The sequence below is a fragment of the Gossypium hirsutum genome, chromosome D03 (assembly GCF_007990345.1).
Source record: "Gossypium hirsutum isolate 1008001.06 chromosome D03, Gossypium_hirsutum_v2.1, whole genome shotgun sequence".
Lineage (NCBI taxonomy): Eukaryota > Viridiplantae > Streptophyta > Magnoliopsida > Malvales > Malvaceae > Gossypium > Gossypium hirsutum.
The window spans coordinates 9978647-10050735 of NC_053439.1; the positions used below are offsets into that span (position 1 = coordinate 9978647).

The following is a 72089-nucleotide window of genomic DNA, read 5'->3' on the forward strand; positions in this document are numbered from 1 at the left end:
CTCGAAGTCTTTCATATTTCTTACTTTCTTCTTCCATGAATTGAATGATGAATATGGTGTTGGATATTACTTTGGTTTTGACTTTTATAAGCCAACCCATTAGCTAAATCTCATAGGGTTGGGATTACATGAAACTTTTATTTTCTTTAACGGTTGAAGCATATATCTGAATTAATTTACTGTTTCATCCAATTTTTTTATTTCTAAATTGCATGTGTCCAATCCCTAGACATAAACGACTGTGCAGCATGCCCATAAACTAATTTAATTCTAAAAAGGTTGGATTAGTTAGATCAAAATTAAATGATATGAACAACTACTCAATCGATACTTACAGTAGAATTTAGACATAGAACAACGTTCATACAGAAGGAAAACAATGCAGGGTACCATATTAAGGCTTATAGACATAGGCAAGGTAACTTGAGGTTTTTGCTCTTGAAAGAAGTAGACCATTTTAGAACTCTTCTGAGCAGTAAATTGAGTATGATTTTGTCGAGGCATTATTGATAGTAAGGGTCGATTCTTAGTAATCCCGACCTTCCAAATCAACATCATATAACATTTATTCTTTTTCCTCGTTTCTTTACCATATCATTGTTAGTTATTTACTTGATCGATTACATAATATTCTCATAGCAAATCTCATAATTGAGATTACATTTCTACTCTCGTTTTGCCATAACATTTCCAAGTATTCATTAATTCCACACATTGCATACATCATTATTCCTTTTAATTGCCACTGCATACTTTTCATAGCTTTACCATAACATTAATCGCATTTTATTATAATAACTTGACCACTTTTGTGCCTCACTCCAATCCTCGTGGGAATGATACTCACTCATCACTTTATTACTTGATTAAACATGTATAATTGTACAATTCGCATATTATATTCACACGCGACACTTGACAATTGATATAACTAGTTTGATGAATGCCTAGCAAAAACTCGGTACTTCGATCAAAGACCATATGATCACTCTTATGAGTTACTTTGCCAAGGCTACAAATAATGTGGCCAATCTAGACCAGAACTCACAAATAGATGTAGTGTTTAAAAGTTTGTCCAAGGATTTTGCAGGCTTTAGGGTCGCATATAAACTTAGGAACAAGAATCTAACGCTTACATAACTCATGAATGAGTTAAAATCCTATGATTTGATGTTGAATGGTGATCAACTAGTCTAAAAAGAAAAAACAAACTCAGCTTCTTCCTCTAAAAGGAAGGGAAAGCATGCTAAGAGAAACAAGACTAAGTCTTCTGGGCCACCTAAAGTGGAAAGTAAGAAAACCAATAAGCCTAAAGACTTATTTAAGTCTAAATGTTTTTTCTCCAACAAGAAAGGGCACTTCAAGGCCAACTGTAAAGAGTGAAAGGATTACCTAGCCACTAAGGGCAAAGGTATGGAACTCTTTATGATATAAATTTGCTTAGTGGAAGATTCAATAAACCACTGAGTTGTTGATTCTACAGCCACTAACCATGTTTGTGTTTCTCTACAAGGGTTAAGGAAAATAAAAATTTTAGATAAAAGAGTTTATCGTTGAAGACTGAAAATAGGACAAGTGTGTAAACTAAAGCAGGGGAAATGTACAACTTTATTTTGATATTTTTATGAAGATTATTTCGAAAAATGTTTTCTATGTACCATGTTTAAAAAGAAACTTACTTTCTGTTGTATGTTTGTAATTGTATTTTTGCAAGTAAAGTGAAGTAATTTGTTTTGTATAATTGTATTTTTTGAACAAATTGGCTTAATAAAAATATACATAAATTACATTAATACCATTGTATATTATCCTCAATGACTTTTGCATTCAAAGCAAAATGAAAGCAAATACTGGTTTGCTAGTTACCTAATGTTTAACTAATATATTAAACAATATTACGTGGTCAAATCGTAATACAGACAGATAACTTAAATTAGTAGGTGAACCTAAACATGTCTTAGCCTAATAAAAAATAAGCAAACCAATTGAAAACTAATATGTCATCTATCAAGTCTAATTGGGGGGATGTTTTGCCTTGAGCATTAGAGCGAATGACTTCTAGAAGATAGAGACATAGATGAGACTAAATTGGCTGACAGTACATCGGACAGGACCCAAATAGAATAGATCATAAATCCATTTGTGGACCTATTCACTTATGACGTTCATAGTGTGGCATACCTTAATCCTAAGTGAATGATAGACTATATATGTGTGACTCATATACTTTGATTTAAGTAAAAGCCTAAGTTCAAATAGATAAGGAACTGAAAGTTGGTGCATTGGGTATATGAAATTTACAATATATAACAACATTCATTATAGTATAATTCATAGCCCAAGGTATAGGTAAATGGTATCCTCTCATTGGCATTGGCATTGGCATTACAAGAGAGGTGAAAAGCAAACATGGCTACGGGTCATTTGTCTTTGTGATAAATGAGTTAATTACTATTTGATAGTAATTTACTTTTCATGAATGAAAATGTAATAGATACCATGAAATAAAATATAATCATATTGGGAGAACAGACTTATCCCAAAGAGATTAAGGATATCCTATGAAGGTAACACACTTATGACAAGGTCACTGAATGAGCACTGATTGAGTAGCTTTCGTAATGGGATGTAATTAAGGAAAACTTGGTCATGATTCTGTAGTGGAATGTCTTCATGACTAAATGAGTTTATAGTTAATAGGCAAAAAAGTTTGAACTTAATTATAAATTATTTGAGCCCTAAATATGTATGTTCAATCGATCCCTCCGCAAGCTCGTTGAAACCATAAATGAATGGAAATGATAAAATTGGAGAAATGGGTCACTTTCAAAAATGAATGTGTTTTCTCACTAAGTCTAGAAATTACTTGAGAATTAATTTAAGTTTTTAGAATTTTTATTTAATTAAATATTGAAGTTTGAAAATGTAATTAAATTATTTAGTTATTGTGAATTCATTGAATATGGAAATTAAAATTATTTTCTCATAGATTCTCTTACAATAAAGCTGTCATGACTTTAACGGTATTAGAATTAGGTTGAAAAAATTATTTAATTGGAAAATTCATTTATGTGATTAAATTAATTTATAAATAGTATTCATTTTGGGAAATAGAAAAAACATGAATTAGGCTAGAGTAAATTAAATAGTGTTGGGTTAAAAGTCCAATAAGCACATATAATTGAACCCAATACTGAAACGGCCCAAACTATAACACCCCAAACCCAGCCTAAACGTTAAGGTCAGATTATGAAGGTTACAACGTTCATAAAAACATTGTCAATTAACTTACATGAAAACTTAGTTTTATTTTCAGTCTAATAAAAATATTTAATTTATCAAAAACACGATTATTCAAAAGATCGCGTGTGAACACTTTAACACAAACCTTGTTTTATTAATTTTATAAAAACAATCTCGAATTTTTAACTAATTGAGTTGTAAAATGTTATAATTCATTTCAAAACCTTGCAGCGGATAAATACTTTAAAAAATATTATCTTTTAAAATTTTAAGATTCCATCAGTTATGTCGTCTTAGGTGTGTTTACGAGTTATAAATAATAAGTCCGCGAAAACAAATACCAAAACCAAAATTTAACGTTCCAAAACAAATTAAAATCCAAAAGACCGTAAAGTTTGAAATAAAAATCCAAAATACACTTATACAAAATTGTGTGCACTGAGCTCCAGAATCACCGCCAAGTCCTAAGTCTAAAGGTCACCTAAAACGTAACAAACGGCTGAGCTAGAGGCCCAATGTGTGACTCGGCCCACAAAAAGTACATACTTATAACAAACACAAATGTAAATACCATTATAAAAATTTTACTTATAATGTACACATTACCAAAAACATGTCTAATCAGAATATCATATTTTCATAATCATATATCATAACAAAATTCATAATTTCAGAATAAAAATCTTACACATTTTTTTATATAGAATCAGGTTTATTTCATAATCAGATACAGATGCATATTCATATTCATATTCAAACACAATCAAATTCAGATACAAATGCAAACGCAAATTCTGATACAGATATCCTACCCCCATCAGCTACACACCAACTCTATCCAACCAATTACACCAAATAAGACTACAATATCCCATCCATCGAATCACACTAGGTCGTGGTGGTATGCCACTCATAGTAGTGCAACTGAGCTGCCAAAGAGATATTGCGATTTAACCACCAAAATTGCAGTATTACTGCCAAAAAACACTTCCTCCATCAAATCAGAATCCACCCCAATGCATATGCAAAATCACGTTAACATACATACATATCACATAGGGTATATGACATGCATACATACGCAGATATTATGAGTGTAACACAACACATAACTTATACATATTAGAGCATATCATATTGCTTATATTAACAATTATTTTTACATACAGGTGTCTGAATCTCTAATTTATATAGGTTTTTTTTAGTAGTTTATAACACCTTTTTACTTAAAAATAATATTAATCCCGAGTATTTGATCACTAATTGAGTGAATTTTATTTATATTTCAATAATAAACATTATTTAAAGAAGAATGTAATTTTATGTTCTTTAGTTTTAAATTTATCCATAATTTAATTGTTTTTATACATATTAATTTTGACTTTATCTAATGCAATTGGACCAAGGAAATTATTCATAATCTATTTATAAAATAAAGTTACATGGACATCCCCCCATTCACTCCTTTGCTTGACCAGCCATATTTTGTGGAAGGAATGGATGTTGGTTGCTTGATTCAAGCATGAAATCATGCTTGAATAAAGCCAGGTTGGACGGTTTCAAGGCCAAATCTTATGGGCTGATTTTTTATTCATTTGAAACTGTAAAGACCTCTAATAAATTTCCCGAAAACTAATTTATGGACTGCTCACAAGTGTCATACTGAATTGGGCTTGTTCTCCCTTGTTTGGATGATTTTGTGACCCAATTGTTTACCAGACTTGTCCATCAATTGATCCATTTTCAATTAGATAAAAAACAACCTCTTCATGACCCATTTGCATGTGTTTACCATCCATGTAGAGTGAATTTGGGCAACTCCATGTAACTTTATTTTATAAATAAACTATGCATAATTTCCTTGGTCCAACTACATTAAATAAAGTCAAAATTAATATGTAGCAAAAACAATTAAATTATGCATAAATTTAATACAAAATTACATCCTTAGATCATATCCATTATTGAAATATAAACAAAATTCACTCAATTAGTGACCAAATACTCGAGTTTTGATACCCCATACAAATATCGCACTTTGATTTCTACATACAACATTAAAACAGATCGATAAATGATCAACAAAACACTAAAATCTTGAACTTCATTGCTAACAACATTTAACACAACAACCCCAAAACTGATCTTCCATCCCCTTACCAAGAAATTAATAGCCCCAAAGCCGTTCTTAATTTTCCAGGAAAGCAAGGAGCGTCGAACGTGTATATCCTAATAGCACAAAATTAACAGAACAAACGTCAATCTCAAGAAATATTTAGCAAAAAAATTCCTAATTAACCCAACTTCAAATAATTCCCACAGTTACCAAATCTATCGCGAATCCACAATAGAGAACAAAGGAACACAAAATAAATGGGAGAATCGCAATAGGAGAAAACAAGAAAATAGAGCTCTAAGTGGAACAGGATAGGAATTGGGAAAATACATGCAAAAGAGGAGCAAAGAATTATCCAAAAGAAAATAAATCAAAACGTGGGAAGAAAAAAAAGAAAGTAAAGAGAAAGTGAACAAAAGTGGGGAGTGGAAGAAAGGAATGTGAGAGTAGGAAGTGAGAGAGAAATTTTTGGGATAATTTCAAAACTACCCACATCCCACTAAATCCCTCTACTAACCATATATCAGATTCCTCAGAGTTCAAAAATAATAATTTTCACCTTCTACACACAAGGACTCGAATACGAGACCAAAGGGTAAGCTGAAGCCTTGCCACTGAACTAGCAAGCTCATTCTCACCATTAGTTGAATGAAAATACTTTTTATGCTAAAAGCTTAAGGATAGTGTTAAGACAAAAATAGCAAAAATTAAAAGGAAAGATTCGAACCCAAAACCTCACTCCCACAAACACAACACCTTTCCACTAAACCAAATTAACTCACTTAACATAATTTCACAATCTTAACTCAAAAATCAAAATGTGACCCTTCTAAGTTTCACTAACTCAATTTATTCTAACCCAGTTTTCGGGATGTGACAACTCTCGCCTTCTTCAAATAATTTCATCCTTCAAATTCTCGCTGCCTTACCATTCACTTAATCACAAAACCTAAAATTTCACATTCTAAACTGATACAAAACCTAAAATTTCACATTCTAAACTGATCACCACACTATCACTGCACAACTCTAATTTCAATGCAATCCAAACAGCATTCCACTCCCTTTCCAGAAAATATTTCCAATGAACTTTTCTATTCACTAACTCGAATTATCTCAAGAAACTCTTTATAGAAAAGAATCACAAACTATTCCACCAACCCAAAAATCTTAGAAACTCCAATGTCAACCAAACACTTAGTCAATGTAGTGTACAATTGGCATAGATCACAAATGTACTTGTATTGCCGTCAGATGCATCTTGATTCTCTTGACGCCTAGTTGTACAAACCAGTATCTGATTCCCTCTCTAAGCCAAAGCTTGCATCCAACTAAGGGAATGTCGTGAATGGACCCTAGCACAATGCTCATCAGATCCACAGCTAAAACACACTCTTCCTCTAACACTCGCCCGAACAGTGCCTATCACAGAAGACACCAATAAAAACCTAACATAGCTCATGTCTATCTCAACCCGCTAAGGCCTAAGTATTCTAGCCCATTTCCTAGATCACAGATTCAAGTCAACATGACTAGAACTCCTCTTATTTCGTACTTATTCATTTCCTTTTCCTCGCATTCTAAACGATTAATCTCTTCTGCTAACTCGGTCTAATTCGATCGAAGTCAATCAGTCATAGACCCTCGACTCACCGATATAGATTAGGCCCCAACGACCCTTTGTAAATCTCTAAACATATTCAGAGACACAGCATCATCTCCAGCTTCTCGATTATTGCCCTAAAAATGGCATCTCCACACACTAGCTAATTTCCAAATTGAGCATACTGCCCCAAGAAAAGGACTTGGCGTGAGTCACTTGACAACGTCCACCACGTCCTCAAGCCCCGTGTCCACAGGTATCACGTAAACTCATTTTACATATCTTTAGTTCAGAAGTCTAAAGTTTAGCTTAGGTTATTAAAAATACTAAGTCTAAGGTTTAACAGAAGTGCGTAGTTATATTTAAGCAGATAATATCTTATTTGTTAATCTCTAAAGTCCATCAGACTAACTAAAATGCAAATAGCCAGAGTATAAGTAACTTACTTAGGTCGACGTTAGAGACTCGGATTCACATTTTTCAAAACTTTAGTAAATTTTTGTGCAAATTAACCCAAATTAGATTTCCAAAAATTTTCTTAAAAATAGAAAATTTCAAAACACATTATGCATAAAATTTTAATCCCAGAAATCATAGCTCGAGTTTTGCAACCTGGATCTAATACCACTAAATGTAACACCCCAAACCTGGCTTAGACATTAAGGTCGAATTATGAAGGTTACAACGTTCGTAAAAACATTGTCAATTAACTCACATGAAAACTTAGTTTCATTTTCAGAGTAATAAAATTGTTTAATTTATCAAAAACACGAGTATTCAGAAGACCGCGTGTGAACACTTTAACGCAAACCTTGTTTTATTAATTTTATAAAAATAATCCTGAATGTTTAACCAATTGAGTTGTAAAACGTCATAATTAATTTTAAAACCTTGTAGCGGAAAATTACTTTAAAAAAATCTTATCTCTTAAAATCTTAAGGATCCATCAGTTATGTCATCTTGGGTGTGTTTACGAGTTATAAATAATACGTCCACGAAAACAAATACCAAAACCAATATTTGACATTCCAAAAAAAATTAAAATTCGAAAGACCGTAAAGTTCGAAATCAAAATCCAAAACACACTTATACCAAATTGTGTGAATCGAGCTCCGGAATCGCCACCAAGTCCTAAGTTTGAAGTTCACCTAAAACATATTTAAAAAAACGAGTGAGCTAGAGGCCTAGTGTGTGACTCAGCCCACAAACAGTACATACTTGTACCAAACACAAATGTAAATACCATTAAAAAAATTTACTTATAATGTACACATTACCAGAAACATATGTCTGATCGAAATATCATATTTTCATAATCATATATCAAAACGGAATTCATAATTTTAGAATAAAAAATCTAAAACACATTCTCTTATACAAAATCGGGTGTATTTCATAATCGGATACAGATGCATATTCAGATTCAAACATATAATTAGATTTATATACAAATGCACACGCAAATTCTGATACAGATGCTGTCGAAACCATTTCTATTTTGGAAAAAAACAAAAATTAGTTGTCGACTTTAAAAAAAACAAAAATTGGGAGTCGCCACCAATATTTTATTGAGGTGTGATTGGATCACCTAAAAAATAGCTTTGGTCTACGAGTTTTAGAAAAATGGATCCAGGAGTCAGTTACGTACGAGGAAGGATTAGCACCCTCATAACGCCCAAAATTGGTACCTAGTTAATTAATTAGTGTCTTAATGTCGAAAATTTAAAAATATGATCCTTAAGAAAAACTTAAAAAAACGTTACTTACTAAGACTCTTATCATTTCGGAGAAAGAAAATGTCACACCCAATGCGTTAGGGCACGACATTCTAATTCCTCAAAAATGAATTAGTCCAAAATACTCGTGTAATAAAATTTAAAAGAATATTCATTTGTTCAAGATTTATAAAGAAATCGCGGCCCAATAGGTTAGGGCACAATTTCTCAAAATCCTAAACTTGCAATATTTCCTTTGTTATTTTTTTTAAATCTTTGTTTCGAGAAATCAATACATCACATCCAATACGTTAGGATACAACATATTAAATTCCTGACAACAAGCTTTTCATTTTATTTTTTGATTAATGAGCAATTCTCGATTGTTAGATTTAACGAGGAAAATTGGAACCAAATACGGTAGGGCTCAATTTCCTTGAAAATCCTAAATACGAGTATTATCTCAATTTTGAAAATTTTAAAATCGAGTAAAAAAATGATGTAATGCTACATTAAGTGTAAAAGACAATAATAAATACAACAATGGTATAGAAATAAACGAAATTAATGTACATAAAAAACAATGACATGTAAAGTATCAAATGAACAAAATATAAATGAAAACATAAATCAATAAGCAAATGAAGGAAATAAACAAAAAAAAATAAAGAGAAAAAAAGGTACAAAATATATACATGAAATTATAAAGAATAAAAGACATACACATGGGTTTACATATAAAATTTTGGACTATAGAATTTATAACAATATATATATAATGCATTTATGAAAATAAAGAAAAATATATAAATATACATATATATTATAACATATGTGTTGAAAATATAAGTTTGTATTTAAGCAAATAAAAAACATAGACATGTGCGTATATATATATAAAAATATTCATTAGAAAAATATATAAATACATATATGTACATATATACAAAAGTAAAAAAAAATTGAAACTAAATATAAAAGTATATATATGTATATAAAAGTTAGGAAGTAAAATAAAAACAAAAACATATGTATAAAATATATATAAGCATACGTATACTATATATAAAACAATATATATATTACATAAAAACGATGCATGCGCATGAATATAAAAATAATAATAATAAATAATAATAATAATGATACAAGATTAATGATGCCACATAATAGTATTAATAATATTAAAATAATTAATTTAATAATAAAAAACTAAAATAACAAATAGAGGATTAAATAGCATCAATAATCAAAGACCAATGAATTTAAAACAAAGAGTATAAAAAAAATATAAGGCCAAATAAAATGTAAAAAAATTTGAAAATAATGAATTTGAAAATGAATAATAAGGGAAAAAGAGATTTGAAATCAACAATATACAAATCAATAAATAAATTATACACAAATCAACAAAATAAGAACGCAAGAGAGAGAGAAATTTGAGTAAATACTCTTAAGAATTATTATTACTCCCCACTTCCCCCCTTTACAATGAAAGGAGAGGCATCTATTTATAGTTGAGCCTTCCCAAATCCAACGGTACAGATTAATTACATCAACGGTTAAGATTAAAAGGTTTCTACAAATTAAATCTCTAAGATTATAAAATCATATCTTCTAAGATTGCATATCATATCTAAGATTACATATCATATCTAAGATTGCATATCATATCTAAGATTGCATATCCTTGAAGATTATGTTTCCATATGCATCAAGCTTGTAAATAGACCTTCAACCTTTCCAAGTAATGGGCCATCCCGATCGGGCCAAATGATATAATTTTGGACTTTGTTTTATTATTTTGGGTTTGTTATTTTTTTATGAGCCCAGGCTAAATTAGCCTATTACAGATGCAATCACAAATCCTACCTCCATCTGCTACACACCAACTCCGTCCAGCCAATTACACCAAATAGGACTACAATAGCCCGTCCATCCAATCACACCGGGTCGTAGTGGTATGCCACTCATAGTAGTGCAACTGAGCTGCTAGACAGATATTGCGGTTTAACCGCAAAAATTGCAGTATTGCTGCCAAAAAACACTTACCCCATCAAATCAGAACCCACCCTAATGCATATGCAAAATCACGTTAACATACATACTTATCACATAGGTTGTATGGCATGCATACATAAATAGATATTATACGGAGTGTAACACAACACATAACTTATACAGATCATAGCATATCATATTGCTTATACTAATAGTTATTTTTACATACAGATGTCATACACGTAATTGTACTTTCAGAGTTAACAAAACACAGATCTTACATAAGTTTTTCACCTACCTTAACCATAACACATACTAACACATCTTGACAGATGACACATTTTGAGTCTTATTAAGCCAAATGGACCTCATAGAAGGTCAAATTACATATTTCTAGGTCAAATGGGCCTCAGTGGAAATTTTCCAAAAATGGGCCCACATGGCCCAACTGGCCAACCTGTGTGGCCCACACAACCTGAAACATGACCATGTGGCCCACACGGCCCAAATATCCCAAATCGTGTGGCCCACACATCCAGAATATCCCAGATCGTGTGGCCTACACAGCCCAAATAGCCCAGACCGTTTGGTCTACACGGTCTAGTACACGACCGTGTGACATAGAACAATTTCAAAAATAGTCTTTATTTTTGACGTTTTCGAAGTTTGAAATGTCATTTTGGGTTAGAATCACACACCTGATGACGATTCTAATACCCCACACTAATATCGCATTCCTAATCCTACATACAACATTAAAACGAATCAATAAATGATCCATAAAACACCGAAATCTTGAACTTCATTCTTAACAAAATTTAACACAACAACCCCAAAACTGATCTTCCTTCCCTTTACCACGAAATTAGCAGCCCCAAAGTTGTTCTTAATTTGCCAGGAAAAGGAGGAGCGCCAAACATTTATGTTGTAATAGCACAAAACTAACAAAACCAACATTAATCTCAAGAAATTTTTAGTAAAAACTATGCCTAATTAACCCAATTTCAAATAATTCCTACACTTACCGAATCCATCACGAATCCACAATAAAGAACAAAGGAACACATAATAAATGGTAGAATCGCAATGGGAGAAAATAAGAAAATAGAGCTTTAAGTGGAATAGGATAGGAATTGGGAAAATACATGCAAAAGAGGAGCTAAGAATTATCCAAAAGAAAAGAAAATCAAAACGTGGGAAGAAAAAAAAGAAAGTAAAGAGAAAGTGAACTAAAGTGGGGAGTGGAAGAGAGGAACATGAGAGTAGGAAGTGGGAGAGAAATTTTTGAGATAATTTCAAAACTACCCACATCCCACTACTAACCACCTATTAGATTCTCTCAATGTTCAAAACAAAAGTAATTTTCACCTTACACACACAAGGATTCAAACATAAGACCAAAGGGTAAGTTGAAGCCTTACCACTAAACCAGTAAGCTCATTCTTAATATTAGTTAAACGAAAATATTATTTATACTAGAAGCTTAAGGATAGGAGTTAAGACAAAAATAACAAAAATTCAAAGTAAAGATTAAGTCACTTAACATAATTTCACAATATTAACTCAAAAATCAAAATGTGACCCCTTTAGGTTTCACTAACCCAATTTCTTCTAACCTGGTCTTCGGGATGTGACACAAACTCCCCTCATATTACATATGAGGGTCCGCAACCCTAGTATATTTAACTAATGTGTGTCGCCTCCTTTTAGTTAAACTAAAAGACTAATTTCTCTACTATCTAAATATTATTTGTGTTCTACTAATTCAACCAAGATTCTCTCATCTCTCTCTATAAACAAATGGAACTAGTAGAGTTACTCACAATAATTCATATAAGTTTTCAGTATTTTTATTCTTCTAGAAAATAGTTAGAATTTATTTTCTAAGTATAAATTCTATTTTTTAGGAATAACGATTCTGTCGATTTCTATTGAGAGAGAATTATTTTCCTATTGAAAGAAATAAATCATTTCGAGTTATGTGTTTGGTTCATGATTGTTCGAGCCCACACTTGAAGCAATTCGTGGTACGAGAATAGAGGAGAAGATCATTCGGCTAAAAGGTAGGAACATTTAGGATCCATCTCGCACAATACACAGGTACTTTTTTGAGAAAATTTTATTGCTATAAATATCACAAACCGACTCAGTTTTTAATTTTTTATTTTTCTGCTGTGATAGTAAATCGTTTTTAAACCGAATTTTTCCAACATGTCAACCATTTGTGAATGGTCGCTAGAAGTGGGCATTGCAACATCCATTGAGAACTCCAAAAGGTCATCTTCTACCTGATTGCTTCCATAAGATCTTTCATCATCAATTAGCACATTTATGGACTTCATTACCTTTTGTGTTCTCTTATTGTAGACTTTATAAGTTCTATTGTTTATAGCATATGCTAGAATCATACCTTCATCAAAATTGGAGTCAAACTTTCCTTGCTGCTCTTGATCCTTCAAAATGAAGTAGGTACTACCAAAAACATGAAAGTATTTCACACTTGGTTTTCTGCATTTCCACAATTTATTAGGGTGAATTGAGTATTTGGCCTTAGGTGCACCATATTGATCATAAAAATAGTTGTGTTGACAACTTTAGCCCAAAACTTGTGAGTAGTACCCTTACCATTTAGCATCACTCTAGCCATCTCCTTCACTGATCTGTTCTTTCTTTCTACAATTTCATTCTAGTCTGGAGAATTTTCTAAGCTTCTTTAAGAACTATGCACTTGTAAATGCGCTTGAACTCTTGCATATTAATACCACAGAATATGACATACAGGGCCTTAGAGTTTGCATTTGCAACTCCCTCTTCTTCTATAGTCCATTCAGCCTCAGGCTTAGGAACCTTTCCAGCACCAGAATCAATAGTAGGAGCTTACCAGCCAGTGAGTACAGAATGTCAGTCTTTCTCATCAACATACTACCATTCTCAAGCATAAGGGGATGAGTAATAAAAAAACCTTTCATTGTTTTCAAACAACAATACCAGGATTCACCATTAAATATGTTAAGTGTCTGATTTGATACCAATTGTTGCAATATTAAGTTGCTTATTTGCTACAAATGAAAACTACAATGGAAGTTTTAAACTGCAATGGCCATTACAGCTTAACATTGCGACAATAGTGCAAACAAAATAACATTTAACGCCAAGGATTTGTTTATGTAGCTCGGTTTCTCTACGTCTACAAAGCCTAGCTTGGTGAGTAATTCTACTATCTTTGTTTTAAAACACAATAAGTGATTCGCACTCTATCATTCCTAAGTATAAATATCTCACCTTTGTAAGGTTTGATTTGAATCACTCGAATCCAATCCAATCTTCAAAAACTAAGTATTGGTTTCCATAAATGGACCAAAGTATCTTTAATAAAACAACACATGAACAAGTCTAAGGATTTTCTTCGTTAAATTGCCAAACCAAATAAGGCAAGTATCTAAAATACCTTAGTGGTAGTCTGTAGTTGGCAAGTATAAAAACAAGTTGATGGGATACGTCATATCATTATTTCAGACAAAAGGTTTAAGTCAAATTTCACATCTAGTCCTTATACTTTTTTTTCTTTTTGAACAATTTAATTCTTTTTCTTTTATTTTATTAACTTTCCTTTTTTATTATTTTTTATTTTCCTTCTCTTTTTATTCTCCCTTACATTTTCTCTCTTTTCTCTTTCATAATTCTAGCCATTACTTATATTAATGACATTTTCTTAGTAGTAACATTGACCTATTTTGTTTTTGTTAGTCATGCACATTATGGATGTGTTTGTAGGTACCTATTATAAGACTTTAACATGTATAATGTTAAAGTTTCAATCTCTGACTACCTTGTATATCCCTATTCGCTTCAGTCGTTGAAAAACATTTCGGAATCATATTTATGTATGAAGCTTGAGGTTGAAGTTATGATTTTGTTCTTTCAATATCAAAGAATTCAAATTTCCACAACATAATTAGCTTCACCTAAATCCTTCATTCTAAATTTTTGTGCCAACCACAATTTAACTAATGATAACATCCCTACACCATTCCCATGGAGTATAAAATCATCAACATATAGAACAAGGAAGACCACCTTTTTATTCCTAATGCATTTGTAAATACAAGGTTCATTAACGTTCTGATCAAATCCAAATATTTTGATTGCTTGATAAAAAATACAGATAGACTTAAGCATTGTTATAGGCAAGAAGGTTTCCTCATAATCAAATACCCTTTTTTGCGTGTACCCCCTTGCTACAATTTTAGTGTTATAGGTTTTAATATTTTCTTCCGCATTTCTTTTCCTCTTGTAGATCCACTTATGCCTTATGGGTTTTATCTTGTCCGATAAGTCTACAAGTTTTCAGATTGTATTGGATTTCATAGAATCCATTTCAACACCTATAGCCTTTCTCTAGAGCTTGAAATCAACATTCTGCCTAGCATCTTCATAATTGAGCGAATCATCTTCTTGCTCTATGGTTTCCATGTTATAAACATTGGCATTGTACATGAAGAAACTAGTCTCCTAGAGACTCTCCCACTACGTTGAGGTTTTATGTGTTGTTGATCATTTGAATAGAATTTAATATTAAAATTTGAGAGTTCCCTTTATTTCTTAAAAGTTCGTCGAGTAATAATCTAGTTTGAGTTTTAAAGTCATTCATGCAACTATCCTTAAGAAATGTTACATGTCTTGATATCTTGATAATTTGGTCCCTCAAGTTATAAAATAATCCACCATTTCTTCCTTTTAAATAACCTACAAACATGCACAATTTTGTTCGCTAATCCAACTTCTTAGTATCCTTATCCAATACATGCACCAAACATTCTCATATCCTAAAGTGATTTAGGTTGCACTTCCTACCATGCCATATTTCATACAGAATCTTAGATAATGACTTAGTTGGTACAAAAATCAGAATATAGCGAGTTGTTTGCAACGCATATCCCAAAAGGATGTTGGAAGTTACGAATAACTTAACATTGAACGAATCATGTCAAGTAATGTTTTGTTCTTTCTCTCAACTACACCATTTTATTGTGGAAATCTTGGTGCGATCAATTGAGAAAGAATCTTATTTTCAATGAAGTATACTACGAACTTGTTAAATAAAAAGTTTTCAACTTGATTAAATCGAAGTTTCTTAATGAATACATCTAATTACTTCTCCACTTCTAAAACAAAACTCTTGAAATTTTTGAAAAATTTTAGTATTACAATGCATTAAATAATTATATCCATATTTGAAATAATCATTTATGAAGACTATATAGTACTCATAACCTCTTCACTGGTGATGTTCATTGGACCAAAGTTGCCATAGAGGGATAAACTTAGTAAAAATGGAAAAAACCAAAAAAAAGAAAGATAAATATTTTTTTAACTTACTCCCATTGTAAAAGTATTCTTTAAATTGTTATTGAAATTGAGAGAAGAGAACTCCGAAAAGATGAATATTCCAATATGAAGTCAAAGTGGGAGCTGAGTGAAATCAAGGGTTTTAAAATAATAATAATAATAATAATAATAATAATAATAAAAGCTATTTATGTTGAGATTGTCTTCCTATTGAGGTATTTATCATTTTTTTTTATAATTTTTGATGCACTGTTAAGTAATCTAAAAGGATAAATACTTATGAATGGAAAGAGAAAAATTCTTGTTAACAAAGGATTGGAATGGGAATCAAGTTCGAAAAAGTTGGATTTTGGAGGGTTCAGCCATGGAAATAAAGGCAGGGTTGCGCCTGATGGAACGAGATGGGGTTAGGGTATGGAGGTGGGATTGTGACAGTAAATGAAGGGCTACAGATTTGACAGTACCCGTGTGGGCGAGGATGAGTTGGACGAAGATGAAACCTGAGTTTTAAAAGAAAGAAAAGAAATAGAAACACATAAATGAGGTGAAAATATTTAATTAGGTTGAAAATTTATCAGGTATTATGAAGTGTTGAATTTACTGTGTCTATTACAAAAGAAATTATTTAATCTTTATAAAGAAATTATTTTGGTCATTCATTTAATCTTTTATCTTTTTCAACCTAATATTTTAAATATTTTTAATAATTTTACATTTTTTTATAATTTTAAAAATATTTTTATAATTTTTTTGAAATTTTAAATTTTTAAAATTTTATTAATTATTGATATAACATTCACGTGGCAATCCATATATATACCACATCAGCAAAGTTAAAGTTTGTTAACTTTTCCATCCATTGTAAGTAATTTGACAAACAACGTAAGTTTAAAGTCTAAAAAAAACAAAAAAATTAAATGCACTAAAATAACTTCTTTTATAAAGTTAAAAGGCCAAATAAGTAATTACACCTAATTATATCTTATATGAAAAGAAGTCATACTATATATTTTCTAATTTTTAATAATTTTATCTAATTTATTTTTCTATAATTTTTTAATTTTTTATTCATTTTTTATTTTTTTACTTTCTAAAATTGTTTCTAATTAGAATTGTTTTGAATTTTTTAAATCAATAATAAATTGTAAAATTGTAAAATCATAAGAGTTATCCCGCAAATTAACTAAAATTTGCACTTTATCTAATACCGATTACTAAATTAAGAACATTTTGCAGTTTATTAATATCAACAATAAGGCTAAAAGCTAAAAAATAAAGAAAGAAACCGTAAAAACCGGGCCTACCCAAAGTGATTAAATAATTTTTGAAATATATATTTAAGAAAAAAGCATGATTAAACTGAATTTTATTTTTTAGTTAATTTATAACTAATTTTAATTTTATGATGTAAAATAAATACTTTCGTTTAAAACAGTGAAAATAAGTCGGAACTTCCATATAGAAAATCATTTTTTCAAAAAAATACTAGAATAAAAAAATATTTATTATTTTATTTACTCGACAAATCATGTTTTTAACAATATTTATGAAAAAAACTTAACCAAATGGAAGTATCAGCAACCGTTCATAAAATAAAAAATTTCAACCGAATAAATCTAAAACCCACCTCTTATCATCAGCGACATCTAGTCGTTATTATCGGCATTTGATACCATTACATTAAATTGTAAAGGAGAGCTTGTATTGAAAACAATATAGCCGAGTTAAAGAATCGGGGTTTACATATGACTCGACAAATGAATTATCAACTGACATACACAAATAATCATCTCTCTTACATCATAAACAAAATTATAGCTTGAAGTTTCTTCATCTTGAATCCATTAATTGGTGATGTAGAAGACAAATCCAGTCTCAAGGGGTTTCCAAAGTATGTTTTACATACGTAATTTGCAACCTGCAAGTTAGTGGCAATGGTTTATCTTCCTGGAATGCAAGGGGTAAGAACAACAAATAGAAAAATGACAAGCAAGAATAATTTAAAATCATGCAATGGTTGCAACCTGCAAGTTAATGGCAACGGTTCATCTTCCTGGAATGCAAGGGGTAAGAACAACAAATAGAAAGACGACAAGCAAGAATCATATAAAATCATGCAATGGCAAATGTGATTAGTTAGTCTCATCCTGATTTCTTCATTGTTTAAACAGCAAACTAGCTAGAAGTATAAATTTACTTTGATTCAACTTTAGGTAAGTCTTTACACTATCTAAGAATTTTTTGTTGAACCTAATGAAAGTATCCAGGAAATAATTCCGACCTCGCTTGAGTAAGGCAGGGTGAACAAAAGGACAAAACCTGAGCTTTGATACTATGTTAAGCATCCAACTTAAAACTAATTGGAAGCCACAACTTTAATATGAAACCACGAAAACCTGATACTTAGCAGGTATAACACCACTTAACACTGAACAAAGTTGTAACTAATGTACTAGCCAAGCAAGCATTTCAATTTTCTTCAAAAAGTGGAAGGGCTGTTACAAGTGTATTTCAATGCATCATTTCAAATCAATGACCAAAAAGCGTATTAATTAACAGAATACGTGTTAAGTTTATATCTATGTAAGCTAAATTTTTTATCCATATCTAACATTTATGTACATATTTGGACATGAATATAAAGTATGATGCTCTAAATATATGAAAAACTCTGAACAAATTGCATTTAGAAACATGAATGGTGCAGATACACACTAGTACTGGAGCAAACCGTTTCTTTAAAGTAAATCTAACACTGACCAATACATATTGCTGCTACAGCTGCAGCTTCGATTTCACCCTAACTCCTTAGGAAATTTGTTGCTAGCAAAGACCTAAATAGTAACTTAAGGGTTGATCTCCTAAATAGGATTAGAAATTTGTGGTTTTTCAGGAACTTTTGGGGGAGAGTCATGTTGCTTATAGGAACCTGACTCTTCAACCTATATTGTATTCATTACATGAGTTCAAGTCCACAGCTTTGAGAGCTAAAACGAAACAATTCAATGGAATTTCTGAGCTAATCTTAATGATCACAGAACAATACTGCTTTGACAAATATGACTCATGATTGTCTTAGAGACAGCAACTCTTTAAGATAAACCACACGCAGTTATTTGTTAGATACCAGTTTAAGCATAAAACAGAAAGCTTTTTAATAATGAGAAACGACAGACTTGTTTCCACACATATTAATTCATTTTCTTTTTTAAATGAAAAACCGAAAATATGAATCACATATAAAAAAGACTGAATAGGCATAACATGGTTTAAATAATGTTGGATTAATCCAATTTGGTACCTGTTTTGGGGCTCAAAACTGAATTGAAATTTTACAATAATGCTTCCTCATGGCAAACCTAAACAAGGAAAACAGTCTGATATGATGCATTCAGTAAAAAACAAGTTGGCAAGAAGTACCCTTTTATCTTTTCCTCACATTGCTTTGGCACAAATGAAATTCTATATCGTTGCAGTCACTAGAAGGGATTAAATGTTACAATGACGTAATGAAGTGATCTGCTGATTGTTTACTTACATGAGAATACATCAATCAATAGGGTGTTTGTCAGCTTGACGAGACGTATAATGTGCAGAAAGCAAAATCAGAGAAAGGAAAGCACTCGCTACAAAAATTGCATCAAACCACCGGTGGTAAAAGTCAAACTGAATATCTCCACCCAAAACATCTGTTATAATCAACCTGCCAAGGGATACACAACTCATAAGCTACAGGTTTTAAACCGAAAAGAGATATTTAACATCCAGGAAATTATTACAAACTGAAGGGAATATTTTTCTTCCTTAATAAGAAACAGAATAGATACAAAGTCATCGATCAAGCCATACCTGTACTCAGTCCTCAAACTTTTTCTTATCAGAAGAATTGAAGAGAGGAAGTACATTCCCATAATTTCAGAAAGGAAAAGGACAACATTGCTTGAAGATCCACTACCAACTCTGGAAACTGCAAAGAAGAACTGCATGCAACAAAACATTGTAAGTAAAGCTGCAGAATACTAGATACTAGGAACCACAAACTTCTTCTAAAACAAATATGATTTCATTCAATAATGAAGATAGGGCACATAAGGTGGACATGATGCCTCAAGCTTGCTGCTCATGCATACAACAAAATGAATATATATAAAGAAAAAAGACAATATTCTCCATAAGAAGAGGTCAATTAATAGTAAGAACAACAATAGCAATAAGTCAATGATCAATGATGATGACAGTCATAAAAGCTGCCAAAGTAGCAACATAGAATCAATAAGATGACCTGAATATTTTAAAGGTTTTTACATTGTTAATGAAAATTCATTGATTCTGGATCGGCAAAACAGAGACTTTTGGATTTTCAATAAAATGTAGACATAGCATATGGTAACTAAAACTACTGAACCATATAAAAAACAGAACTACCATGACAGCCACCAAAAATGAACAAGATTACCTTCATTAGATTTGTTAAGAAACCCCGCACTGATATTGTGATCAAGATTCCAATAAACAGCAGGGAAATATACTGCAAATAACAAATATAAAAACAGTAAGATGCCAACTATTAACCCCAACCAAAAGACTGTATAGTTTAATACCTAAAGGCAACAAGATGGTTAACTTTTCCTAAATCACAAAATGCTAGAACCAGCACTCACTGTACAAATGAATAAAATACCTAAGCACAGATCATTTGAAACAAATTATACAAGTATAAAAAAAATTATACAAAGCAATACCAACTCAGGTTCTAAATTTATTGACCTTTGACTAAATGAAGTTCTAAATTTATTGACAAATGTACAAAAGTTCTAAATATATTGACCTTTTAGAACACCTAAATAGTAAGTTCTCAATTGTTTATACAAGTAGCAGGTTCTAAATTTTTTGACATTATAAAGTACCTAAAGCAATAAGTTGTATTCACAACTGACCTGTGATAACAATGCTGCATCTATTCCAATATCAAAGAACTGCAACAATATGGTAATTGACATTGTAACAGGGTCAACTGAACCAGCCTGCCAAAGAAACAGATTTTATGATACATTACAATGGTCTTAAAATAGGAGAAAAAGATAAAGATAGCAGAGATCATTCAGAGAGGCCACACCTCCTTGAAAACAACACTTTGTAATGACTGCACGGAGAAAAAAAAAAGATCAATCAGGCAACTTCTTCATGCATTAAATCTTAAATCGGAAGAAAAACAAAATCAAAAGGAAATTGATAAATAAGCAATTTCACAAACTCAGAATTAAATAGTAAACTTTTAAGGACCCAACCAGCCTCAGAAACCCTTAGCATAAACAACAAAAATTAAAAATTGAAGATGTAGGTCCAATACATTGTTAGAGAGTCGTTTCTGTTTCAGGAACACTACCATGTAGTAAGTTCACATTGTCCTTGTTTGGACACAATGAAATACACTGATTCATGCTCTTTCCCTATTCTCAAAGCAAGGGTTGCAAACATTTCAGAGGACTTCACCACTTCAGCCCAAATGTAGGCTACTCAAGTCAATGTGCAATAGAGCTTTTATAGGCGTAAAATGCCCCACCACATCTTGCAATTATCCATTTATATCACCATTTTAACGTGTCAATTTGTTAAAGCTGTGGTAACATAAGTTCTCTATCATTTTGATAGCATACTATAATCTTCATAGTGGGAATTAAGTTAAAATGATATAAATCTTATTAAGTTGATTAAGGGAAACTATAAGATGAGCAGACACTAGCTCATATTGGAGAAGTAAAGTTTCAGTAAAAAAATGAAAAATTAAAGATTCTTAAAGTAGCAAAAAAAGGAAATCCTACAGAAATAGGGCCCTAGCTCATATTGGAGGAGAGGTAAAGTTTCAGTAAAAAATGAAAAATTGAAGATTCTTAAAGTAGCAAAAAAAGGAAATCCTACAGAAATAGGGCCCCCTAAAAACATAAACACCAAAAACATGTGCATCTAGTTATCCATTAAATCAACGAGATTTTGAACTTTTAGCACATTACAAGAATTAGAGCTCATTTTCAGTAAATGTTTGTCAGACATGTCAATTTTTGCAATCTTAATGATTGTTATCTGCAACATATTTCTTTATAGAAGACATCTCATTTTTAGGCCACTAAATTTTACTCTTTACTCGAAATGAACGATGTAGTAAAGGGAAGTAAAATTCCTTAATGATATACCTTAATCATTTTGTACACACAATAAACTGAACCTGCATATCCAAGCAAATTCTGCATATGGCCCTTCCATGTTCGTGAATAAGCAGCAGCCTCCTGCAAAATATAAACAAGAAGACCAACGGTTGCTTTCACTGAAAGAAATCTAAATCAAAAAGGAAAAGGAAAGGAAAAAGTCTATCTTAAATAACTAGAACAATCTGGGACCAATATGTAGCATAATTGGGTACATCTTCTTGAGCAAAACATTACAGGGTAGCTAGGACGGTGACAATCATGTTTATCAAAATACTTAAACATGGACTAAATTTCAAACAAATAAGTACTGGTATTTTGGCCTTAAAAAAACTACAAGAAATAGCAAAACAGAAAGTCTTTTACATTCTGTTAATATCAATATCTTATTTGCTATTTCTCAGCATCTTTTTGCTTTAATCAATGCATGGTAAATCTTATACAAGAGAACAGTTCACTATATCAATTTTCAAGAAGATTAACAGATAATATGACAGCACAATATCTCATGTCAATTTGATTTCACTTCTGTTATCTCTAAGACATAATCCATCATCTAAATATCAGATTTTAAGGTGCCCACTGATCTGACTAGCTCTGAGCCTTGGTTTGTTTCCACTTTGAAAGATTAGAAGACCTTAAGAGACAGTACAAAAAAAAATCCTATCCAATATAGTTAGAAAACAAGTTTCCAGCTGAAGTTAGACTTTAGCTTGGCGAAGCTCATAGATTTCCAAGAATAGCTGCTTTGAAAGCTCTTCCAGAGCTTGAACCTCAGCATCCAAGATTTTAATGTCTGCAAAGAAAGATGATTAACCACTTCATAGATTAGAAAATATTGAATCATAATTATTATTTACCTTCCAAATGTAGAACCCAAATGCCAATGTAAAGAGAGTGAAATAAAACATCTTCCTTGGAATTCTAAAAGTACATAAACACAAAATAGGAAAGCCACTGAGACGCAAAAGCCAAGAAACAAGCATAGATGACTGTCAAGAAAAAAGAAATTCAAAACACTATGTGAAAACATAACATCAGTGCATCAAAAAGTTTAAATTGGCAATTCAGTCTGTCCATAAAAGTTTGAAACTTGAGTCAAAACTTTGATAACAATAAAGCCACTAGGCCCAATACCAATTTAGACCAAGAAAAATAGGCAGGACCTTTTGTCTCCCTGATGCTTACAGGCAGGAAATTGCATTCAATGAATGAACCACGTCTTTAAGCTTGGATAACAAAACAAGGTTAAATTCCACCAAAACTAAAAGGAAAACAATACTGCCATTTCTCCACTTTAGTTCATTCTTACAAAATCTACAATCTCACAGTAGAGGTGTAATAGCTATAAAGAAACCCATATAGAAGAAGAGCCATGACACATAAACATCACAAAAAATAATATGTCCAACTTTTAAAGAGAAAAACAGAAAGAAAGTAAAAATCAAATTGAAAAGGAAATGAGACATATGAAAGCATATCCTTCACTTATTTGATGATCAAAATGTCAACACATAAAACCATGCAACCATAATGAATAACATTTCCAAATTTGAGTCTATTAGATGATAGTTGAGGTTCATATAATAGTATGATTATCCAAGGAGAAATCCTATTGACTTTATTGAGGTGTCCTGGAAACATTAAAAGGAGAAACATCAAAATAAAAGCTTCGAAGTCGAAGATTTTATACAGAATATACCACATCACAAGTTCATCAGTATAGGGAATTTTACAGTATATTTTGAAGAGGGGGAAAGGAATGAAGACCTTGTTCCTTTTGATCATCTTGCACTGAACGTACAACCGTGCCTACAATCCTTTTGAAGAAGGATCTGCCCTTTAAGTTCTGAAACATAAATCTTTAATTAGCCAAAAGAAAATAGTAACTCTAATCACTGCCAATCACAGGACTTGAGAAGCACGTAGGTTTTATGGTCAAAATATAAATAAATTGTTTTTAAAAAATGGCAAGAAATAAACAAAAAAAAACTAGACAAGAACAAATCATATCAAATTCAAATTTGACAGAATTTAAAACCAATGAATAGTTAGCTTAAGCAGAATGCTATAAATGCTATTTATGTTTATCTCCATTTTCAGCCACAAACTATGCTTCATTCATAACCTTAAATATTTCTATTGGTGTCATTAAAGACCCCAACCAATAATTGCATCAATTTGAAAGTGACGAGACAAGGAGCAAGAGCAGTAAACCTCATCAGATCCTTGAATTCGTTCCATCTCCATTTGAGAAAGAATGATTTTCTTTTTCTTAGCCACACAAGTCTCAATTGATTGCATTAGTTGTCTCTCCAATGCCTTAATCTCTGATTCATCAATCTCTCTGCAAGAGTAACAAATCAAAATCATTTAGATACATAGAAACAACCATGATACAGGAAAACTAAATATGCCAACGTTTGATTTTACTCATGTGTTAGCCATCAACAGAGAAGAATTAAGGTTGCAACCAACAAGTTATGATCAAACAAAATACTAAGCAAGCAATGAAAAATAATTGAGGAAAATTATATTCTGCACATAACACAGGGGAAATGGTTCTTAAAATATGAAGCATGCAGGAAGTCAATCTGTTTAACTCTTCTGCATCCAAGAACCAAGAAATCAGATAACTAATACATGTCAATACCTGATGAAAAGTGACAAATAGCTGTATGGCAAATTTACAGCACCGAAACCGGATAGGACAGCCATAACAGTTACTCCAACAACACCAATTCGACTAACCAACTGAGGCATCGTGAAGAAACCTGAAAAACAAAAATCAAAAGGAGCTGAGAAGCTGGAAAGCAGGAGCTAATATTTCTGAAACAATTGCGCAAAAGATGTATGCATAACATTAAAATTAAACCATTATCCTTGGATCTAGGTTGCCAATAACGCCAGAAAGTCCAGATTTTTTGCCTGCAACTATTAACTAGGCAGAAGCATAATCTTTTAAAGAAATAAGAAATGTGAAAATGTAAAGGATGAGCTCACTGATCTCACTTGCCTTATCAACAACAGACTCTTATAGTATTTTTTTTTTTTTAATTATACCTCCAAACCAATCATAAATTTCTCTTTAGCCAAAACTGGAAAATAAGTTCCAACCTTGGCATCCAGCTAATATTCATGGAACGCTGCAGCCTATATTATTTTTCTAAAATCTTAAAAGCAGACACATTTGCTCCAGTGCAATCTAATTATAAGCATCCTCCAAAATTTCAGGTGTAGTCCTCATATCATTAAGATAGACTTTTGGAATCATTTCTGGAAACCAGTTTAATCATAAAGAAGAAAAATATGTATAAACATGGTGAGTTTGTGCCTGTGCATGTGAGCCACATTGAAACTATGAACTTAACTAAATGCAAACGAAAAGACCTTTGTCTGGAGAGGGCATGGGAAAGTGAACACCCATGCGCCAAAAAGCATAGAGAAATGCCAACAAAAATATTATAGCTCCAAGTCCAGCCCGCTCCTTCCTCACACCTGAGATGCACAAACAGAAGACATTAATAAGCCTAAACGATAATACTGAACCCAAGTAATCATGTTATTAGTTTTCACTTTCATGTGTAGCATGTTTGGTCTCAGAAACTTTCACTAACAGTATTGCCACATGCATAGGCATGAATTGACAATATTAGGAACACGGTAACTATTCTTGTAGATCCCTTTCAGCTCAGAACTCAACTGTGTGACAAAGATGTGTAAACGGATAGTATAAACATGGTATATTCACCATCTACAAGAGGTAACTCATTAAAAATGATGGTTATTCAATGATGTGGACGGTCATATCAAGGGGAAGGAGAAACAGCAAAGTCCCAGAAAGGTTAACATCTCAACACTAATCCTCACAAGAGAAACAAGTATATTATAACAGAAAGTAGGTGTTAAAACAATTCAATTAGCTTTAGAAAATAACAAACTTACCACTATTGCAAAGCATCAAGTAGCAATGGTAATATGGCAACATGAATACTAGTAGCAAAATCAAACAGAATAGATCCACCTTCCAGTTTATCAATCTTGCCCTGTCAACAAAAGGGGAAATGTGAGTTAAATGGGAATTATGACATTCAAATAATTAAATCAATGTTTACAACCACCCTAGAGAAAATTAATAAAATGCAGAACAAAAGCACAAACCAAATAAGCAACAAAAACTTAAAAAGCAGAAGTTTAATGCACTTCATTATCTTATGACTTAAGAGAAGGGGGACTTCTAATAAATTGTACCAACAGATTCACATTTCAAAAAGGATCAATTTACAGGATTAGCCTTTGGATAGAAGATTAAGCTCTAGAGAGAATTAATAAAATGTAGAACAACAAAAGTGCAAACCAAATAAACGAAAAAAACTTTATATTCAGAAGTTTAATGTACTTCATTATCTTATGACTTAAGAAAAAGGGGACTTCTAATAAATTGTACGTCCAGATTCACATTTCAAAAAGGATCAATTTACTTGAATTGCCCCTTGAATAGAAGATTAAGCTCCATAGTTGCATTAAAACTAATATACTCAAACCAAGTGTAAAAGTACACCTTTTTTCCTTACCATATTCTCTTCCAATAAAACTAAATAGCATGTATACATAGAAGTGACTTAGTTAAACATTCAGATATATAAAAGCCAATAGGTGTTCTAGCACAAAAATAAAATAAACCAGTCTTCTGAAAGCAAAAGAAAATTACATAAAGTAACAACTAAAAGGTAATAGAAAAAGAGAAGAAGCAAGCAATAATATGCAAATTACATTCACCAGCCTCCAAGTAGTCTCAGAAACCAGGAAAATTCTGAATCATCAGATTCCAATTCAACTTCTCTTCTTTTTTTTCTCATTCACAGACAACCAAAAAAGAAAACCAAAAGCCATACAACTATAATACTCAAAAGCCCTAAAACATAAATGGATAGTTAACTGCTAAAGCACGATTCACACAATCGGTCTCAATAGTTACATTGATCCAAAACTCAAATATCCAATTTCCTATAATCCTATCCATTCCCAATTTCTCAATAATAAATTCCCCAAAAGAAACTAGTATTCAACTTCATTTCCTCTATTCACAAAACCCACAAAAATAATTACACTGAAAAACCACTAAACATACATAGAAATTTAATTAACTCCTGAAAAAAAAAGAGAGCAAAATTAGACTAAACTAACAGAAACCCAATATCTAAAACAACAGAAAGAAAATCCAAAGAGAGAGGGAGAGAAAGGGCGACTCTTACTCTCTGGAAAGGACAGGGATGATCTCAAAAAGAACAAGCTGGAGAAGGTTACAAGAGAAAGCGAAAACAACACTGAAGATGATTTGAACCAAAGCTCTTTTTTCCTCGTACTCTTTGTAAAGCCTCCGGTTTAAGAACCAAAGACCTGCCCATCCTAGAAGAACTAGAGATCCAATTACAACCATTCCCTCGTAGATCCCCCATCCCCACGCCATCTTCTCTACAAATTTCCTCTCTCTTTTTTTCGAAATCTTTTGCTGTTTATTTTTTCTTTTCTGGATTTGCTCTCTGCTGTTATTTTTGGTGCTCCTCTGTTTAAGTAATTTCCGTACGACTGGGGAGGATGCTCATGCTGCTTTTGGCTTTAAATTTTAGATTTTTGGGTAAACTATCAATTGCAACTTAGAATTTAACAATCATTTGTACTACCACTTAAAAAGGCCGTAATTAGGGATTTGGACTACCACTTAAAAGGCCGTAATTAAGGAGGTAACGGACTACCACTTAAGAGCCGTGATTAGGGAGGTAACTGAGTTTAATGATTGATTGATCACTTCGTAACAAAATAATAACTAAGTGACTAAAATGTAACATTTCAAACATAAGTGACTAAAATATAATCTGAAGCAAATAAAAGTGACTATTTTTATACTTTACTCCTAGATTTTTGTGGAGACTTTTATATATATTTTTAGGGATAACTTAAATTTTGGCCCCTGAACTTGGCAAGTAGGTTCATATTGGCCTCTAAAATTTTTTTATCCACATTGACCTTTGAATTTGAAAATCGTTATTTATTTAAGTCCATTCTATTAATGACCGTGAAATAAAAGGGATAATGTGACTTTTAGCCCTTAAACTTGGCATGTAAGTTCTCATTGGCCCTTTAACTTGACAACTAGGTTCCCTTTAGTACTTGTAGTTTTTTTTGTCTATTTTGAACTTGAAAACTAGGTCCATTTTAATCCCTAAACTTGAAAATTCTAAATGTTTGATGAAGTGGCACTTCAAAAATAAATAATAAAAATTAGATGATGATGTGGTACAATCTCAAAGTATCCTATTCAGTATTTTAATAACCAAACCAATGGTTGAATAGGTTAGATCACCTGCGTTATACCCCAAAATTAGGTCTAGAAGTTTTGAGGGTAAATTAGGAATTTTGGCTCGGAATGGGTTCATAAATTTTGAATTATGATAACTCGAAATTATTTTTGACTATAGCTTTTTGAAAATCAAATCAATTTTTGAAAATAAGGTAGAAAAAAACTTTAATTTTGAAAAGATGACTATTTTGTAAAAAAAGTTAAATTAAGAGTAGTTTTAAAGTAAATAAACCAAGTTTTAAAAATCAACCTAAATTTTTCCATTCACCCTACTTTTGATGTAAATGAAAAATAAAAAGAAACCCCTTCGTCCATTTTCTTTGTGTCATCTATTAGAGAATAAAACCTCACAATTTCATCTTTCGATTTTTTCTCTCTATTACTCCAATCTCTTGTTTTCTGTTATCCTTCAAACATTAAATCCCTTTTGAATTCAAAGAAAGACACCAAGAACACCATTAAATCCATTGACTTTTCTTCAATTGAGTTTCTTTCAAATTTTCAACCAAACGTTCGTTTTTCTCCCATCGAAGGTAATGATTCGATTTCCTATTAGTTTTTAATGATATCTAGTCTTTTAAATAGAGTTGTTACATATTGAATCGAATATTATGAATAAATGCCTAAAATTGGGTTGTTAATAGTGAATTTTGGGATTTTGAATAAAAAAGAGGTTTCAAAGTGTTTTTCAATTAGTTTTGATATGATTAAAAGGTTTCTAAACTTTCCCTAAAGTTCATTAAAAGATTCTAAGGTTTTAATGAGTTTTCATAAAAAATGGTTGTTTTATGTCGAAATTTCAGAATCAGTTTAATTTTGTGTAGTTTGAGGGTTGAGAATTATTCTTAGATGTATAATTAGATTATTGGAATCGATTATAGGCAATGGGAATGAGTAAAGATGAAATTATTTGAGTTTCAAATTTATTAGCTGAAAATTTTAGTTCTAAGAGGAACTAGCCTTAGACCTGTGTTTTTGTTTGTTCAAGGTGTGTTATGGCTGCTAATTGATTGTGTATATTGTGTGGTTATTATGTGTGAAGCTTTGGAATTGTTAGGACCTTCTTTGAGTATGGCGAAAGGCTAAAAAAAGTTAGTTTAAGCTTTCGACAATTAGGCAAAAGCGTGAATGGTGAGTGCTTGGAATCGCTGCTAATAGACACGATTCATAGTGTTAATTGGGAGCTTAGGAGTAACATAAACCCCTACTCTAAGTTTCAAGTGTAAGCTTTTCTTATCCACTATTTAGTTTGTAAAATATGTGATTGTGTGATGTGGACTGAGTATTAAAATGTGATAATGTGTCATGTGATATATATATTTGTAATGGCTATTGTGAATGTGTTAATTGTGGGTATGTTATACATGTCGAATGACAATGATGATGTTGTGTTAGCGATATAAATGTGCAATGAAGGTGTGCAGAAAATGGTAAATACATATATATTGAATTGTGGAATTGATGTTGTTGTGACTGCTAAAGTAAGTGAATATTGGTATGTGGTATATGATAATCTGATTTCTAATGCAATCATATGTGAACGGATATGTGATAGCTCAATGAGCATAGTTGTGGCACTTAAAGTGCAATTAAGGGTCCGTTTGTTTACATGTAAAAGGTTTTACAGAAAATATTTTTTGCATTTTCCTGTGTTTGTTTCACAGAAAACAACTTGATCAACGTAAAATAAGCCTTTTTTCCTGTAAAATGACTTACCCTTTTGAAAAATGTAAGTCATTTTCCAGAAAAGAGCTCCTCTATAAGTAATTTTATTTTTATATAAAAATTAACTCAAATCAAACTTAATATTATTATATTGATAATAAATTTTATTTTTAAAAATATTTAAAATATTAATATAAAATATTATATTTTTTAAAATTATTAAACATACATATTTAATTATTTATATTTATTCATATAATAAATTATTGATATAATTAATATAATTTATTATTTTAATAAATTATTTAATATTTCAATTTTATTTTAACAATAAATTTTTAAAATAATAATTTTAAATAATATTCTTCACATATTATTGAAAATATTCAATATTAATATTTTAATAATAAATATTTATTACACCTATAAATATATTAATAATAAATTTTTTGTAGTATAAAGGTTAAAATATGTCATAAGTCTATATACTCTTCATAAATTTGCAATTTAGTCTTTTTACTTTTATTTTCAAGAATTTAGTCCCTCTACTTTTCAAATTTGAAAATCAAGTCAAATTGTTGACATTGTTAAATTTTTTTGTCAATTTTGTTGATGTCACAGTTTTAAATAAAAAATGCTCACTTGGTAGACATGCAATTAAAAAATGTTGTTGTAATGAACATGAATTTAACAAGATATTTTTAATATATGCAAAAAATGTAAAATATAAATTTATAAATATAAAATAAACTCAATTAAACATTGAAAAGATAAGAAAATATCAAATGTATGCTTGTTTCATTAAAAATAGTTTTTATGAAATATTTTTAAGAAATCTATCAAACAATAGAAAATATTTTACATAGATTCATCCAAATACCATAAAATATTTACTTTTCCAGGAAAGCAAGTCATTTTCCAGAAATAATTTTCCGAAAGCCATTTTTAATGAAACAAACAAACCCTAAATGTGAATCTGATAAGTGTGCTATGTGCACAAGTTGTGATGTGAATTGATGTTTATGAATAAGGATTATGTGTATTAAAACAGTAATTAAATGTGTGAATTTTACGAATATTTTGGCCTTGTGATCTCGTGAAACCGTTGGATATAGTTGGCATGCCATAGGATTGTGAGTACTCACTATTGTATTGTGTTTTGGGGGCATTGAAGCCCAAGATAGTTTTGGAGAGATAAGGGAATGTGAGCACAAATCCATTCACCAGGATATGTTGGTGTGTTGGAGAATATTTAGCTTTATGCTGCACTTATGGGATATGTTAGACTCTTTGAGTCGTTGGTGTGATAGAGATGCGTGTATCCAGTGTGTGGTGATAGAGCCCACTTTTAAGTTTCATGTTACCAAGTTGCCAAATTATCATAAAGTGATTAAAATATGAAAATGTTGTGTGTAAAAGTATGTGAATATATAAGCTAGACTTGTGAGCTATTAAAGCATGAATAAGTTGTTTTGTCTTGAGAAATTATCGTAAAATGAATTATATATATGAGTTGAGTGTAATTGCATGTGAGAGTATATGCTAGTTTACGAATTAATGAAGCATGAAGACATAATTTTGACTCGATTAGAATATGGTTATGAACATGTTTGTAGTATGCTCTTGTTTAACCTTTGATGTTGTGTATACTTTATGGTTATTTCGACATTCACTGAGCTTGTTTAAGCTCACCCACTCTTTTTAAACCTTTGCAGACAGTTAGCATTGCGGTGTGAGCGGTGTAAAAATTCCAAGGGAGTGATCCAAGTTAGATTAGCATTTGATTAGGTGGTTTATAGCTATTATTTTGAATTGTGGGAATAAGGCAATGTGGTAGATTGATGGCTGATTATTGCCATGATGTTTTAGATGTTTGCTGGATTCTATTACTTGTAGAAATTTCAGACGTTTGATATTAGTTCATTGGTTTGCTTAGCTTAAATAATTGACAACATTTTATGGTTGTGTTAAATGCTCTGTTTTGGTGTTTTTTTTGTTGTCTTGTGCGAAGGTATCAATATTTGGGTATTTAGCATTGATACCTCCATGATATTCAAATGTGCAGGAAGCCAGTAGCTCATTTTGGTATCAATACCGTTTCTCGAGTATCGATAATCGGGGTAAAAATATCGATACTTTTTTTTTGTATCGATAATTTGCTAAGTTTTAATTTTTACATAGAAACATAATACTAAAATGGTATTAATTTTCTAATCGATATCGATACCATATATGAGAAATATCGATATCATCGATGGAGTATCGATACCTATGTGATTTTTTTGGCAATTTACGTTAAGTGGTCTTTAAGCATGCTTCTAACTTGTTATAAGGTCAATTAATGTATGCTTAGTAAATTTTAACCTCGTCTAGGGTAAATTAGACTTAAACCACATTTAGTTATTTCATTATGACGATAATCGCATAACAGTGAGATGTATTATGCCTTCTTGATGATGAGGCAGTGGTGTAGCTTCTTGTTACTCAGGCTTGGCGACCGAGCTAGGTATAGGTGTTATAGCATGTTCTTGATTCAACCAGTTCGATCATCGGACCAAAAATAATTAAATAAATAATTAAAATTCATAAAAATCTAAAAATCCAAGTAAAATCAATTTTACCTTTCCTTTTATGTTTTTTTAGATTTTTTAGATTTTTAATTATTTATTTACTTATTATTGGTCAACGATCGAAGCGATCAAACTAGTAGTCTAACTTGTTCAACCATGGATTCGGTTATTAAAACACTAAATATGACACTCTAATATTGTGTCACATCATCATTTAAATTTTTTTATTTTTCAAATTTAGTGTGTCACATCATTTAACTTTTAGATTTTTCAAGTTTAAGAATCAAAATGGACCTAGTTGTCAAGTTTAAAATGGAAAAAAAATACAGGTACCAAAGTAAACCTAGTTGTTGAGTTCAGGGGGCAATTTGGACCTACTTGTCAAATTCAGGTGCCAAAATTTACATTATCACCTTTTTCACGGTCCAATGGACTTAAATGAATAACGCTTTTCAAATTCAAGGGTCAAAGTGGATAAAAAAAGTTCAAGAGCCATTGTGAACCTACTTATCAATTTTAGAAACCAAAAATTATATTATCTCATATTTTTATTTAACTTATTTTTTAAAGAGTAAAGTACATTCTAGTAACTCAACTAAGAATACTTAGGGCACGTTTGGTTCGCTGTAATGGAATAGAGGTGTAATGGAATAGAGCTGTAATGGAATAGAGGCGTAATAGTAATTCAATTGTTTGGTTGAATGGCATGGAATAGAACTGTAATAATATTCTTGTGTTTGGTTGAATGGAATGGTGTTGTAATAGCATAAGGAAAAAAACTAAAATGACTAGAATACCCTTAGCAGAATTTTTTTTAGGTAGATGATTATTGTTATTGTTATTAAATTTTAATAAGATTATTATTAAAAATAATTTAATAATATATAATTTAATAACATTTTTAACATAATTATGTTTTTATTTTTGTAAAATATTAAAAAACCAAAATATATCCTTTAATTTAGTGATCATTTTATAATTTTTTAAAATTAAATGACCAAAATATAAACTTACTAATAATTTAATTACTTGAGTGTAATTGACCCATAAAACCCACCAAATACCAAAGCCCACTCACCAAAATCCCAAACTGCATCCGCCATCATTACTTTCTTCCCCAATTATTTTTTCCCTATCACCCAAATTTTCCATCAACAAGAACAAACTAAAGCTAGCAACCCAATCTAGAAGAAAGCTCTAGAAGCCACAGATGCTTCAACCAATGAAACAAAAGCAATAAACTCTCCTACAAAACAACAATCAGTAATTAATTTCCTTCGGTTACCTAAATAGTCCTCTTCTCAACCTTCTTCAACCTTTCATTTCCTGCAAAAATGCCCTTTCCAGATCCTAGATCCACCCAAGACTCCCCTCCCTTAAATCAAAAAACATATGTTCAAAGAAGTAAACATATGCCCTTCTCTGGAAAAATCAAGAACTCCGTCTTGCAGGCATTGATGTATCCCTCGTTTTAATCCTTCAACAGCCAACAGATGGGCAACAACATTCCAACATTTTTGTTTTATCTAAAATGATAAAATATTTATCCTTCTATTCTTATCTACTTATTATGCTTAAAAATTTTGGATCCCAAAATTCCCAAAGAGCAACCAGCCAGGACTTTCTTTTCTGCCTTAAAGACCAAACAGTAACAAAGATGAATTAACATGTAAGCTACTTACTTTAAAAATCTAAGCAGATTCGGTTCCTTTAGGTGTTCCTGTAGATGGGTTGTTGTTCTTTTCTTTGTACTTTGTTTGAGTGCTTGAAATTGAGATGATTGAGTCTCTTTTTTTTTAAAGATAAATGTTATAAAATTTTGTTTTTTTTTTTGCCATGGTTTACTTTACTGCAATGTTCAGATTAAAGTGTTGCTATTTTTTTTATCGATTTTCTTTGTTTAATTTTGGAGTTTTAAATTATTTTCTGCATGGGTAAATTGGGTAAAACAAAGTGAAATATATTTCGGGAATCACCGAATAACCCATTCAGAGGTGGGCATCCGTAATGGTGATTATGGGACTTTGCCACTTAGTCCCGGAATGGCCATTCGGTTGAATAGTCATTCAGCCAACCAAACACCTGCTTCATTGTGGCAATGTGAATACACCCGGAATGACTTAGCCATTCAGGTGAACCAAACATGGTGTTAATTTTTTCTACCATTCATAAAAAATTGCAAAACAATCACCCAACTAAACATATTTATCTTTTTTTTTTCAAGTCCATTAAAAGTTATCTTTGTAACCCAACCAACAATCTTTTTACTCTAATTCCATCAAAAGTTAATTTTGTGAAAGAAAAAATGTGAGAATTCAAAATTTAATATAATGATAATTTAGCTTGTCGTGTCAGTTTAGTTATGATTTAAAAAAAATTAACCATCAACATTTATATATTATCTCAATTTTACCTAAATTTTAAAAAATATAAACAAAAACTAAAAACTTTGAAACTTTTCTATCTAAAATTGCTTTTTTCCTTTTCTGTTTTACGTGCAAATTTGTATAAAAAGGAAACATGTTTACAAATTATCAAAGGCAAGAAGAAAGAACTGCAAAATATGAAACTTCAATGCTTAAATATCTTTAGTGAATTTTGTAACATCCCGAGATAGAGTCTAGAAGTTTTGACTTCACAAGCAGGGGATTCGCTAATGGTATGGTGAACTGATGTTCGCTAGAAGACTTTTAGCAAAGTCTGCCAGCAAGTTCGATGAACAATGTACGCCTAATGACGTGGTAAGAAGTGTTCGCTAGTGTTTAGTGAACCGGGAGCTCGCTAATTGGTTTGGCGAGCTGGGTTTCACCAATATAAGTCGAGTTACACTTAAATTAGGAAGTTGACTTGTCTTCCAATTAGAATAACTATCCATGCACATAACTTTTTCCTAAGTCAAGTAGGGTATACGAAGAGTATTGGAACACTTAGTGCTTATACATTATGCCCTTCTCTTAAAGAGTTCTCTCATCGATTATTCTTTTTTTGAAGTCTCTGTTCTGAACCAAAGTTCTTAGAAACCAAGTTAAGCTTCTATTCTGCTAGAGTTAATTGTCTAGGAACTAGGTTCGCTTGTATGTTTGAATTTGTGTGCTTTGTTAAGTAGTTTATGTTTATGTATGTTGCGAACCAGCTAGACCATCTACTAGCAAGGACAAAGGATAAGCAAAACTTGTTTAAATTCTCAGCCAATCGGTGAGTGTTTAGGGATCATCATTTGTGTACGAACCACTGTGTTTTTTTAGAAGTTTAAGGTTTTTAAAACTAACTTCCAAAAGTAAGCTTTTCTATAAACTCTGTTTACAAAATATATGTTTATATTTTTTTAAGATATGTTTTATGCGTACCTCTACGTGAGCTTATGTCTTCAATGTTTTAAAGATACGTTTTAAAAACATGGTTTTAAAAATCGTGTTTTGTGAGTTTTTATGCTCCATTCAAAGGGACATGTTGGTGTGTAGGAAAGTGTTTAGCTTTATGCTACACTTATGGGACATGTTAAGGACTCTTTGAGTCACAAGTGAGGTGATATAAAGAGATCCAGTTATCCAACAATAAGATATGACAAGTATAAGAACATGTTATATGCTCAAGAACAAGAACAAGCACAAACACATGTCAAGTACATGAAAATGTTTTATGTTATCTTACAAAAACAAGCCAAGTTTTCAAGTTTGATTTTCAACAAGTATGTCTTAAACTATTTTACAAACTTATATGTTTTTCTATCAAGTAGGTTACTGTGAACTAGGTCACACACCTTCAAAACGAGCCCAGCTCGCGATATGGTTTTCAGACTATGCTTTGGTTTAACTCCATATTTTAAGCATACTATGATGTTTTATATATATTCACTGAGTTCTCAATGAACTCACCTACTCCTCTCTTACTTCTTAGGTAAGTAGATCGTGGAAGGCAATGGCGAGGTGATTGATCCAAGCGAGGCTAGTTAGGATGGGTACCAACGAACCCTGGGAAAAAGGTGATTGGTTAATTGCCTGGGATTAGATTTATTACATTAGATGACTTCACTGTTATAGAACTCAAGTTTCCTTAAGTTTATTTTATTTCTAATTCCGCGAACCATACTTTTTTGTTTGATTATTTTGACTTCCTTCCAGTATAAATAAAATTTCAAGTTTCATTATCCTTCCTTTTGTACGTGACCTGTTGTGTTCTTTTAATTTTAATTAAGCATGACTTAACTTTTAAATGCGAACCAATTTTGATGCGAGGTATCCATGCATGCAACTCCTATGTGTTTGCGACCCTGAAATTACATGTGAACCCTTATTAGCAAAAGCCTTACTTGTTTACAAACCTAGTTAAAGTATACGAACCCTAGGATGTATAACCCTTCTTGTTGTAAACTCATGTATTTATGCTAACTCATGTTATTCTGCGAACCTATGTTATTATGCGAACCCATGTTGTATGTTATCATGTGGACCTATGTTGTTGTGCAAACTCATTTTTGTTCAAATATGCGAACCCTGTAAATCTTTGTACAAACCCTGAAGCTTTTATTATTTGCTGACATGCGAACCCTTCCCCTTTAGGTAAACTTTATGTGATCGTATTTTTTATATTCCATGCATGTTATTATGACATTCCCCTACTTTATGATAACTTAACACATTTTATGCTGTAAATCCATGGTGTGTTTGAGGTTAGGTTGGGAGTTAATGGAGAGTCACTTCGGTGGTTAATATGGCATGTCAGATTTGGGTCTAACCAACTCGATCGGGTCTAGGGTGTTACATATGTATACACTTTGGTGTCTCTATGTGAACTTCAGGGCATCTAATTGCACATTTGTGCCTCTGATTGCACATTCATGCCTTTGTTTGCACTTCGGTGCCTCTGTTTAGCATTTCGATACTCTCTGGTGTGATGTAGTTACCTGAGTATTTGAGTTATGTTACTATAGTTTATCGGGCTATTAAAATTTGTGATTGATCTTTAAATGATTTGTTAATACATGTGTTTATCCATTAAAAGATTTATGTTAGAGAATGATCATACAAGAATGTTTCTTTTTGGTATTGATTAGATGAAATGTATATATAAATGATTTTGATTAAACTATTGAAGAGCATAAAATATATGATGATGCACTGTGTGTGCCAATATATTTGCTTTGGTTTATCCGATGATGCACTGTGTATGTGCCAGTATAGTTGCTTCGATTTATTCGATGATGCATTGTATGTGTCAGTATAGTTGCTTCTGTTTATTCGATGATGCACATTATGTGCTAGTATAGTTACTTCAGTTTTACCCGATGATACCCTTATGTGCTAATATATATGTGTCGATTCATGTGATGATGCACTCATGTGCCTGTATGATTGTTTCGATTTTAGAGTGAGATACAAGTAGATTAATCCATGCATCTAGTTTGAGTTCGAGTTAGGTTGATAAAGTTATAACATATGAATAGGTTAAAGGAAATATGAATTGGGTTGATATTGGGATGTAATGACCTGAATATAAATTGCGATATATATATGTATGTGTGCATGTGTGTGTAAATATCAATGGCATGTGAAAGACCATGCGACATTATGAAAATATTCCCCAAATATTTGATAATTAAAATTTTCCAAAATGGATTAATTAGTGATCATGCTATAGTCAATCTTTTACTTGTTGGATTTACTGGTCAATTAAAAGGATGGTGGGACCATGCACTCACTCAAACCCAACAAGAAGAAATTTTAAAAGCAATAAAAAAATATGATCAAGGAAGAATTATTTTAGATGAACAAGGAAGAGAAATCCAAGATACAATAGCAACTTTAATTTTCTCTATCTCTAAACACCTCATAAGAGATCCTTTTCATCTTAAAGATGGAAATTCAGAACTATTATAAAATTTAAAATGCAAAAAATTAACAGATTTTAAATGATATAAAGATGTATTTATGACCAGAGTTATGCAAATATCTAATAACCAACATCCATTTTGGAAAGAAAAGTTTCTAGCATGACTTTCTACTTTACTAGGAGAAAAAGTTAAAAATGAAATTAAAGAATTATAAAGGTATTATTCCATATGGAAAATTTACATATGTCGACCTAATTAGTTTCACCCCAAAAGAAGGATTAAAAATTTATCAAGATTAAAAATTACAAAAACAACTTAAAAAAGAAATATATTAATGTAGAAAGGAATTAGGATCATTCTACCACTAATTTGACATAAAAAAATGAACTTTCTTTTCAAAAAACATGTTGCCTTGTAAAACCAAATAATATGAGAAATAATATTTCATAATATTATAAAAAGTCAAAGTATAGAAAGTATAGAAAAGAAAAGAAACAATAAAAATTAGAAAACAAAATAGATAAAACAATAACATGTTATAGATGTGGAAAACTAAGACACATCTCAAAATATTGCAAGATTAAAAAAGAAGATGAATAATTTAAATCTAGATGAAGAAATAGAACAAAAAATTAATGAAATTCTTTTAGAAACAACTTCTTCTAAAAATGATACATCACTGAATTAGATGAATTACAAATAGACGAATTACATACAACATCCCAATCCTTTGATGAAAATGAACCTTCGATTAATATGTTAACTAAAGACTAAAGAAAATACACGAGAATATATTATTGTTCTCACTGAGGTATCTATCCAAAGATATTTAATAAAAACAAATATTATTATGAATAATGAATTTCAATTGGAAACAATAGCCCTTTTTGACACATGAGCAGATAAAAACTGTACTAGAGAAGAGAGAATTCCAACAAAATATTATGACAAAACATCAGAATCTCTTAAGGCTGCAAATGGTAAAAAACTCAAAATTACTTACAAATTCTCCAATGCAGAAATCTGCAACAGAAGTATAAAATATGAAACATGCTTTTTTAATGGTAAAAGATATTACCTAGGATGTCATATTAGGAATCTCATTCATATCCTTACTCAAGCCCTATAAAGAAATAAATAATTCAATCTCTACCAATGTTTTAAACACTAAGATAGAATTTCCTTTTGTAGAAAAACCCAAAATAAGGCCAAAATAAGGAATCTCAACCTAATAAAATCTTTATCCATCCATAATGGACAAACCAATGAACTAATTAATCATAAACAGAAGCCAATTTCTTTTTTAATAGAAGAAATATATTATAAAAAAATTGACTAAACAATTAAAAAAAAGAGAAGTTGAAAAAAGGATTAAACAAATTAAAAAAAATAGAATCAACAATTGGTATTTGAAATAAAATAAAAAAACATGAAATAACATTACCATATGAAAATAATTTTGATGAAAGACAAATACCAACAAAAGCAAGGCCAATACAAATGAACAAAGAAATAGAAGAATTCTATAAAAAAATAAATACAAGATCTTCTTAATAAAAAATTAATAAGGAAAAACAGTTCTCCTTGGAGTTGTTCAGCATTTTATGTGATGAAAAATGCAGAACTTAAAAGAGGAACACCAACATTAGCCATTAATTACAAACCTCTAAATCAAGATTTGAAATGGATTAGGTATCAAATTCCAAATAAAAAAGATTTGTTACAGAACTTTACAATGCAAATATGTTCTCAAAATTTGACATGAAATTTGGATTTTGGCAAATCCAAATAAAAGAAGAAGAAAAATACAAAACGACATTTACTGTACCATTTGGGCAATATGAATGGAATGTAATGCCTTTGGATTTAAAAATGCTCAATCCAAATTTCAAAGAATAATGAATGATATTTTTTCATCAATATTCCTAATTTACAATAGCATTGATGGTGTAGTAGTGTTTTCTGAAAATTTAAAAAAACACTTCAAACATTTATCCATCTTTGTAAAAGTCATAAAAAAATAAGGGTTTAGTAGTTTCTAAATCCAAGATAAGTTTGTTCTAAACCAAAGTAAGGTTTCTAAGCATTACATTACCCAATGAACCATTACCCCAATAGAAATGTCTATAGAATTTGCCAACAAATTCCCAAACAAAATCCTTGATAAAGTCCAATTGTAAAGCCTTTATATGATATGCTCAAAAGAATCCACAACCTTGGAAAAATGATCACACCAATATTATTACCTAGATTAAAAAGTAAATTGCTAAACTTCCTTGTTTACATTTAGCTAATCCAAATGCCCCCAAGATAATAGAAATAGATGCTTCTGAAATAGGGTATGGTGGGATCCTAAAACAAGTTAAGCGAGGAAAATAACAAATAGTCCAGTTTACCTCCAGACATTGGAATCTAACTCAGCAAAATTATAGTACTATTAAAAAAGAATTTTTATCAATTATTTTATGTATTACAAAATTTCAAAGTGATTTATTAAATAAAAAAATCGTTTTACGAATTGATTGCAAATCAGTAAAAGAAGTTCTACAAATAGCTGTCCAAAATATTGGCTCAAAACAGATTTTTGCAAGATGGCAAGCAATTTTGAGCATATTTGATTTTGACATCAAAGGAGAAACTAATTCTTTGCCTGATTTTCTCACAAGAGAGTTTCTTAAAAAATGCCACCCAAGCTCAGAGACAAAGGAAATGGAAAAATAAAAGAACCATCTACAAAAACCCAAATTTTCTCAAAACCAATTAAGTCATGGTATGAAATTTGCCTTGAAGAAGAAAATGAGAGATCACTATCCTCGTTAAAACCCTCCAAAAATGCATCCTTTTAGGACGCACAGGATCTAAATGAAATTGGTTCACAAATAAAAAAATGGATTGAGTCCCTTTTCAAACCCTAAAAGTGGCATTAGTCTTTTCTCAATTAAATGAGGAAATTCCTCTCAAAGAAATTGTTGTTGAAATAGTAAAGATTTCAAAAAAAATAAAGAGATTGTTTTACACGAACAAAAATCTCTCAAAAATATTTTAAAAGAAACATTTCTCCAGGATGTTTTCCCAAAAGTAAAGCTTTCACATACTGCTACCCAAAAATCCTCACAAGTTTTCCAAATAAGTGTTTTAAAAAAATTATTGTAGAGGAAGAATTTTCAGAAAAACCTCCACATAGTCTTGTAAAAGAACTTTTCAATGGATGACATTTTAAGCCATTCGATCCTCACAAACCTTAGCAGTATTATGAAAACATACTAGTTCAAATTGGATCAATAATGTTTAAACACTACATAGACCTAGAAGATCCAAATTTTATCACCCATTTAATAGCTTAAATAGTTAAAATTCTTCGACCAAGAGATTGGGGTGAAAACCCAAATTCTCCAAAGAAATTTCCAGCCAAATTTACCACCAAAATAGACCACCATCCATATTTCACATATTGAGATTGCCAAACGGTATAGTTCAATGCATTCCTAATGAATAATCAACATATGAGGCCTTCCTGGCTCATATATTTCAAATATGGTACTTGATTCAAATTCCCAAATTTGGTTTGAAGAATCGTGGAACTGGCATGGACCATCATCTTTCGATATCCTACCAGAAAAATTTTTAAATTTTTAGCCCAAGTTTTTTGACAAATTCCAACCCGAATCGGACCAAAAACACACCTACAGAACCATCCATATCTTTTCTCAAAATTGTGCATTTCTTGGATTGTTTTCTGGAGTTACTCTTATGAACAGGATCCATGTGTTGGGATTCCATTATTTGTTTGAAATTTCAGAACGAAATGGTGGGAAAAATTTAATGATGAAAAATATGATTCCAAGTATTTGGATAAAGTTTTCAACAAGAATCCAAGATTATGTAAGTCTGCAGCCCCAAATCCAACTACAACAAAATTTCTTCAAGCAAAATTGGCTGCTAGTGCAATGTTGGCTCAAGCCAAGACCAAGAAGGAATACAAAAAACTCATGGTTAAAATGCTCAACTCAATGGATTCTGGATCAGGAGATAATAAATCCTTAACGTCTACAATCAAAATAGTGGATCTTGCAGTCGATACCACTTCAGTAACTATCACCAGAACTAGAAAAATAAAAAATGATGATAATTTTTTAGCAAAGACAAAAGATGAATAGGGGAGATTCCTTGTAAGAAAAAGACGAATGAACAGTAAAGATTCTCTGCGATGACCATGTTAGCTCGATCGATGAAACTAAAATTTCCAAGAGAGGGGTGAATTGGTCTTTAAAAAATTTAGCGGAAGCAAAGAGAGAGAGAGTATGAAACAATGAATGCAAAGATTTGGAGTGGTTCGACCACCCTAATTGCCTACTCCACTACCTTATCTTTCCACAAGTAAAAATTTTCCCAAATTCAATAATTTGTTCAACCTTTGAGGATAAGGTTTGACCTTACAACTCTCTTAAGATTTTTACTCAAATCCTTAGACAAACCTTCTCAAAGAATTACAAAGAAGCAAACTGAGAAATAATCCTCACAAGATTAGAATGTTTGCCAATAAAGCACAAATAAAAAAAAATACACTTGAGCTAAAGAATAATAGTAAAAGCTCACAAGTGTGTACAAGAAAAGTATGAAAGAATTGAGCACTAAGGTTGAATTGATTGACTTTAGACTTGATTATATCTCTTGTTGTTGTAGGACCATTAAAAGCTGTCATTTATACCTTCTAATTCATTTTCAACCATTGTGGTTGTTGGGAGAATAAATAAAGCTATTGGGATGGAAATACCAGACCATTAAATTCACCTACAACAAAAAGTATCGATACTACAGACATTTAATGCATGTTTTAGTGATCGTTAAAATTAGTTTCCAATAATACCAAAGTTGATTTATCGATACCTGGTAAAAGTTATCGATATAATTTTATGGGTATCGATACTTTTTGACATTTTTTAATAGATCATGAAAAACATAATGCAAAATTGGTATCAATATAAAATTTTGGTATCAATAAAATTTAATAAGTATCGATATAATTTTCAAGGTATCGATACTTATTATTTGTGTTCAATTTTTTAATTCAAAACAAAAAGAAAATTTGGTATCGATAAAAAAGATGAAGTATTGATAAAATTTTACAAGTATCAATACATTTTGGAAAACGTCGATATTTCTTATAGAGAGGAGTTTTTCAATTGATTTGAAATGATTTTGATTAAGTTTAAGAGTTTAAATTTATTTTCAAAACTTTGTAAAAAATATTCCAAGTGTTTAAAGCATTTTTTAAGATGTTTGGAAGTTTTGAATATTATTCATGCTTTGAGTTCTTTGTTGAAACAACAAATTTATATTTTAAAGATATGTTTGTTATATAAAAATAATTTAATAAATAAAGCTAGTTCAATAGAACAGTAAAATTCTCTTGCATGAACAGTGAAATTCTCTGGCATGAATAGAGAAGATTCTCTGCAATGAATAGTGAAGATTCTCTACAATGGATAGTGAAGATTCCTTGAAAAAAAGTTAGATTCTCTGTAGAAAGAAAAAAAGTTTGTAATTAGAGAATATATGATTTGAAAAGTAGCAATTATGTAGTTTTAGAAATGATGTAAGGGTTAAAATCTCCCAAAAAAAGATGTTGTAAAGAGGAAAGAGCCCTCTATAAAAGACTCTCAGTTTGTAATAAAAGGCACGACTTCAAACACTCAGTATAGAGATCAAAAGTTTGTTTCTTCCAAATTTCTAGCTTTCACAATTTAAGTTTTCAAGCTATTTTTATTTTTCAAAAATTTAAATTTAAAACAAATCAAATTTAAGCTGTCAAATTATTGTTTCCAATATTTCAATATGATTCTCATCCATACAATTATCAGAGCTAAGGAGTAACATGTATTTCTAAGCTTTTGAAAATATTTAATTTGTTTTCAGTATTTCCAAGTTCTAGTTTAACTGTCTTTATTAATGTATTATAATTTTTCTTAAGTATTGATACATAGTCCAGTCAGCCATGAGTTAGGCTTGTTAAGGACAAAGTATATCTATAGGCAACTGTAGTAATCCAGAAATCCTGATAGTAGAACCCCCTTGTAGGAAATAAGAAAACAAAGAATGTTTTCTTTCCTTAGAAAAACCAATTCGTCTACAAGCTTTTCTTCCAATCAATCCCAAGAGTCTGACCAAACCTCTAATTACACTATTAATGAACAAGAACAATATTATGAAAATATTCCCCAAAGATTTGATAATTGGACTCTCCAAAGAGTTCTAACAAACCAAGTTTATAAGAAAACAACTTTTGAAAATTTAAATGCCTTTAGTAGTTATGTTATAAAAAAAAAGAAGTTTACCTATTCAAAAAAATATGAAACAATCCAATTATTAGATAAGATCTTCATTAATAAACTCAAAGAACAAAAATATAAATATGTCCATTTTAGATTAGTCCAAGTTGGTGTCAAACCTCTTAGTATTGAAGCAAAAAAAAAAACTTAATTTTAATTGTCTTAAGAGACTAGTGACACATTATGTTTAATGACTCCTTACTAGGAACTATAGAAACAAGCCTATGTACTGTCCCTTATGTATTAATTGTTACCCAAATTTTATGGTTTCTTTAATCGATAAAAATATTTTACAATCTTTGACCCTTCAAATTCATATCCATAATTACAAAATGCTTCTTGGATCTGAAGTATTAACTTTAGTCTATCGGCTCCACTTCAATGCTATGGATTTTGTAGTCAATACCAAGGCTTTACTTCAAAGCTCAAAAGAGAAACCCTTTTAATAGAAATAGATACCTCAAGATCTTGTACCACAATCCCAATAACAACATAATGTCATAAAATTAACCTTCCTGATAGGTGGAAACTTGATGGTGTTATAGACCTTGTTCCACCAACTCCAATTAGAAATACTTCACTAAGTGAAATTTCCCAACACCAAGATGGTACGGTTGAATTTATATTCAACAGGCCACTTAAAGTGCCTCCAAGATATTTCTTTGATATATGAAGTAACAACACGACTTTTAGGAGGTTAAATTTAGAAGAAGAACCAAATCCCGAAACACAAACAACAATTTTTAGGATAGTTAAAGCCTTTGTCTCTTCTATCTCGGCAACATTTAGGACCAATTTACAAGGGATAGATAATTCCTCAAATATAGCTCAACCTATCTATGCCAGACTGGAAGAGAGCCCCAAAAATTCGCCTAATATGTCACCAACATACTCATCAATGACTAATAATGTAAGACAAGAAGAAACTTTAAAAAAATTTGTCCTAGAAAAATCTTTTGAGATCAATGAAGAATAGTGTAGAAAACACTTCTATTCCAACAAAAATAAACAAAATAGAGAACATTCTTCAAGAATATTATGAATTCATGAATACCCATAGAATCCATATAAAATTATTTGAATGATTTGACGAATATTATTTAGAATCTATTAATGCAATAAAAAATAATACTAGACGACAAACCAATAAAAGAGAAGTTGAATCTTAATATCCCCATTTAATGGAAGTTCAATATATTTATAAAAATACTGGTTTAAAAGCAAGTCCTTTAAGAATGAGAGCTTCTTGTGCAGGAGAACAAATTTCATCAAAAGAGTTAAAATGATAGTAAAACAAAATAACTATATAGATATCAGTCTTCATAGAATAGGAAAACAATTGGATTATATTGAAAATTTGGTAGAAATCCACCCATAAAGAAAGAATTAGTAAAAGAAATAACTAAAAAAAGTTCTAAGGAACTAATATTAACACCTTATGAAATCCTAAAATCTTTTCAAAAAACCCAAAATAATTTCTTAATAGAAATTCAAAGTAAACTTGAAGTTTTAGAAAGTTACAAATCTAAATTAGCTGCTCTAGATACCCCGATGCAAGCCCAACACTCAGTAAATATGTAATGCCCTGATCTATTAAACTTTATTTTATGAATTTTATTATAAATTAATTATCTGTATCAGTGGTTAAATGACCTAATTCTGTGTTGGAGTTCTTGGGTTCGAGTCTTTTTTATTTTAAATAAAATATAAATTTTGGAGTGGATTTTAAATGAGTTTGTTGGAAAAAAATAAAAAATAAAAAATAATAATAAATCAAGTAGTTATTTTTAAATGTTTTATCTTTTGGGCTTGTTTTGAAATAAATAAAACAAGTATTTAATTTATGTTTAATTCCATTTTATGTTTTACTTTTGGTTTTTATTTATTTTTAGTTAATAAAAAAAGGAAGAAAGAAAGAAACCCAAAACCCACGTTTCCCATTGTTTTCCCTTAAGCCACGCCATAATTTGAAATTGCAAAATTTTGCTTTCTTGTTTTCATCGGTTCATCTGTCTTTTCAATTTTGTTTTGGGAATCTTCTTTCAACATTGGATTGGTGTTTGTTGGGTCTTTAATTTTGCTCCTTTTAGGTAACGTTTTAGTTAGTTCTTTGATTGTTTGATTTAGGGGTTTTAGGATGCAATTGGTGTTGTGAAATTTTTTTATCGTTGATTAATTAGTTTGTTGCATTTAGGTGAGAGTTGTGAGACGATTGGAACTCCTTCAACATCATAATTTTGTGCGATTATGGTCTGATTATCGGTAAGAATATGAAGGAGTTTTTGGTGTTTTGAAAGAGTTTGATTCTTGGCTATCTTGTGCCTAGATACTGCAATTAATCATTTTATTTGTTGTATTTACGTCTCGAGAGTCTTGTGGTTGCGTTCTCGTTGAAATTGAACTAGATGTGTAATGAGAAACATGAAAAATAGCGAACGACGAAAGTCGAAGTTGTGGCCAGTCAACGCCACACGGCCGTGTCCCTGGCTGTGTGCGACACATGACCGTGTGACAGGTTGTGTGCGAGGCCGTGTGTGACATACGGTCTAGACAATTTAGGCCATGTCGGCCACACGGGCAAGGCAAATTGGGCCGTGTAGGCCAAAAATTTAGAATTTTTCCCTAGGGTCGTACATGTTGTCCCGATTAACTATGAGCCTTCTGTAGGGTCGGTATATGGTTATATAAGCTATTAAGCATGAATTCTATTAATCCGTTAGTATGAAACATGACATAGATAATGTTTAAATTCTTGTATTGTGATGAGATATGTATGATCTATTATGTAAAAAGCATGTTCTACAATTGTCATACGAGTCTGTATGATATCTTAATTTTGGTATATGATATTTCTGTTTATATCTGACTATGGGGTGGGCCATGTATTATGTGGAGCAAGTGTTTTGTGTGAGACGATAACTCGCCATTATACTAGTAGCACTGTTTTGTGAGAGTCATGAGACATTTGGTGCTCTTGCAACATCATAATTTCGTGTTGTTGCAGTCTGATTATCGATAAGAGTATGGAGGAACTTTTGGTGTTTTGAAAGAGTTCAATCATTGGCTATCTTGTGCCTAGATACTACAATTAACGGTTTTATTTATTGTATTTAGGTCTTAGGAGTCTTGTGGTTGTGTTCTCGTCGAAATCGAACCAGGTATGTAACAAAAAACCTAGAAAACAATGGACGGCGAAAGCTAAAATTGGGGCCTGTCGACGCCACACAACCGTGTGCCAGACCGTGTGTGAGTCTGTCTGTAACACACGATCTAGACAATTTGGGCCGTGTGGCCACACATGCGTGTAGGCCCAAAATTCATAATTTTTTTCCTAGAGCCGTACATGTCATCCGGATCAACTGTGAGTCCTCTGTGGGGTTAGTATGTGGTTATTTAAGCTATTAAGTAGGAATTCTGTTAATCTTTTAGTATGAAACATGACGTTGATAATGTTTAAATTCATGTATTGCGATGAGATATGTATGATCTGTTATGTATAAAGCATGTTCTACATTTTTTATACGAGCATGTATGATATATACATTCTGCTATCTGATATTTCTATTTATATCTGACTATGGGGTGGAACATGTATTATGTGGAGGAAGTGTTTTGTGTAAAGCGATAATTCGCCATTATACTGGCAGCACTGTTGTGATTATTCTGAAAAGTGTCATATAAGCGGTGTGTACAACTCAGTGGGTGTTTCATAACCCACATGGTATGTTGGGATGGTCGAAGCTGCTGTGTAGAGGATGAGGGTAGGATTAGATACATATATATTTACATCTGTACTACTTTGATATGATTCTGATTCTGTATAAAATGTCTGTTGGTATCTTCTCTACCATGTAAATGAATTTCAAATCTTGTTTCGCTATGAGTTACACACTGAGTTATAAAAACTTACTTTTTGTGTGTCTGATGATTTTCAGGTGATCATCAAACTTAGGCGGGTCGGTGCGACGGGAGCTCAGTTATGTCCACATTTCCATAAACGCTATTCCTTCAAATTTGACATATTTAAAATTCTAATTTGATAGTTTTGTATTTTTGGAATCTCTGGACATTTGAGATTGTTTTGGTTTTGGATTTTTACCTTGGATTTTGGCATGACAATCGATAAAATGTTTTTACGAAAACAACTATTTTCCACTACAAGATTCACAATTTAATTAGAAAATATAAGCAAACAATGGTTTTTACTAAATAAGTATGACAACACGTTTTCCAAATGAAACGTTTATTTTGAGTAATAAAGATTCACGATGTTTTTGAGAAGAAAAAGTCATATTTATAACTGTTTTACGTAATATTTTCAGATTTAGCCATAACGTTTAGGCTAGATTTGGGGTGTTACATTTAGTGGTATCAGAGCCAGGTTGCAAAATTTGGGCTTTAAAAATTTTGGGTTCAAAATGATGTTTGTAAAAACTTTTTTTTTTTAAATTTACTTTTAAATAAAGTTGAAAAGTAAGTTATGGAACACCGAGTCTTATGTGCCGATCCTGTAAGTAGTTCTAACATAGTAATATTTTAGTTAGAAAACTCTGAAATGATTAAAACTGTACTGAGATAGCTAGAGACTGAAAATTTCTAAAAATCTTTTTGATACTTATTTCAAGCATAAAATACTTCCTAATAAACACTGAAACTGATAGATAAAACTTTGTAATATAGATAAATCGGTGAATATAATGAGTGCTCGTAGAATTCGTGGCTGTGGAACTCGTGGCCGCGACAGGCGCTGTAGAGGGACTCGAGTTAAGTCGTCCTCGATGGGTAGTATACCCAATCTGGATACGAGTGATACACATGTTACACCTTCTACTGAGACCGGGTCTCAAATTCTCTTAGCTGGGGACGGCGTATTGTCCCAAGCCATGTTTAGAGCGTTGTAAAGGGTCGCTGGACCCCATTCTGGTTTTAGGAGTCGTTGGTTGGTAACTAAACGACTTTGTTCTAATGGTGTTGAGTCATTTAGGGGTGTCACTAGAGTCGCCCTGACTCTGGTCGGATACTGGTTGAAGGCCACCAAGAGGATCATGAATGATTTTGGCTGCACCCCTGAGTAGAAATTGAAGGGTGTAATATCTTTTCTTCGAGATGAGGTATATCAGTGGTGGTTAACGGTTGAGGAGGGTACTCAGCCAGACCGGATTACTTAGGATTATTTTAAGATCGCCTTCCAGAGTAAATATATAGGGGTGAGTTATGTGGATGCTTATAGATGCGGATTTATGAATCTCACTTAAGAGGGTAGGACTGTAGCCGAGTATGAGGCCAAATTTCTTAGACTGAGCCGTTATGCTCGTGGGATGGTATCGACTGAGTATGAGAAGTGTGTCCGATTTAAGAAAGGATTAAGGGATAATCTGAGAGTTTTGATAACCTCGCAGAGGGAGCAAGTATTTGCAGCCTTGGTGGACAAGGGAAAGATCGCTGAGGAGGTTAAGTGCGTTGAGCACGAGAATAGGGACCAAGAGAGGGGCAGGAATAAGAGGGATTCAGAGCCCTCTAGTTCTATTCAGAGGCCTAAGAAACGGGCCAAGTCTGATGGGCCTTCGAGAGTTGGGGTTCCAGTTGGTCCTATTGTGGCTCAACTGTGTAGACATTATGGTAGACATTATCTAGGCGAGTGTTGAAGGAGGTTGGGAGCGTGTTTACGATGTGGGTCGATAGAGCACTGCATCAGAGACTACCCATAGCATTCTGATTAGATGCAAGCTCTAGCTTCGGGTTTTGTTCAGTCTCTACGGGCAGTTTAGTAGCCACCTAGGGGCCGTGGTACGACCTAGGGTGGTAATGGTATGGGTAGAGGATAGAGAGCACCAGGCAGAGGTGCTAATCAGACTAAGGCGAGACAGTCTATGTTGGTTTATGCCGCTAGACGTCGTGAGGATAGAGACGCCGTTGATGTTACTATAGGTACGTTTTTTATTTATGATGCCCTTTATTTTGCATTAATAAACATAGGGTCAACGCATTCTTACATAGCTGGCTCTGTTTCTATAAACTTGGGGATTTATGTTGAGAGCACTTTTAAAGAGATTACTGTACTTAGTCCGTTGGTTCAATCTGTCTGGGTTAGTTGACTGTATAGGAATGTACCCTTGGAGATACAAGGGGTTGTGTTTTCGGCTAATCTGATGGAGCTCCCGTTTGGGGAATTTGACCTGATTCTGGTAATAAACTGGCTCATGGAGTATCGGGTAAGTTTGGATTGTGCCACTAAGAGGGTGGTTTTGAGATCAGAGAATGATGTGGAAGTGGTTATGATTGACGAGCGTCGGGATTACTTATCCAATATGATCTCTACTCTTATGGCTGAAAAACTAGTTCGGAAAGGGAGTGAAGTGTACTTGCCTTTTGTTAGTGATTCAACTTATGTGGGTTTGTCTGTCGAGGACATCCGAATGGATAGAGAATTTTTAGATGTTTTTCCCATGAAATTACCGGTTTTTCCTCTAAATTGGGAAGTTGAGTTTGCTATTGAGCTTCTATTGGGTACAGCTCTAGTGTCCATCACTCCTTATCGTATGGAACTAAATGAGCTTATAGAGTTAAAAGCATAGCTTTAGGAGCTCCTTGATCGTGGGTTCATCTGTCCTAGTGTGTCTCCATAGGTGGCACTAGTGTTGTTTGTAAAGAAAAATGATGGTACCATGAGAATATGTATCAACTATCGTCAATTGAATAAGTTAACGGTAAAAAATAAGTACCCACTTCCGAGGATTGACGACTTGTTTGATCAGTTTCATGGGGTTTCTATGTTTTTTAAGGTAGACCTCCGTTTTAGGTATCATCAGCTTAAGGTTAAGAAGGTTGATGTCCATAAGAATGCTTTTAGGACTTATTATGGGCACTATGAGTTCCCAGTCATGTCATTTGGTTTGACGAATACTTCAGCTACCTTTATGGATCTTATAAATCGGGTTTTCCAGTCGTACTTAAATCAGTTCATCATGGTCTTCATCGACGATATTCTGGTATACTCTAAGATCGAAGATGATCATGATGAGCATCTTAGAGTAGTTCTTCAGATACTTCGAGAGAAACAACTCTACGCTAAGTTGAGCAAATGTGAATTCTAGTTGAGGGAGGTGACTTTTCTAGGGCATGTGGTTTTTGCAAAGGGGATCTGAAAATATCCTAGGAAAATTGAAGTTGTGTTTGAGTGGAAATAGCCTAGGAATGTTTTAGAGATCCATAGTTTTCTTGGCCTTACGGGATATTATCGGAGATTTGTCGACAAGTTCTCTTTAATTGCAACTCCTCTGACTAAGTTATTGCGTAAGAATGCCCCATTTGTCTAGACTAACGAGCAGCGATCGAGCTTTGAGAAGCTCAAATCTATTTTGACTTTAGCTCCTGTTCTGATACAACCTGAATCACATGAGGTAGTGACTTATGCTTCCTGACAACTTAAATCACATGAGGGCAACTATCGTAAGCATAACCTTGAGTTAGCTGCAATTGTCTTCGCCTTAAAGATTTGGAGGCATTATTTGTATGGTGAGAGGTGTATAATCTACACCAATCACAAGAGCCTGAAGTACCTCCTTATCCAAAAGGAGTTAAAGCTTAGGCAGTGCAGATGGATTGAACTGCTTAAGGATTGTGATTGCATGATTGAGTATCATCCTGGTAAGGCCAATGTGGTGGTTAATGCTCTTAGTCGTAGGAAAATGTCTGATTTGAGGGCGATGTTTGCTCGCCTAAGTCTGCTTGACGATGGAAGTCTTTTAGTCGAGTTGCAAGTTAAGTTGATTTGGATTGACCAGATTTAGGATAAACAGTTGGGGGATGATTCTCTAGTTCTGTGATTTCGTCAAGTGGAGGATTGTAGTACTTTTGATTTTGGGCTGAATAGTTATGGGGTTCTGTGTTTCCGAGGGCAAGTTTATGTGCCTAATGACTCTTATTTGAGACAGTCTATTATGCGGAAAGTGAATAGTAGCCCTTATGCTATACATCCCGGTAGGAATAGAATGTACTGATATCTTCGCAAACTGTACTGGTGGCCTGGTTTGAAACGGGAGGTAACAAATTTTATTTCTCATTGTTTGACATGCCAACAAGTTAAGGCTGAGCACCAGTTGCCCTTGGGGTTGCTTCAAACCTTTAAGATTCCCTTATGGAAATGGGAGTGAGTGACTATGGACTTCATTAGTCGGTTACCCCTAACACCTACTAAAAAGGAATCTGTGTGGGTCATCGTGGATCATTTGACCAAGTCTGCCTACTTCATCCCTGTTCGGATAGATTACTCTCTTTAGAAGTTGGTCAAGTTATATGTTTCTGAGATTGTGAGACTCATAGGGTACCAGTCTCAATTATTTGTAATAGAGATCTTCATTTTACTTTTCAATTTTGAAGGAAACTTCATAAGGCTCTGACTTCGAGGTCAGACTTCAGTACTGTGTTCCATCCTCAGACGAATGGTCAATTTGAGAGGGTGATTCAAATATTGGAGGATATGTTTCGGAGTTGTGTGATCGATTTCTGAGGTAGTTGGGAAGATTTTCTGCTGTTAGTCGAGTTCGCCTACAATAACAGCTTCTAGTCCAGTGTTCAGATGGCACCTTACGAGGCTCCGTATGGTTATAAGTGTCGTACTCCATTGTGTTGGACTGAGTTGGGTGAGCGATGGGGGATTCTGAAATGTGTAGGACTAGTTGCTTATCATTTAGAGCAACCTCTAGAGTTAGATTGTATTCATGATGTGCTTCACGTCTCTATGTTGAGGCAGTACCGGTCAGACCCAGCTCATATTGTTTCGGTTGAGTAGATTGAGGTTAGACTGGATTTGACATTTGAGGAGGAGCTGGTTCAGATTTTGGATCAATATGTTAAGGTCGTAAGGAGGAAATCTTTTCCGTTAGTTAAGGTTCGGTGGCAGAATCATGGCACTGAGGAAGTGACGTGGGAACCTGAGGATTCAATTCGTCAGCAATATTTGCATCTTTTTTAGTTAGGTAAATTTCGAGGTCGAAATTTCTTTTAGGGGGTAGAGTTCTAACACCCTGATCTATTAAAGTCTGTTTTACAAATTCTATCATAAATTAAGGATTTGTATTAGTGGTTAAGTGATTTAATTCTATGTCGGAGGTCTTAGGTTCGAGTCTCAATTCAATCATTTTATTCCTAAGCCTATTTAATTTTAAATAAAATATGTTTTGTTGTCGAAATAATTTTAGAGTGAATTTTAAATCAGTTTATTGGAAAAAAGTAAAATAATACAATATATTAATAATAAATCAAGTAGTTATTTTTAAATGTTTTATCTTTTGGGCTTGTTTTGAAATAAATTAAAACAAGTATTTAATTTATGTTTAATTCCATTTTATGTTTTTCTTTTGGTTTTATTTATTTTTAGTTAATAAAAAGAAGAAGAAAGAAAGAAACCCAAAACCCAGGTTTCCCATTGTTTTCCCCTAAGTCAGGCCCGCAATTTGAAATTGCAAAATTTTGTTGTCTTGTTTTCATCGGTTCATCTGTCTTTTCAATTTTGTTTTGGGAATCTTCTTTCAACATTGGACTGGTGTTTATTGGGCCTTAAATTTCTCTCCGTTTAGGTAACGTTTTAGTTAGTTCTTTGATTGTTTAATTTAGGGGTTTTGGGATGCAATTGGTGTTGTGAAATTTTGTTATCGTTGATTAATTAGTTTGTTGCGTTTAGGTGAGAGTCATGAGACGTTTGGAACTCCTTCAACATCGTAATTTTGTGCGATTAGGGTCTGATTATCGGTTAGGGTATGAAGGAGTTTTTGGTGTTTTGAAAGAGTTCAATTCTTGGCTATCTTGTGCCTAGATACTTCAATTAATCGTTTTATTTGTTGTATTTAGGTCTCGAGAGTCTTGTGGTTGCGTTCTCGTTGAAATCGAACCAGGTGTGTAATGAGAAACCCGAAAAATAGCGAACGACGAAGGCCAAAATTTTGGCCTGTCGACGCCACACATGGCCCTGTGATATGTCGTGTCCCTGGCCGTGTGTGACATACGGTCTAAACAATTTAGGCCGTGTGGGTCACACGGGCAAGGCAAATCGGGCTGTGTGGGGCAAAAATTTAAAAATTTTCCCTAGGGCCATACATGTCGTCCCAATTGACTATGGGCCTTCCGTGCGGTCGGTATGTGGTTATATAAGCTATTAAGAAGGAATTCTATTAATCTGTTAGTATGAAACATGACGTAGATCATGTTTAAATTCTTGTACTGTAATGAGATATGTATGATCTATTATGTACAAAACATGTTCTACATCTATTATACGAGCATGTATGATATGTAAATTTTGGTATATGATATTTTTGTTTATATCTGACTATGGGGTGGGACATGTATTGTGTGGAGGAAGTGTTTCGTGTAAGGCAATAACTCGCCATTATATTGGCAGCACTATTGCGATTATTCTGAAAAGTGCCGTATGGACACTAAACGGTGTGTAGGGTGGGGTGGGTGTTTTATAACCAACATGGTGTGGTGGGATGGTCGGAGTCAGTGTGTAGAGGATGGGGGTAGGATTAGGTACATATATATCTGCATTTGTACTACTCTGATATGATTTTATTCTGTATAAAATGTTTGTTGGTATCTGCTCTGCCATGTAAATGAATTTGAAATCATGTTTCGCTATGAGTTACACACTGAGTTATAAAAACTCACTCTCTGTTTGTCTAATAATTTTCAGGTAACCCTCAGAATTAGGCAGGCCAGTGTGACGGGAGCTCGGTTATGTCCACATTTCCGTGAATGCTATTCCTTTAAATATAACTTTTTTAAAATTATGGTTTGAAAGTTTTGTATTTTTGGACTTTCTGGACATTTGGGATTGTTTTGGTTTTAGATTTTTACCATGGATTTTGGCATGACATTCGATAAAATATTTTTATGAAAACAACTAATTTTCCGTTGCAAGATTCACAATTTAATTAGAAAATATAAGCAAACAACGGTTTTTACTAAATAAGTATGACAACACGTTTTGTAAATGAAACGGTTATTTTGAGTAACAAAAATACACGATGTTTTTGAGAAGCAAAAGTCAAATTTATAATTGTTTTACGTAACATTTCCAAGTTTTGCCATAATGTTTAGGTCTGGTTGGAGGTGTTGCTAAATACGTTACACAAATCCTCCCAATCTAACTCTAAATAATCAGACGAGCAACAAATTAACAAAATGGCTTAGAAACAACCAAAAAGATTATTTTATCAAAAAATCACTGTACCTGATCTTAATATTGAAGAGGAACTTATTTTCCCAAATAAATATAATGCTAATACAATTTATGAGTGGAATATAGAGAGAATGTCTGAAAATAACATTCTGATTTTATTACAACAAATGACAATGGTTTCCAATGTTTATAAAACTCAAAACCAAAATAGACTAATTAATGATCATGCTATAGCCAATATTTTAGTTGTTGGATTTATTGGTCATTTAAAAGGATGGTAGGACCATGCAGTCACTAAGACCCATGAAGAAGAAATTTTAAAAGCAATAAAAAAATATGATTGAGTAAGAATTATTTTAATTAAACAAGGAAAAGAAATCCAAGATGAAGGAGCAACTTTAATTTTCTCAATCTCTAAACACTTTTTAAGAGATCCTTTTCATCTTAAAGATAGAAATTTAGTACTATTATCAAATTTAAAATGCAAAAAAATAACTAATTTTAAATGATATGAAAATGTCTTTATGATTAGAGTTATGGAAAGATCTTATAACCAACTACCGTTTTGGAAAGAAAAGTTTCTAGCAGGATTTCCTACTTTATTAAGAGAAAAAGTTAGAAATCAAATTAGAGAAAATTACAAAGGTATTATTTCATATGAAAAACTTACATATGGTGAACTAATTAGTTTCACCTAAAAAGAAGGCTTAAAAATTTGTAAGGATTTAAAATAAAAAAAAACTACTTAAAAAATAAAGATGTCAATGTAGAAAGGAATTATGATCATTCTGCCACCAATTTGACATCAGAAATGAACTTTCTTCTTCAAAAACATGCTGCCTTGTAAAACCAAAGAATAGGAGAGAATATTTCAGAATATTATAAAAAGCCAAAGTATAGAAAATATAGAAAGGAAAAGAAACAACAAAAATCTGAAAATAAAATAAATAAAATAATAAAATGTTACAGATGTGTAAAACCATGACACATATCAAAATATTGCAAGATTAAAAGGAAAATTAATAATCTAAATCTATATGAAGAAATACAACAAAAAATTAATGAAATTCTCTTAGAAACATCTCACATCCCGAAGATTGGGTAGTAGAATTGGGTTTTTAAATCGAAGGTTTGTGTAAGATATCGTAAATTAGGGCTCTAAATGAGTAATTAGAGTATTAGAGTAACAAAATTAGGTTTTTATTTTATTAACTAGCTTAAAAAAACTTAATTTTGAGGTCTAATTTGAAAAAAAATGGATTTTAATTGAATTAGGACCTAATTGTGATAGGGAAGAAATAGGGAGTGACCGAAAGGGAAAATTGCCCAATTTTTGAAATTAGTCTCCTTCAAGGAGAACACCCACATCTTCCCCTTCTTTTCAAAACCCCAAATCATTCAAAAGTTCCCCAAAACCTAAAATCAAAGAGTTTCTTCGAAATTGATTTATTCCTACAGATTTATTAAACTTCCAAACACAAAAATAAACCCTAATTTCAAAGAAAAATCACATTTTATTCCCCAAATTTGTCATTGTTCTTATTGAGTTCAAATCCCGATTTAGAGTTGTAGATTGTTGTTTTCATCAACTCAAGGAAATATTCTTACTTTTTAAGATGAAATAAAGAGTGTTGTTAATTTAAATCGAGTTTTAAAAGATTCTATTTGGATTTGATGTTTTTAAAGTAAGCTTGGATTAAAAATGGAAAATCTTGTAATATGGAGTAAACCCATGTTTTCAAAGTTATTTTTGATTCATTCTAACCTAATTAAAAGGTATTTCACTTAAATTTGATAGTTCATAACTGAATTTTAAGAATCAAACATTTCCCCTTTTACATTTTATTGAGAGCTTGAATTTTTTGGAATTTTAAAACCACAAATTTAGGTGAAATTAATGGTTTAGATATAAAGTTAAATGATATTTAGGATGTTTGAAATTTAAATTGAGGATTAGAAATGAAAATAGAAGTTCAAAACTTTAATTTCGGCAGAACTAGCTAGTTTTCGGTAGTGAGAAATGAGAGGATTGAATTGTGTTTTCCTTGATATTTGGTTGTGTTCAAGGTTGTTTTTGATGAGTTTGGAATGTGATTGTTATGTGTGTAAAGTGTCGGATCAATCGAGAGCCAGTACGAGCAAGTCTAAAGGTAAGGAAAAGCTTGTTTGAGCTTTCGGTTAGTAAGTGGAAGCATGCTTGGTGAGTGTTCTGGAGTCGCTACGAATATGCGTGATTCGTAGTGTTAATTGGGAGTGTAGGAATAGCCTTAACCCCTATCTAAAGTTCTGAGTATAAGTCTTTCTTATACTTTTTTCCTTGTTGTGAAAAAGTTCTTAATGAATGTCGAGTTGTGGAATTTGATGCTAATATGACAGATACTGTAAGTGAATACTTGTATGTGGTATGAGATAGTCTAATTTTAATGCACACATATGTGGTTGGATATGTGATGGCTCAATAAGCATAGTTGTGGCACTTAAAGTGAAATTAGATGCGAATTCGATAACCATGCATTGTGTACAAGTTTGTGCTGCGAATTGATGATTATAAAGAGAGATTATGTGCATTAAAACATTAATTAAATGTGTGTATTTGTGGATATTTTTGCCTTGTGATGTAACACCCCTAACCCTTATCTATCACCAAAATAGGGTTACGGAGCATTACCTTAAAAACATAGCATAATACAATCAAACACATGCATATGTCCCTTTTTCGAGCCCTCGAGGCCTTAGAAACACTTTAGAAACGATTCGAGACAAAGTCGGAAACATATGAAACTTTAAGGAAAACTTTAGAAAAAAATAAAACTGCAGGGGTGTGTAACAATTGAATTAGGGACACACGGCTGTGTCCCAGCCCGTGTCTGTGCCCGTACAACTCTATGACTTGGGTCACACAGCTGAGCTACACACCCGTGTGCCAGGATGTGTTAACTTCGTAAAACAACCTTTAATACCTACAGGGAACACACGGCTGTTTCACATGGCCGTGTGTCACACACGGTTGAGACACAAGCCTGTGTCTTAGGTCGTGTGGAGAAGAAAATGGCCAAGATCAAGCCATTTCTCTTACCCTTTAAAACATGAACCTACAAGCCACTTGCACATGTACACTAGGCCTTAAAACATACCCAAATCATGCATAAAATGACCAAATCTTTGTATCGAATGTCTATACAACCAATATGCCAAAAGACACCTCAATCACAGTTCATCAAATCTATCAAAACATGTGCATATTTATCCATTCATCTACCAATCACACTTAACCTATTTCCGTACCAAGCTTACCATATTTGATTACATTCATATCATTACCAATAGTTCATAACTACCTCAAAGCATAATTCATCTTGGCTACATTATAAACATACCAAATATGGTCATTCCAAACATGCATTAATTTAACCATGTTAACAACCACCAGCAAAGCATCAAAATACCATAAGTATCACAAATCCAAAGCAACATTACATGCCATAGACATCAACTAAACAATAAACATACGCCCACCTATACATTCCATTATAACCATGACCAAAATATCAAAATCTACCGATATAATCACTAGATAGTGTGATAGATTTTCGACTAGCTTTCAACTTGATTGAACTTTTGATAATTTGTAAAGTAAAAGAAAAATAACCACATAAGCAATGAATGCTTAGTAAGCTTTAATAAAATTTAATCATAATATTCCATTTTAAATATGAACTTTATAAGTCATAAATAAACCTATACCAATGTCTCAAGATTTATCAAACTATATAACTATCAACTCACAAATGAATAGGTTCATTGACATCCCGAATACTTTCCATTTATAATATAATAAAGTCTTATAAGCTGAATTACATAATCATCAACATTTTCTTAAAATGGTGAATTATTTCATTTACTTACTTACCATTCCAATTGCTTAGCATAAGCTTAATTACGTTATCAATTCACGAATTAGTGTATTTATTCGTGACATAGTAAACTCACATATATCATAAGTAAATTCCTTCCTTACAATTAAGTCCTTTAACTCAACAATCCTTTTTATTTCATCATAATTCATCTCATCTATGAACTTATCATTTCAATATCTATTCTCACCCGTTTTATTTGCAAAACTCACAAGACATAAGCATAAACATCAACCATAACCACAAGCTAGTGCATTTAAACATAACTCTTTCACATTTAACTAATAATCATTCTGCAATTCATCATTCGTCTCAAAATTTCCTATAAACATGTCATTCTGGATTCACTTACTTTCACTAAACAAGATTAAAGCTAAACGAAATAATTAATCATACTTGTTATACATTTAAGAATCACTTATAGGCTGAGTATTAAAAATGATTCATTGTATGCTTCCTGTACTATAATAATTTAATCCAAATTCATTCATATATGTATATGAACATATATTTTTAACCGAATAATCATCAATATAATGATACTCACATATGATCAAGTAATTCATTAAATATTTAACATTTAACATTTAACATTTACTAATATCTTGACTATGCATTAGCCTTTAACATTAAAATAATTTTGTAAATTCCATTCATAGTTAGCCTGACGAACTAGTAACTTATTCGGATACTCGGGTAACTACACCACACCAAAGGCATTATAGATGCATAATAGGGGTACCAAAGTGCAAACAGGGGCATCAAAGTGCAAGTCTCGTACAAGCACACATTCTGACCCTATTGGCATGCCAATCGTATCCTAGTGATTACTACATTCAACTAGGCATTTCATGAAATCCATTTCCTTTAAACATATTTATCATTCAATGGCACTTCATCGTTTCTTTACACATAATATAATATCAATACATATATTCATACTGTCAATGTAACATCACAAAGATTGACATCATCCATTAATCACTTTAATATTTCTCGATAAACATGCTGTAACAATTCATAATCATTCTGAAATCGCATATCTCATATTTCATAAATATTCAATAGTTTCCTAATAAATCCTTTCTCACCTTATATTCAGTTATAATATTTCAAGTTCTAACTCACATTTTAAACATCACGTATAAATATATACATTCATAAATTAAAAATAACATTATTTATATATGTAGGTATTTATAATTCTATACCTACGAACTTACTTGGCTAAATTGCAAAAATAACTAAGTATAGAGGCTATTTGGTAATTTTCTCTTCTCTTTGATTTTTCCACTCGTTCTTGATCTGAATTAAGAATTTCATTCAATTCATTAATTTAGATAGTAAAACAATTTATTTTATGCAATTTAGTCAGTTTGACATTTTAACAAAATTGCCCTTAACATTTTACTTTTATTCAATTTAGTCTCTAAGCCTAAAACATGCAAATTAACCATTTTTATTGCAACCCATGCTAACTGAATGTTCATAGCTTCCAATAAAGACCATATTTATAAAAATTTCACATCAAGTCCTTTCATTTTTACTATTTCAACAATTTAATCCCTAATCGTTAAATTCACCCAAAATCACTTAACAAAATACTTATAAATAATAAATAATACATTAAATTCATCATTTAACATCTAAAATCACAAATATTAATCAATTGAAACATTCAAGATCCCTAATAGTTTCAAAATCGAAGGTACGAGCTAGCTGGACCTAGTTGCAACGATTTTAAAAACATAAAAATTAAAACAAACAGGTAAAGAATTGACTCACATGCAAGAAAAAAAAAGAGGTCGAACCTTAAACCCTTCCATGGAGCTTTCTTCTTTCAATTTCGGTGGAAATTGGTTTTGGAAGATGAACATTTCATTATATTATTATTTATTCACTTTAATATTAAATTAACAATATAATTTAATAATTAAAATGTCTATAATTTACCTATCAACTGACCCACTATATAAAAATTGTATAATTACCATTTTAAACCCCTACTTCATGTTTTAATAATCATTTAGCAAAAATTTCTAATAGCCATTAAATTTTACAACTTTTAGGATTTAGTCCTTTTTATTTAATTAACTATGTAAACATCAAATTTTCTTAATGGGACTTTAATACAACCTCAATAACATTTTGTAAATATTTATTGCTCAGTTTATAGAAATGAGGTCCCGATACCTCATTTTCTAAAATCACTTGACTTTAGGGTTTTACCACTTGAACCTAATTAATCATTCATATAACAGAAATTACCAAATCAAAAACCCTTTTAAAACTATATTTGACTCATAAATATTGAATAATATTATTTACGAACTTACTCGTCAGATTTGTGGCCCCAAAACCATTATTTTCAACACCACTGAAAAACGGACTGTTACATGTGATCTCTTGAAATCGTTGGATATAGTTTGCATGCCATAGGATTGTGAGCACTCACCTTTTTGCTTTGGGCGTTGAGGCCCCGAGATAGGTTGAAGAGATAAGGGAATATTGAGCTAAACTCCATTCATCGGGACATGTTGGTGTATTGGATAGGGTTCAAATTTATGCTACACTCACAAGACATGTTAACCTCTTTGAGTCATTGATGTAATGGAGATCCGTTTATCCAATGTGTGGTGATAGAGTCTACTTTTACATTTCATAATCTCAAGCTGCCAAATTATCATTCTTTGAATTGTACATGATTTATGTTGTATGTAAATGCATGTGAGAATTGAAATTTGCACTACTCAATCAGTATGCTCATAAGATGGTTCTTACTAAGGACTGATGCAAGAGGTTTTTTTTTGGGCTTAATCGAGAGATCTGAGTTTATTTGGTAACTCAAAATATTAAGTTGTTCGATGAAATGGTTGAGAAAGCCAAAGCTGTTGAGGAGACTTTGGCTGAGTCACCTCGCTCAGTGATGATTGAATCAAGGAAAAGAACCTCTAATAGTTCTGGCACATATGGATGACTTCCTAAGAGAGGGCGTGATACTCAGAGTTCTGCTAGGGGTGCTATATGTGGATTTCGACCAAGTCAGTTTAAGCAACAGGGTAGTGTTGTGGTTAGTACTGGTGGGTAGTTTGGAGGTTCTTGATGGCCACTTTTATGGACACTGTGAGCATAGACATCTTAGAGAGTGTCGAAAACTGATAGGAGGATGTTTTAAGTGTGGCTTTAAGGAATACATGTTGAGGGATTGTCTGAATAGAGTCGACATTTCACAGATTCATAGTTTTGCACTTGTACCTGTGCTTGCTAGAGGCCGAGGCAGAGGAGGTAATAGGAGTCAAGTTAGGCAGCGGGTCATTGTTCATACTGTTGCTACTCAAGTTGAGTCAAGAAGACCAGCTCAGGTATTTGCTTTTAGGGAGCCGCAAGATTAGGATTCGACCGACGTTATCGTAGGTACTTTTACTTTGCAGTCTATTTCATTATTTTCTTTGGTTGGTTCTGGTTCTACGCATTCGTACATCTTGAGTGAATTGGCTTGTGAGCTGGGAATTCCTGTAGAAATTATTAGTTTGGGCATAATTGTTACAAGTTTTTTCGGTGAAAGTGTTGTTATGAATTAGGTATATCGTAGGTGTCGCTTGATGATTCTGGGGCATGTCTTTTTTGTAGAACTTATGGAATTGTTGTTTTATTATTTTGATGTGATTCCTAGTATAGACTGGTTAAATGAGCATAATTTTAACGTAGACTTTAAAGCAAAGTGGATTACTCTGCGAAGTAGTGATAGGATGGAGATTGTAGTAGTCAGGAAGAGACCAATATTTCCATCTAATGTGGTTTTAGCAATCAAGACTGAGAAAATCATGGGTAAAGGTTGTGAAGCCTATCTGGGTTATGGGTTGAACTCGGTTAGCGAGGAATTGAGAGTTCAGGATAGTTATACCGTAAAGGATTTTTTTGACGTATTACCGAAAGAATTACTTGGTTTGTCGTTGGATCTTGAAGTAGAGTTCGTCATTGAGCTCTTTACTGGTACTACACAGGTGTCTATTGCGCTCTATTGTATGTCAACAAAAGAGCTTAAGGAACTGAAGATTCAGTTGCAAGAGTTGCTTGCTCAAGGTTTCATTCGATCGGGTGTCTCTTCGTGAGGTACACTAGTTTTTTTTGTAAAGACGAAGGATGGCACGTTGAGGTTGTGCATAGTTTATAGATAGTTGAATAAGTTGAATATCAAGAATAAGTATCCTTTGCCTTGAATCGATGACCTATTTGATCAGTTCTAAGGAGCAATTGTGTTTTCCAAAATTAATTTAAGGTTAGGGTATTATCAGTTAAAGGTGAAGGAGTTTGACATATTAAAAACTACATTTAGGACTTGGTATAGGCATCATGAGTTTTTGGTCATGCCGTTTGGTTTAACTAAAACTTCTACCACATTCATGGATTTGATGAATCCTGTTTTCCATTCATATCTAGATCAGTTTTTTGTTGTCTTCATAGATGACATTCTAGTATATTGACATACTAAGGAGGATAACGATGAACATCTGATAGTTATTTTACAGATATTACAGGAAAAGCAATTGTATGAGAAATTGAACAAATGTAAATTCTGGCTAAAATGGTTAATGTTCTTAGGCCATGTTGTGTCGACAGAAAAAATCCGTATGGATCCAAAAAAGGTTTAGGCAATTTTGGAATGGAAACTGCCAAAGAGTGTTTTCGAGGTTCGAAGTTTATTAGGCTTGACTAGCTATTATTGTAGGTTTGTTAAAAGGTTTTCCATTATTGTTGCACCCTTAACAAAATTGCTGTAGAAAAATGTAGTGTTTAAGTGGACTAATGAAAGGCAAAGAAGTTTTAAGCAACTTAAAGTAGTTTTGACTGAGGCACCTGTGTTGATTCAACTGGAGTTCATAAAAGATTTTCTGGTTTACAATGATGCTTAGTATTTGGAACTTGGTTGTGTGTTGATACAAGAGGGTAAGGTTTTAGCTTATGGCTCGAGACAATTGAAGCTGCATGAGCATAACTATTCGACCCACGACTTGGAATTAGCTGTTGTAGTATTTGCGCTTAAGATTTGGCACCACCATTTGTATGGTAAAAGATGTATTATCTATATAGAGCATAAGAGCCTTAAATATCTCCTGACCCAGAAGGAGATGAATTTAAGGCAGAGACGGTGGATTGAACTTTTAAAGCATTATGATTGTGTGATATAATATCATCTCGGTAAAGCGAATGCAATCGCGGATGCGTTGAGTAGGAAGTCGTGACTGAATTGTGAGCTATGTTTGTATGTTTGAGTGTAATCAGAGATGACGGGTCGTTGGCTAAACTTCAAGTGAAGCCGGTTTTGTCTCAGCATATTAAGGAACAACAAGTAATGGATGAGGATCTGGTAAAGAAGATTCGACAGGTAGAGCAAGTTGTTAAGGGAGATTTTGATTTTAATACAAATTGTATATTGAGTTTTCAAGGGAGACTTTGTGTGTCGAATGATGTGGATTTGAGGTATACAATCCTTATCGAGGCATATAGTAGCCTTTACAATATGCATCCTGGTAGTAGTAAAATGTTTCATGATTTTCGAGAGATATATTGGTGGCCTGGTTTGAAACGTGATGTCACAGACTTTGTGACACGGTGCTTGGTATGCCAAAAGGTGTAAGCGGAGCATCAACACCCTTCAGGTTTGCTTCAACTGATTACAATTCTAGAGTAAAAATGGGAAATAATCACCATAGACATTGTCTCGGGTTTACCACTGACCTTGGCGAACAAGGATTTTGTGTGGGTAATTGTTGATTGGTTCTCAAAGAGTGCACATTTTTTGGCAGTGCTTACTAACTATTATTTGTAGAAGTTGGCAGAATTTTATATAACTGAGATTTTACGTCTCCATGGTGTCCCAATTTCCATTATTTTTTATAGAGATTCGCATTTTACCTCAGATTCTAGGAGACTTTGCAAGAGGCTGATAAGTTGTAAAAGTAACATATTTTAATCCCATTCTTAAAGCGTTTTTGGATGATTAATGATGTAAATTAGTGAATTTAATGCTCCTAATCCTTTAAATTCATGTTTCTATACTTAGGAGAGAATTTGGGAGCTAAAGGAGTGAAAAATGAGCCAAAATCAGACGAATAGAGCTGTTTCTAGGATCCACACAGCCTAGGCATTTCCACATGAGCTGGCCTCACGCCCATGTGCCAGCCCGTGTTTATATCGTACCCTGCCTCTTAGATATGCGAAAAATCTAATTTTTAGGCTTTCTGAGCATTCTAAAGTCTATAAATACCAATTAGAAGAAGATCTAACGGGACAATCAGAGAAGATTGAAGAAAACACTTGAAGAACGCCATCAAAATCAACTTGGAAGTGGATCTTCTTCAAGATTGAAGATTTCCTTTTAATTTCCTTCAAAGTTTTATTGAGTTTCATTCTATGCTGTTGTTATCCTAACTTCGAGATGTTTCTAGGATTATGAAATAAATTCTCTAGATACCTAGGAAGGATTAAACCTATGATGAATCTTATTATTTAATTTCTATTTTTACGCGATAAATACTTGATTCTTGTTCTCATTTATGTATGCTTATTTCATTTTTTAATATTTTTTAGGATATTAATTCATGTTTAATGTGCTTATTTTAGTAGAGTAAAAGTCCCTATTTAATAGTAGATCTAACATAATTGAGTGGAGTTGTATGCAATCCTAAAAATAGAACGACATAAATCTACCAGATTAGAGTCAAATCTAATAGGGGAATCCATAGATTGAGTTAATGCGACGATAGGAGTTTTAATTAAAAAGAGATTTCAATTAATCAACCTAGAGTCAGTTGTTCTTACTCTCGAAAGAGATATTAACATAATTTAGGGATTTTTACGGATCAAGACACAAGTGAATAAATCATTTAATTCAGATTCAGAATAATAGGTGAAGTCTAAGTGGATTCTTTCCTAGGTATTGTCTTTCTCATTGGTTATCTTCGATTATTTTCCCATTTCATTCTCTATTGTTTTCGTAGTTAAATTAGATTAGTAAATTTAGATTAAAATCAATCACTTCAATTTATAGGCTAAATAATAGGAAAACAGTAATTACTAGTACTTTTAATCCTCGTGGATACGATATTCCCTATTCACAATAGCTATACTACTGCTTGATAAGTGCACTTGGCTTTGTCGTAATTATAGTTAGTTTAGTGACTATCGGAGGCCTTGGTTTCGAAACTCAATTTTAGTATGGCTTATCACCCACAAATAATGGAAAGTCGAAAAGGGTGATTCAAGTCCTTAAGAATATGTTACATAGTTGTGTGATTGAGTTCAGTGGTAGTTGGGAGTGATATTTGCCCTTAGTGGAGTTTGCTTACAGCAATAGTTTTTAAACGAGTATTCAAATGTCACCGTTTGAAGCATTGTATGGTAGGAAGTCTAGGACTCCCTTGTGTTGGAAAGAATTGGATGAAAAGTGGATTGTTGGGTCGTATTTGGTTTGTGAGACTGAAGAGAATGTGAAATTTATCTGTGAGAGGTTGAAGGCAGCATAAGATAGGCAGAAATCTTATGCGAATTTGAAGCGTCGTGATATTGAGTTCCAAGTTGGTGATGAGGTTTTTTTTTTCCGAAAGTTTCACCTTGGAAGAAGGTTTTAAGATTTGGATGGAAGGGTAAGCTGAGTCTGAGGTTTATTAGACCCTATGAGATTGTCGAGAGAATTGGTTAGGTGCTATATCGACTCAAGTTGCTGCCAGAACTTGAGCATATCCATGAGGTTTTCCATGTGTCCATGTTACGGAAGTATGGATCGGGCCCATCTCACATTATGCCAATAGAGGAGATTGAGGTTCGACCTGATCTCACTTTTGAGAAGGAATAGATTGAGATTTTGGCTCTAGAGGAAAAATTCTTGCGTATTAAGAGAGTTTCGTTGGTTAAAGTTTTATGGTGTAACCACAAAAAGAAAAAGACTACTTGGAAAGCTGAAGACGTGATGAAACATCAATATCCCTAACTGTTTAGTTGATGTTAATTTCAAGGACAAAATTCTTTTTAGAGGGGAAGAGCTGTGTGTAAAGTTCTGGATCAATCGGGAGCCACTACAAACAAGCCTAAAGGCAAGGAAAAGCCTAAACCCCTCTTTTAAATAGTAAGTGGAAGCGTGATCGGTGAGTGTTCCGGAGTCGTTGCTGGTATGCGTGATTTGTATTGTTAATTGGGAGCTTAGGAATAGCCTAAACTCCTATCCTAAGTTCCGAGTGTAAGTCTTTCTTATACTTTTTGCCTTGTTGTAAAATTACGCTTAACAAATGTCGAGTTGTGGAATGTTATGCTAATATGACAAGTAGTGTAAGTGAATACTTGTATGTGGTATGAGATAATCTGATTTTAATGCACATATATGTGGTTGGATATGGGATGGCTCAATAAGCATAGTTGTGGCACTTAAAGTGCAATTAAATGTGAATTCGATAAGCATGCATACAAGTTTGTGATGTGAATTGATGATTATGAACAAAAATTATGTGCATTAAAATATTAATTAAATGTGTGTATTTGCGAATATTTTCACCTTGTGATCTCTTGAAACCTGTTGGATATAGTTGGCATGCCATAGGATTGTGAGTACTCACCTTTTTGTTTTGGGTATTGAGGACTCGAGACAGGTTGGAAAGATAAGGGAATGTCGAGTTAAGCTCTATTCATAGGCTTATGTTGGCGTGTTAGATAGTGTTTGAGCAATCGGTGTGTTGGAGACCTGTTTATCCAATGTGTGGTGATAGAGTCTACTTAACTTATGTTGTTGTGTATGCTTTGCGGTAATTCTTAACACTCACTGAGCTTATTTAAGCTCACACACTCCACATTATAATTTTGCAGATAAGTAGCACTTTTGGCGTGAGTGGAGCAGCAAAAGAAGTGATCTAAGCAAGACATAACTCTCGAGTTGGTGGATTTATTATAGTTTTGAACTTACTGAATAAAAGCAATGTGGGTTATAGTTTATTATTACTATTATGATTATTATGATTATTATGATTATTTTGGGTAGACTTTTGAATTATTCATCTTGTATTTGGACTATGGATGTGGAAAAATATTGATGCTTGGAATTGATATTAGTAATGCATTGTATAGTTGTTTGACGAATATGTGTTAATGAGCATGAAAGATGTTTCAACTTGTGAATTTTTAGCATTTTGGGTAAAAGTATTGATAATCATGTTGGATTTCAATTTTTTTCAAAATGGTCCTTACTACTTGAATAGTTCTATTTCTAATATTTTTTTAAATGTTTAATTAGTCATGATTACATCTTTAAAGGTTGACAGTGGTAGTCATTGCTCTTATTTGAAACTGTGTATGCATGTGTATAAGTTCCGATAGTTGTTGTAGCATCCTGTAACTCGGGTCTGACGACCAGACCAGGTTAAGGGTGTTACAAAACAAATTCTTGTGAACATGGTACATTTACTGAATCAGATGAATTACAAATAGACGAATTACATACAACATCCCAATCTTCTGATGAAAATGAACCTTTAATTAATATGTTAACCAAAGAGTAAGAGTTCATGTTTGAACTTATTGATAAAATTCAAGACCTAAAACTTAAAAGAGAATATCTTTTAAAATTAAAATCCTCATTAAAAGATAAATCAAAAAAGAAAAAGAAATTATCCCTAGTCAATCACAAATGTACAATATACAATATATAATATTTAATAAATATGAAAAAACAAAACCCGAACAAACTACAAATTTTGAATTACAATTGGAAATAAAACATATTAAATTGGAGCTTTCCCAGCTAAAAATTGAGCAATAAGAAATGAAAAATCAAATCCAAACTTTAAAACATGAAATCTCAGATGATAGTTCTTTAGAAATTGAGCCCGAGCCTAAAAAAAATACAAAAGAATATAATATGGTACTCAGTGAGGTATCTATCCAAAGATATTTAATAAAAAAAAATCTTACTATAAATAATGAATTTCAATTGGAAACAATAGTTCTTTTTGACATAGGAGCAGATATACTAGAGCACGGATAATTCCAACAAAATATTATGACAAAACATCAGAAGCTCTAAAGTTGCAAAAAATCCCCAATGTAGAAATCTGCAACAAAAGTATAAAATATCAAACATATTTTTTAATGGTAAAAGATATTACCTAAAATAAGGAATCTCAACCTACTAAAATCTTTATCCATCTATAATGGGCAAATAAATAATTTAATTAATCTTAAATAGAAGCATATTTCTTTTTTAAAAGAAGAAATGTGTTTTTAAAAAGTTAATTGAACTATTAGAAAACAAAAGAAGTTAAAAAAAAGGATAAAACAAATTAAATAAGAAATAGAATCAACAATTTTTTCTGGCATTCCTAATTCTTTTTGGAAAAGAAAAAAAAACATAAAGTAACATTACCATATGAAAATAATTTTGATGAAAGACAAATACCAACAAAAGCATGGTCAGTACAAATGAACAAATAAATGAAAGACTATTGTATAAAAGAAGTATAAGGTCTTCTTAATAAAAAAAATTAATCAAGAAAAGGAGTTCTCCTTGGAGTTGTTCAACATTTTATGTGATGAAAAATGCAGAACTTGAAAGACAAATGCCAATATTAGTCATTAATTACAAATCTCTCAATCAAGCTTTGAAATGGAATAGATACTCAATTCCAAATAAAAAAGAATTGCTACAAAAACTTTGTATTGCAAATATTTTTTCAAAATTTCACATGAAATCAGGATTTTGACAAATCCAAATAAAAAAAGAAGAAAGATAAAAAACGACATTTACTGTACCGTTTGGGCAATATGAATGGAATGTAAAGCCTTTTAGATTAAAAAACAGCTCCATCCGAATTTCAAAGAATAATAAATGATTTTTTTTACCAATATTCTCAATTTACAATAGTATACGTTAATGATGTATTAATTTTTTTGAAAATTTAGAAAAACACTTCAAACATTTATCTATCCTTGTAAAAGTCATAAAAAATAATTGTTTAGAAGTTTCTAAATCCAAGATAAGTTTTTTCCAAACCAAAGTAAGGTTTCTAGGTCATTACATTACCCAAGGAACCATTACCTTAATAGAAATGTCCATAAAATCTGCCAACAAATCCCCAAACCAAATCCTTGATAAAGTCCAATTCCAAAAATTCTCAAGAAGCTTCAATTATGTCATAGTCTTTTATCTAGGTCTTAGCAAACTATGTAATCCTTTATATGATAGGCTCAAAAAGAATTCACAATCTTGGACAAATGAATTCACCAATATTATTACCCAGATTAAAAAAAACAAATTACTAAACTTCCTTGTTTACATTTAGCTAATCTAAATGCCCCCATGATAGTAGAAACAGATGCTTCTGAAATAGGGTATGCTAGGATCTTAAAACAAGTTAAGGGAGAAAAAGAGCAAATAGTTCTATGTACTATCAAAATAAGAAATTTTATTAATTGTTTTATGTATTAAAAAATTTCGAAGTGATTTATTAAATCAAAAATTCATTTTACAAACTGATTACAAATCAGCAAAAAGAGTTTTACAAAAAAAATGTCCAAAATATTGCCTCAAAAATGCCACCCAAGCTTAGAGACAAAGGAAAAGGAAAAATAGAAAAATCATCGACAAAAACCCAAATTTCCTCAAAACCAATGAAGTCATGGTATGAAATTTTCCTTGAAGAAGAAATGAGAGACATCATCCTCATCAAAATCCTCCAAAAATGCATCCCTTTAGGATGCATAGGATCCAAATGAAATTGCTTCACAAATCAAAAAACGAATTGAGTCCCTTTCTCAATCCCTAAAAGTAGCATTAGCCTTTTCTAAAATAAAGAGGAAATTCCTCTCAACAAATTTATATTGAAACAATAAATATTTCAAAAAGAAATAAAGAGATAGTTTTTCACAAACAAAAATCTCTCAAAAATATTTTAAAAGAAACATTTTTCCAGGAAGTTTTCCCAAAAAAGTAGTGTCTTCACAGACTGCAACCTAAAAATCCTCCC

The 72089-nt window shown here is 32.1% G+C and overlaps 1 protein-coding gene across 3 annotated transcripts; it reads right to left on the reverse strand.

Annotated features, from left to right (window-relative positions):
• Positions 1-17707: 17707 nt before the first annotated feature.
• On the reverse strand, positions 17708-27884 carry LOC107950613 (GPCR-type G protein 1). Of its 3 annotated transcripts, none has more exons than XR_001698126.2 (15): positions 27486-27883; positions 26176-26276; positions 25621-25728; positions 24884-25004; positions 24448-24577; positions 24001-24079; positions 22938-23026; positions 22219-22311; positions 21144-21170; positions 20965-21051; positions 20484-20555; positions 19877-20007; positions 19566-19730; positions 19329-19386; positions 17708-17945 (listed from the first exon to the last, which is right to left on the reverse strand). XR_001698126.2 is itself a non-coding variant. In XM_016885494.2 (14 exons), the coding sequence occupies exons 1-13, from the start codon at positions 27698-27700 to the stop codon at positions 19577-19579; spliced, it is 1407 nt and encodes a 468-aa protein (XP_016740983.1). In that variant the 5' UTR covers positions 27701-27884; the 3' UTR covers positions 17708-17945; positions 19566-19576. The 3 variants fall into 3 exon arrangements, 1 of the variants encoding a protein (XP_016740983.1); XR_005911165.1 differs by having other exon boundaries at positions 19877-19994; positions 27486-27873; XM_016885494.2 differs by lacking the exon at positions 19329-19386 and having other exon boundaries at positions 27486-27884.
• Positions 27885-72089: the final 44205 nt, after the last annotated feature.

Bases quoted from the DNA above. Each gene is read 5' to 3' on its own strand.
- LOC107950613 (XM_016885494.2), bottom strand. From the start codon at position 27,700: ATGGCGTGGGGATGGGGGATCTACGAGGGAATGGTTGTAATTGGATCT. The intron at 26,277-27,485 runs GTAAGAGTCGCC...TTTTGTTGACAG, and splicing joins ATCCCTGTCCTTTCCAGAGA to GGCAAGATTGATAAACTGGA. The intron at 24,578-24,883 runs GTATTGACATGT...TTACTCTTGCAG, and splicing joins TATTTGTCACTTTTCATCAG to AGAGATTGATGAATCAGAGA.